Here is a 72,089-nt window from a genome sequence, read left to right as displayed (position 1 = left end):
TTGATAAAAACTAGGAGCTCATACGCTCATCACCAACTGTTAATGTTTATCTTTTATTAACTGACCTCATCTCCGTATGTCCAGTCTGGTCCTCTCATAACTCTGGTACCGATCTTCATCATGGAGACCAGCTCTGGACCAGAGGTTGGCAGGGAGGCTGGACATGGTAAATGATACACACATTTTAACGGTTTTGATTGATTGATTGATTAATTGATTGATTGATTGAATACTTTATTAACAGTTTGAAAAGACAATTACAGGTAAGTACAGTTCAATACAAGGTCTGTTAAGATTTTAAACCCAATAAAGCACTATGGCTTGTTTCCATTGGGGTCATGTGTACTCAATTCATCATAACTCCTATGCAGTCTGTCTGATTTATACCAAATAAGCTAAAAGACATCCATATTTGCTCACTTTAAAAACTGATCCATGTGACTAGATGTTCTGCCTATATACTTCTTTCATAGGTTTGCTACCAAATTGTCTGAGGATAATTATTAGACCAAGCGTGTCAAAACTGACACACAGCTTGTTAATATCTCATTTAGTTTAGATTATACTGACCAATTAATGTCAAACTGGTGTCCTTACTGTAATGAACTGTTGTTACTTCAGAGCTAATTAGACTATTGAACGAACAGAGCAACCATTGTGTGCCTCATTATACATCTTCATGGCTACCGGCACAAAAGACAGTCTACGTCAATTGTATTTACCCTTAGGGGTAGATTGATCTATAATTTGCTCCATTGCCCCACAATGTGGAGGAGGTGGGAGTGGTTGGCCATGATAGCGTCCAGTTTCCGAGCAATATGCACCTTCCCATAGTGTTGAATCATGCCAAATCACCGCTTTGTTGCTACTGAATGTTTGTAGGATTTATTTTAATGTCACTGTGCTGACCTGTGTGGGAGTCCTCTGTGGCAGGCTGGGGGGCAGGCTGGGTGACAGGAGGGGTGACGGGAGGGGTGACAGACTGGGTGGCAGGCTGGGTGGCGGGAGGGGTGACAGACTGGGTGGCAGGCTGGGTGGCGGGAGGGGTGACAGACTGGGTGGTGCACATTGGCTCTGCCAGTTTGAGGTCGTACTTGTCATCCTTGCCCATTCTGTATCCCCTGATCTCACCAGAGTCCCATTGGACCATGATCATTCCACTCTTGCGCAGGTTTGTATGGACCCGACCCAGCCCAGGCGGGGGTCCATCCTGTATCAAAGCACACAAAGCAGTGGAAATTGTATTGATAAGAACTATGAGCTCATACGCTCATCACCAACTGTTAATGTTTATCTTGTATTAACTGACCTCATCTCCGTATGTCCAGTCTGGTCCTCTCATAACTCTGGTACCGATCTTCATCATGGAGACCAGCTCTGGACCAGAGGTTGGCAGGGAGGCTGGACATGTAAATGATACAGACATTTTAACGGTTTTGATTGATTGATTGATTAATTGATTGATTGATTGAATACTTTATTAACAGTTTGAAAAGACAATTACAGGTAAGTACAGTTCAATACAAGGTCTGTTAAGATTTTAAACCCAATAAAGCACTATGGCTTGTTTCCATTGGGGTCATGTGTACTCAATTCATCATAACTCCTATGCAGTCTGTCTGATTTATACCAAATAAGCTAAAAGACATCCATATTTGCTCACTTTAAAAACTGATCCATGTGACTAGATGTTCTGCCTATATACTTCTTTCATAGGTGTGCTACCAAATTGTCTGAGGATAATTATTGGACCAAGCGTGTCAAAACTGACACACAGCTTGTTAATATCTCATTTAGTTTAGATTATACTGACCAATTAATGTCAAACTGGTGTCCTTACTGTAATGAACTGTTGTTACTTCAGAGCTAATTAGACTATTGAACGAACAGAGCAACCATTGTGTGCCTCATTATACATCTTCATGGCTACCGGCACAAAAGACAGTCTACGTCAATTGTATTTACCCTTAGGGGTAGATTGATCTATAATTTGCTCCATTGCCCCACAATGTGGAGGAGGTGGGAGTGGTTGGCCATGATAGCGTCCAGTTTCCGAGCAATATGCACCTTCCCATAGTGTTGAATCATGCCAAATCACCGCTTTGTTGCTACTGAATGTTTGTAGGATTTATTTTAATGTCACTGTGCTGACCTGTGTGGGAGTCCTCTGTGGCAGGCTGGGGGGCAGGCTGGATGACAGGCTGGGGGGCAGGCTGGATGATAGGCTGGATGACAGGCTGGGTGGTGGGTTGGTTGGCAGGCTGGGTGGTGCACATTGGCTCTGCCAGTTCGAGGTCATACTTGCCATCCTTGCCCATTCGGTAGCTGTTAGTTGTACCAGATTCCAATTGGACCTTGATTCCTCCATCCTTGCGCATATTTGTCCGGACCTGACCCAGCCCAGGCGGGGGTCCATCCTGTTCCAAAGCGCACAAAACAGTGTCAATTGTATTGACAAAATCGTTAAAGTTAATGTTTATCTTTTATTAACTGACCTCATCTCCGTATGTCCAGTCTGGTCCTCTCATGACTCTGGTAGCGATCTTCATCATGGAGACCAGCTCTGGACTAGAGGTTGGCAGGGAGGCTGGACATGGTAAATGATAGATGACATTTTATACACATCACCTTAACAACAAATATGACATTTGAACTGTCATAACCTCTGTGCAGTCAGTCATACTAAACTTGCTAAAGACATCCATATTTTCGCTCACTCTTAAAACGGGATCATCTGACATGATTTCCTGCCAATTTCCTCCTAAATCAAAGGTTTGATTGCTACCAAATTTTCAGTGGAAAATTGTATTTCCCCTTGGGCACCTTCACCACCTCCTCTCCTCCAGAGGTAGTTAATAACACCTACTGTAACCCTAACCCAAACCCATATTTATATAAAGCTTTTCTAAGTACACAAAGTCACTTTACAATCATCTGATATGCACCACTAGAAGTATGCCGCCTGTGCGTGTGTGCGTGCGTGCGTGTGTGCGTGCGTGCGTGCGTGCGTGCGTGCGTGCGTGCGTGCGTGCGTGCGTGCGTTGGCAGACAGGCAACAGGCCCATAGTGTTGAATCATGCCGAATCGCTGCTGTGTTGCTATATGTTTGTGATTTATTTTAATGTCACTGTGCTGACCTGTGTGGGAGTCCTCTGTGGCAGGCTGGATGGAAGATTGGATGGGAAGCCGAGGCGGGGTGGCAGGTTGGGTGGCAGGGTGGGTGGCATGCTGCGGAGCGGCTGGTGGCTCTGCCAGTTGGAGGTCATACTTGCCCTCCCGGCCCATCCGGTAGCTGAATTTGGCTCCCCAAGTGCCCGAGTCCCACTTGACCTTCATCATTCCATCCTCATCTGGTTCGTTACAGACCCGCCCCAGACCACGTGGTCCATCCTATACCAGAGCACAAAAAGCAGTCTTTTGCAACGGAACACCCCTTGTGCCATGCAAAATCAAACAGCGGGTATAGAAACTTCGGCCCAAAATAGGGCCCATAGATTCAAGTACTGATCAGGTGGTGTTACTGTATGTCCAATTTCCTCTTATGACAAAAAATGATCAATAACCCACTAATCTATCAGTGATATACTTGTCTGTAAAACTGATTCTTATTTACAGTATGATATTCACTATATAAGGTCACTTAAATTGTTATCTTTTATTATCAAACCTCTTGTCCCCATTCCCAGTCTGGTCCTCTCATGACTCTGGTACCGATCTTCATCATGGAGACCAGCTCTGGACCAGAGGTGAGCAGGGAGGCTGGACATGGTAGATACAGATATGTTATGCAAGTGATGGGAAGCAGGTCATTATTGAGAATTAAACCCTGACAGACTGATTAGACCCCTGACGCGTAGGGGTTTATTACTCAATAATAATCCCCATTGATTATTGCGCTTGTTACACAGCTATTTAATCAAGAAACTACTACATTGACCCAAAAGTAACAATAAAAATAAGGATTTCATTGATTACTAAAAATGTTCCATTAATTTATGCCAGGTGCGTCCAGTGCAACACGCCTCGGAAAACAACGGGAAGTGTTAATAAAATAGCATCAATAGTCAGTTGCTGCATTGTCTATTTTTCGCTTCAAATGTTTTCAAAAACATTCTTGTAAGCACTGTTTAGCTTTAAATGATATCAAATGTTTGTTTACATAACTACCATGTTGGATACGGATTCAATCAAGCAGTGCAGATTGATATGAGCCAGGTGCTCCGAGGCTTTCATTAGCCAGAGATAACACACCGCTGAATTCAGTGATTGGCCAATCAGAATCAAGCATTCAACTAAGCCGTGTATGTATACAATGGGTGACGCATGACACAAATCAGCCTATAAACTAAAGACTCTCTGTCCAATCATACAACATTTTGACCAATAGGGGCTGCCATCACTTGAAAATACATTATGGACCTGGTCACGGGCTAATTTGGCCATAAATCAATGACTGGATATTAGAGCGGAATAACTAAACATTAGCACACAAATATCTCTGGTAGAAGGGTAATAGTTTAGTTATTTAATATTCTGTGTGTGTGTGTGTGTGTGTGTGTGTGTGTGTGTGTGTGTGTGTGTGTGTGTGTGTGTGTGTGTGTGTGTGTGTGTGTGTGTGTGTGTGTGTGTGTGTGTGTGTGTGTGTGTGTGTCTATATATATTTATATATATTTGACAGGCCTATAGTGTTGAATCATGCCGAATCTCCGTTTTGTTGCTATGTTTATATTATATGATTTATTTCAATGTGACTGTGCTGACCTGTGTGGGAGTCCTCTGTGGCAGGCTGGGTGGCAGGCTGGGTGGCAGGCTGGGTGGCAGGCTGGGTGGCAGACTGGGTGGCAGGCTGGGTGGCAGACTGGGTGGCAGACTGGGTGGCAGGCTGGGTGGCAGGCTGGGTGGCAGGCTGGGTGGCAGACTGGGTGGCAGGCTGGGTGACAGGCTGGGTGGCAGGCTGGGTGGCAGACTGGGTGGCAGACTGGGTGGCAGGCTGGGTGGCAGGCTGGGTGGCAGGCTGGGTGGCAGACTGGGTGGCAGGCTGGGTGACAGGCTGGGTGACAGACTGGGTGACAGGCTGGGTGAAAGGCTGGGTGGCAGGGTGGGTGACAGGCTGGGTGACAGGGTGGGTGACAGGCTGGGTGAAAGGCTGGGTGGCAGGGTGGGTGACAGACTGGGTGGCAGGGTGGGTGACAGACTGGGTGACAGGGTGGGTGACAGACTGGGTGGCAGGGTGGGTGACAGGCTGGGTGACAGGCTGGGTGACAGACTGGGTGACAGGCTGGGTGAAAGGCTGGGTGGCAGGGTGGGTGACAGACTGGGTGGCAGGGTGGGTGACAGGCTGGGTGGCAGGGTGGGTGACAGACTGGGTGACAGGCTGGGTGACAGGCTGGGTGGCAGACTGGGTGACAGGTTGGGTGACAGGCTGGGTGGCAGGCTGGGTGGTGCACATTTGCTCTGCCAGTTTGAGGTCATACTTGCCATCCTTGCCCATTCTGTATCCCCAGGTTGTACCAGAGTCCCAGTGGACTATGATCCATCCATCCCTGAGCACATTTGTCCGGACCAGACCCAGCCCAGGCGGGGGTCCATCCTGTACCAAAGCACACAAAGCCGTGTCAATGTTATTGATAAGAACTATGAGCTCATATGCTAATCACAGACTGTTAATGTTTATCTTGTATTAACTGACCTCATCTCCGTATGTCCAGTCTGGTCCTCTCATAACTCTGGTACCGATCTTCATCCTGGAGACCAGCTCTGGACCAGAGGTTGGCAGGGAGGCTGGACATGGTAGATGATACAGACATTTTATACACATCGCCTGTACAACAAATATGATATTTGAACTGTCAAAATGTCTATGCAGTCAGTCTGATTCATGCAAAACTTGCTATATACAGTAGACATCCATATTTGCTCACTCTAAAAACCTCATTAACTAACTTTTTAACTAAATAAACACATATCGGTATCAGCTATCGGCTAAATAGTTATTCTAAACATCGGTATCGGCCACACATGTCCATATCGGTGCATCCCAATAATAATCTTACCTGCTGAAGAGGCAGAACATGTTCTATGTTCATCTGCAGGAAAAGGATGTTGATGATCTGTGTAATTTGATCTGATCTGGTTGAAACGTTCCAGTGGGAGTGTACAGTATGTGACTTTAATAACTGGACTGGTTCGTAAAGTTAATGTGAATGGTTTAAATTTGGATGAAATATTGGTTCTTGACCATTTCTTTGAAGGTTTCTCTGCTGTGATCTTTACAGCTTCATCAGAGCTGTAGGTCTGCACCATGCAGCCTATGGTGTCCCTCTTGTCTGCATCCTGAAGATGATCCTTTGGGATGTCCAGGTGGCTCTGGAACTGCTTAAAGTCCTCGTCTGTCAGACCCTCCAGAGCTTCCGATATGAGATGATCTGCCATGTCTGGGAATATTTAATGCATGGAGATGAATGCAGCTGAAAAGTATACGGAAAGATAGATATGTTCAGTTTTTAACTATAAAAAAACATATATATTATTACTAGTAAGATCTCTGTTACTCACAACATTTAAATATATACAGTACAGCAGGGGTCTTTAACATTTTCAGGCCAAGGACCCCCTAGCTGAGAGAGAGATGAAGCAGGGACCCCCTCTATATTGTATAAAATTGTGTTTCAGATAAACTGCTGTTTTTTCCCTCTACACCTATAACTCTTTGCCAAAAAAGTTCTCCTCAGAAAAGGGATGCTAGGGTTCAAGTGGTTAATGTAAAAAAAAAACAAAAAAACATCACACACAGATTTGGCGGACCCCCTGTATTAACTCTGAGGACCCCCTAGGGGTCCTGGACCCCCTGTTGAAGACCCCTGCAGTACAATATACAAATATAGCTGCAAGCAGCGATAATACGGGGCCAGTGAATAGAGAGAGAGAGAGAGACATGGAAACGGAATAGATTGAAGAGAGAGAGAGTGACATGGAAACAATAGATTGATGAGAGAGAGAGATGGAAACATAATGGTTTGATTGGACATCTCAACCTACTGCCATTAACAGGATTCAAACTCTCAACCTTCAGACTAATAGGCTGCAACACTACCTATAGTGCTATAGCTTTGTCCAGGCTGATATTGTCTGTTGAAGATCATAAACTCTTGCCTTCTTTCATGAACCAAGCCCCTGTTTCACTAACACTAAGATCACTCGTTCACAAGCCATTTACCAATGAAGAAATTGTACATCTCCTCAGAACCAAAACTAATGAAAGTAGCCGATCTACAAGCTCACAAACCATGAAAAGTTGTGAGATTGTAGATCAGCTATTTTCATAATGAAGTATGTCATACGTAAAAAACGTACTCTCAAATAAGCATTTCAGGTTATCTTTACCATTTGCACATGTATTCATTGATACAGTCATGTTGTTTGCAATTCAACTTAAATTAAGTCTACATCAAGTGAGGCTTGAACTGACGACCTTGAGATTGTGAGGCATTCATTTAAGGGAGACGCCATTGGCCCAACAGACAAGTAACTGTGAAAAAGGAGATCACACAGATGAAACAGTTTCACGCAAATAGCTGAAAAATCCTGGGTTTAAGTGTTTTTCAAACTGCTCAAAATTGCGGACAATCTAAGGGCGGAGCTTAATGGTCAAATCGATACGTGTGTTCCTCATGAGTCAAGGCACATGTGTAAGCAAGTTTCACGACTTTCGGCCAAACGAGGCATGACTTATGCCTGTTTAAAGTCTGCCTTTTCAAAAAATTGCTATAGCGCCCCCTTTTGGCCAATTGGAGTAAGATTGGTTTCAGTGATATTTGGAATGACCCTGTACATTTCTGCAAAGTTTCAAAGAAATGTGAGTCTGCATGTATGTTTTAGGCACAGATGAATAATTTTCTTTAAACTGTAATAGTTAAAATCTATCTCCTCCTGGGATTTTTGAGCAATCTGCACGAAACGTTTAGCACTTGAACCTTGGACCACTGCCTACAAAAATTTCCAACGGATTTTCCATAAGTGAAAAAATGCAGAAGTTAGGAGCCAATGACTGTTTTTCATATAATTCAAAATGGTGGGAGATCTAAAGGTCAGAGGTCAAAAGTCAGAGGGTGAAAGTTGTTCAGCATGAGGAGACGCATATGTGTATCCAAGTTTCATGGCTGTAGGTCAAACAGGGCATGAGTTGTACCTGGTCAAAGTTGGCATTTTCAATTGAGTGCTATAGCGCCACCTTTGGACGAAAGATTGTGAGAATTATTTTTTGATCGTTTTTCATGACCATCTACCATATGGCCGAGTTTCGTAAAAAGCGACAGCGCGGTTCAGCCAGAACTGCGAAAAGTGGCAGAAGAAGAAGAAGAAGAAGAAGAAGTGACAGAATACTGCCAATAACAATACGTGTACAGAGCAGAGCTCTGTCCCCGTAAATACCAAATTTGGACACAATTCTTATTGGTAGTGAGTAAGTGGATTTGTTTTTGTAGAGCACCTTTCACAGACATTGCTAGACACACGAGCATCCAAAACGTTGCTGTTTAAAGGACAACTTTGTTTTTTTACAACCAAGGTTTATGTTTTAGATTGTGATTAAAGTAAATAAAAGATGAGTGTTACATTTTTTTTATTTACTGCTTTCTATAGTTTTAGCAATCTAGCCCCCAATAACTCACATCTGGCCATCAAAGACCACCGTACCTTTTTTATTGTGTAAAAAAGACATATTTAGCCACGGGACAGAATGCCCCCGCCCACTGTAAAAAAGATCGCGAAAATTGCTAAAACTATAGAAAGCAGTAAATGAAAAAAAAAATAACACTCATCTATTATTTACTTTAATTACAAGCTAAAACATAAACCTTGGTTGTAAAAAAAACAAAGTTGTCCTTTAAGTGCTGCTTAACTCCCAAATGGTGTGGATTGCAGACTTGCAAAGGAAATGAATCCAAGGCACTCCGTCTATTGCTCTTGCTTCACAAGCACATCAAAAAATATCAACATCAATAAATATCAATACATCTAAAACAGAATAAAACAAATCACCATCTAGCATTTCAACCAAAAAGGAGTCAAAGAGAGCAAAACAAACAAACTCAGGATAAAGGAGGTGTCTGTGACACACAGAGCTGTAAACACAGGGCGCTACAGTATGTGAAAGCTTGTCTGAACAGATGACTTCTTCAACAGTCTTTTGAAGATGTCCACAGAGGCCACGGTTCTCAGGTCAAGGGGGAGAGTATCCCGTAGCCTCGGGGCGAAGCTCCACAAGTCTTATCTAGTTTACCTACAAACTGTGCTAATAGCATGCAACGCACACGACAATAAACTCCCCTTCTGCATTCAGTGGCTGTTTGAAGATAAAGAGAGACGGTATTGGGTTGAGGGGAGCAAATATGCTTCAAACAACTATAGGTCCAGATTCAAAATTAATATTTATGAAAAAGCAATGTTCATATTTGAATACGAATATGCAAAAGCGACAAACATATGGAATAGCTGTGAGAATGATTTAGAAATGTGTAGCTCTATTTGTATATTTCAGAACATGTTTAAAATGTATTATGGTATTAATTGAATATAAAAACATGCATACAACAAATCAAACACAAAATATTAATACATAAAAAAAACGCTAGACTGAGAAGGTGAAGGCCTTATTAACAATGTTTAAAGTTAAAAAACTAGAATAAGTATTTTATTTTTGGAAGTGTGTTCTAATATTAGTCTATTATAGCCAGATAACATCATTATCCATTGTCTTCATTATAGGAAATGTAATGAGTGAATTTTATAATTGAAAACGAGTTATATTGAAAGAAACCCTAACCCTAACCTAAAATACTATTTTAAAAAGTGTTTACATGGATATGAATGCATAACAAGTCAGCTACAGTATGATGTGGGGGAAATAAGTTGTTATTTTTTCAGTATCTTGGGCTGAGTTAAATCACGGGTCAAATTTGACCCTGCTAACACCAAAAGTGTCATCAGCTTTCTGACACAATGCAAGGGTTAATGCTAACTATAATAATGGCATCATTTGTGTCTACTGGCTCTGCGTCTCAGATGTAAGAACACATGGCTTCTGTTTCAGCATGCTAACTTTACAGCAATATAAAGCAGTTTCAATTAAACTTGGATTCTGTTAAGACCTGAAGCAGATTCTACAAATGTCTTCTAAATCCCAACAGCATTCTGAAAAAAACGTATGTTTCTATATCAGTGGTGCTCAGACTTTTTCATGCCAAGGACCCCCAAAATGGTATGTATTTGGCTGCGGACCCCCATCTGAAAATATTTTGTTCCAGGGACCCCCCAGAAGCAAAGAATAGAATTAAAAATGTTCACTTTAAACAATATATATTCAAAGCTTTGCACACATTTTCACGATTTTTCAAAAATAGCCAAAGTGTAAAATGATGCTTTTTAGCTCAAATGAAAAAGTGGCACAGACGGAGTAGATACAAACTGGTACCATGTTATAATGAGCATTAATTAGTGAGGGGCAATTATATGAACATAAGGGTGAAAATGTGCTCCTCTGAGCGTTAAAAAGTCGCCCCAGCTGATGCTCGAGTTTGTCGGATATTTTAGGCCATACTGTACTTGGGCAACTGGCGGCCCGGGGGCCACACACGCGGCCCCCACCTTCACTTAATGCTTTGATAACCCGCTTTAATGACTTCAGTCTATATCAGTAGCTGAATGACTAGTATTAAAATTCTATTGTCTTTTTTTGTGTAAAATGTATTTGTATTTCAGTTCAAAAAGTTAACATAAGTATAACTAAATGTATCTGAAATTTAAAAAAAGTTACTTTTCTGGATTCAAATAAAAAAATTGGAATCCAGTTCAAAAGGCATCGCGGTGTGACGAGTTTTGAGCTTGTAGATCTGCTATTTTTGCTACTTTTGTGTGACATAGAATGGTGAAGTACGGCATTAATTTACGAAAAAAGTTAAAATACAGAGATAAGAGGTGTCTGCCTGACAGTGTATGTAATGTGTTCCTCTGGAGTGAGTGTGTAAATATAGTGGCCCTCTCCATCATCAGAGTTGCATCACCCCTGATTTAGAAAATAAGAGGAACATTTAAAGGAGGAGTTCACCCCAAAAAATTACTTATTTTCTATCAATTGCACACCCCATGAAGCCTTGAATTCATGGATTTATTTTTGTGGCATTCCTAAGACAATAATTTGATGACCGTGTGTATTTCCGGTAGGAGACACAAAGAATCTACTTTGTGTCTCCTACCGGATACATTAGCCGGTAGGAGACAGGAATGCGGAGACAGGAATGCAACAAAAACAAAAACAAATCCATCCATTCAAGGCTTCATGGGGTGTGCAATTGATAGAAAATATGTCATTTTTTAGGGTGAACTACTCCTTTAAATGAACCCAAAGGTAGTCTGTGAGAGACGGCATCATTGTCCCCTGAGGCCAGCTGGTGGAGAGTAACTAAGTAACTAAGTACTGTACTTAAGTTTTTACACTAATGGATTATTTTACATTTTCAGTACCTTTTACTTCTACTCCACTAAATCTCAGAGGCAAATGTTGTACTTTTACTACAATTATGTATTCTGAAGGTTTGGATTATTGTTAAAAAAAAACACGGATGAAGCACTTCATCCCTGACCCTATATACTTCGGCTATTTGAAAATAGCCGATCTACACGCTCACAAAAGGTCGCCTTGCGACGCGCCGTGAGCTTGTAGATCTGCTATTTTAAAATGATGTCTTTTACTTTTGGTACTTCGGAATACATTTTGATACCAATACTTTTGTACTTTTCAACGATTTTGAATACCGGACATTTACGTGTAACAGAGTATTTCTGCATTGCGGTATTGATACTTTTACTTAAGCAAAAACATTTGAGTACTTTTCCCACCCCTGCCTGAGGCCAGATGTTCACTGCTTGTGCCGACCTGAACAGCTGTGGCACAGCTCCAGAGTTAACCCATTAAGACCGGGAACGCATCTCTGTGTAACCACTCTAACCATTATCTTATACTTTAGTCTATTCAAAAATAGCAGATCTACAAGCTCAGTGCCACACTATGAGCTTGTAGATCTGCTATTTTTTTATTTTTTTTTAAATCATGATTTTCTTTTGCTAATCTTTGAATATATATATATATTTTTTTTAAAGCGAACATTTTTAACTCAAATCTTTGCTTCTGGACCCCCCATCTCTATTTTTGAGATGGGGGTCCGCGGCCAAATACTTTTATTTTTATTTTTTAAACTGTTAGGATTTAGAAGACATTAGTAGATTCCCCCCCAAGAAGCAAAGATTTGAGTTCAACATGTTCGCTTTAAAAGATTTGCACACATTTTCACGATTTTTCAAAAACAAATAGCAGATCTACAAGCTCATAGCGCGGCACTCGGTGCCGCGCTATGAGCTTGTAGATCTGCTACAGGAGCAGGGGGGGGGGGGTTTGTTTAGTTTTCACATTAACCACTTGAACCCTATAGCGTCCCTATTCTGAGGGGATCATTCGCCGAAAATAGCAGATCTACAAGCTCATCTCTACTTGTAGAGCTTGTAGATCGGCTATTTTCGGTAAAGAGGTTTGGTGTAGAGTGAAAACAATGAGCAGACCAAGGTCAAAGGTCAAGTTTACTAATTATAGACGGTTTAAGTGGTTCAATGTCTGAAAATACACATTAACATGAATCCACCACGGATGACAGCGCTGTCAAACAAGTCTATGAAGCTATCTTGTCGCCTTGCTAAACTAATGGCCTATATGTCTTTTTAAAAAAAAAGTTTTTCAGGAAAAATAAAAAGCTGATCCAAAACATGATATTTCTTAATCATTTCACCAAAAAATGTTTATAACAAATTATGACTATTAAAATAGAAATAACACTGTCTGTCAGTTATGTAACATAAGAGATTTAAATAGGTTTAAATAGGATTAAATCTGACTTAGGCAAAACAAAAATAATTTAAAAATCAGTAAATAATTTGGCCTAAGTCACAAAACCATGTGACTTAGGCCAAAAAAAATTGTCCTATTTTGGCCTAAGTCACACTAGGGAGTTAGGCCATTCAACTAAAAGGAGAGTGAACAGCATGATCCTTTTCAATTAGGAGATTTTACCAGAGGTGGCCAGTGTCATGAGGACCTGACTTAGGCAAAAATATCATTTTCCTCAAGAAATGACTTAGGCCATTAGTTTAGCAATGTGACGCTATGATATCTAAGAAAACGTTTATTCTGCAACCCAATTTTGAACAATATGTAGAGGGGGGTCCCTGCTTCATAACAATATGTAGAGGGGGGTCCCTGCTTCATAACAATATGTAGAGGGGGGTCCCTGCTTCATAACAATATGTAGAGGGGGGTCCCTGCTTCATAACAATATGTAGAGGGGGGTCCCTGCTTCATAACAATATGTAGAGGGGGGTCCCTGCTTCATAACAATATGTAGAGGGGGGTCCCTGCTTCATAACTCTCTCAGCTATAAGGCTTGAGAGAGAAAAGCTTGGCCTGAAACATGTTGACGTCCCCTGCATTAGAGCAGTGGTTCTCAAACTTGTTCCTGCCAAGGACCCCCAAAATGATATGTATTTGGCCGCGGACCCCCATCTCAAATGTATTGTTCCAGGGACCCCCCAGAAGCAAAGATTTAAGCAACAAATGTTCGCTTAAAAAAAAATATATATATATTCAAAGGTTTGCACACATTTTCACGATTTTTCAAAAATAGCCCAAAGCCCAAAGTATAAAATAGCCCAAAGTATAAAAGGTTAAAAAAAATTGATGCTATATTAACACATTTTGCTGGGGACCCCCTGGAACCCCCTCAAGTACTCCTGGGGGTCCACTTTGAGAACCCATGCATTAGAGAATATAGTTCAATTCAACCCAATATGTTTGTAAAAGAGTGGAGTGTGCATCTTACCGTCCAACAGACAGCCTCCCATGCAGAGGAACAGAGAGAGAGAGAGAGAGAGAGAGAGAGAGAGAGAGAGAGAGAGAGAGAGAGAGAGAGAGAGATTCAGCGTTAATGTCCCAGGCTGAGTGTCATCTCCTCCAGGACAGAATACTCCCTGTTAACACATCAATGCATCCACTGTAACTTGATTTGATGTATTGATTTTGCACAACAGGAATCATAGCCTACACATGTACATAGTATATATATACTACTTCTTTCCACAGGAAAGATGACAGAAATATTGTTGGTGAGGTGAGAAACCCTGGGAGAGCTTTTTACCAGAACCTCACCGTTTACATACGATTACATGCAATTTATTAGTGTCTAAAGACACAAAACTAACAAAAAACAATACATAAAATAAATAAAAATGCATAAAGTATGAGAAAATAGACAACAACAACAAAATGCCTCCTCCTTACCTCAAGCAACTGTTAGAGCCACAAACCTCCACTTGCAACCTACGCTCTGGAAACACCAACAACCCCCCCCCCCCCCCCCCCCCCCCCCGCCCCAAGGGCCAGCCCCTCCACTGTGGAACTCACTCCCAGACCAGCTGATAGGAGCTCCAGTCTGTCTGTTGATGCTTTCAAGAGAGGACTAAAGGTGTGGGCCTAAAAACCCACATTTTTTACATTTATGTTTTATGCAAATTGTTTGTATACTGTACTGTAAGCACTTATTAAGTATTATTATTATTATCATTATTATTATTACCCTTATTATTATTATTATTATTATTATTATTATTGTTATTATTATTATCACTTGGTGATTATACACAGCAGTCATCATTTGGAGCTGATTGAGGAGGAATGCAGGAGGGTACCGCCCCTCATGTAAGGTACCGCCCCTCAGGAAGGTACCGCCCCTCATGTAAGGTACCGCCCCTCAGGAAGGTACCGCCCCTCAACCACTCTGCCGGGGGCCAGTCTGTCTGCACAGCTGAACCTCAGAGCACACTTTTTACCTGTGTGTGTGTGTGTGTGTGTGTGTGTGTGTGTGTGTGTGTGTGTGTGTGTGTGTGTGTGTGTGTGTGTGTGTGTGTGTGTGTGTGTGTGTGTGTGTGTACAGATATACAGCGGCTACAAAGCAGCTCAGTGAGACAGAATCTTTGTGGTTGAGAAGAAACGCATGGAAGTTTACCAGTATCCTGAGGGACTGGGAAGACATTTAAACTTGTTATTTAATTAACATATTATGACATATTGTGACACATTGTGTCAGGTCCCCGGACCTGACATTGAGAACCAGTGGTTTAATGCATGAACCACCGTCAATAAACAGAGGCGCAGTACCTTTAACATCCACTAGGGGGAAACATCACACCTCTAAATGCTACTTCTCATCATTTAGTCCATCATCATCATCATCATCATCATCTGTTTAAAGTCCGCTTTCCAGGCTCCGCTGGGTTGGACTGGTTTCTCGCTATGGCTTTCTTCCACCGGGAACGGTCCATGGCCATCTCGTGATTGATGCCGAGTGCTTAAAGTCCATGAGCCAGACAAGATTTCATTATCAAATGAGTGGGCAAAATTATACCTGTATTAACCTGTTTATAAGGTCAATATAAGTTAATAAATATATGATAACCTTTCCACAGGAGCAGCTTTTTCATATTTATCAAATATTTTGTTATTTTCACCATACGTACATGATAGGTGAATAGGATGAAAAAAGATAATTATGACCATGAAACTTCCCCAGATGATTACTTACATGAAGACAATGCTTTATCGTATTACACGTTTTCTGAACATGTATATTTAAATATGCAAATTTGGCATTATATAGGAAAATATGCCCGAATGTGCATAACTTTCCAGAATCCACATTGGAACATTGGACAAAGCCAGAGTCAACATTCTTATTTCATTTTGTTAAGATGTCGGGAGAGAGAGAGAGAGAGAGAGAGAGAGAGAGAGAGAGAGAGAGAGAGAGAGAGAGAGAGAGAGAGAGAGAGAGAGAGAGGCATATCACAGGATACATCGATTAAAATGAATTGGAATAAACACAAATGTATGTATTGGGTCTGACTCTGGATAGCATCCTAGTGAACTATCCTACAGTGTGTAATCCCTGGTCGGGGTCAATCTATAGTGTGAAAACCACAACGATAAATGACAGCGGAATTCAAGAAATAAACTCCTGCAGTGTGTTATGCTTAACGATCAGATGACGCCCCCGACCACTTTAAAAGTCCTACAGTGTGTACCTGCCCTTACAGTAGTCTAATCTGGATGAGATGAATGCATGAATGACCATCTCCAGCTGTTTTTGTGTGGAGTTTAAAATTATTGTCAAAAATAAAAGGCCTAAATGTATATAGGCCTAAAGTGGTTAATGTATGTTTTCTAATAATATTCAAATCTAAATCTACAAAGTCACTATAACTAAAGTTCTTCATTAATTGTATAATTGTATTGTATTAAGAGTAAATATTATATACAAAATAATATAAAAGTACTGCAAATTGTAAATAGCCTACTCCAGTGAAGTAAAAAATACCTCAACATTTTACAGTACTTAAAGGACAACTTTGGTTTTTTACAACCAATGTTTATGTTTTAGATTGTAATTAAAGTAAATAAAATATGCAAAGGTCAAGTTTACTAATTATAGACGGTTTAAGTGGTTCAATGTCTGAAAATACACATTAACATGAATCCACCACGGATGACAGCGCTGTCAAACAAGTCTATGAAGCTATCTTGTCGCCTTGCTAAACTAATGGCCTATATGTCTTTTTTTTTAAAAGTTTTTCAGGAAAAATAAAAAGCTGATCCAAAACATGATATTTCTTAATCATTTCACCAAAAAATGTTTATAACAAATTATGACTATTAAAATAGAAATAACACTGTCTGTCAGTTATGTAACATAAGAGATTTAAATAGGTTTAAATAGGATTAAATCTGACGGGGGCCAGTCTGTCTGCACAGCTGAACCTCAGAGCACACTTTTTACCTGTGTGTGTGTGTGTGTGTGTGTGTGTGTGTGTGTGTGTGTGTGTGTGTGTGTGTGTGTGTGTGTGTGTGTGTGTGTGTGTGTGTGTGTGTGTGTGTGTGTGTACAGATATACAGCGGCTACAAAGCAGCTCAGTGAGACAGAATCTTTGTGGTTGAGAAGAAACGCATGGAAGTTTACCAGTATCCTGAGGGACTGGGAAGACATTTAAACTTGTTATTTAATTAACATATTATGACATATTGTGACACATTGTGTCAGGTCCCCGGACCTGACATTGAGAACCAGTGGTTTAATGCATGAACCACCGTCAATAAACAGAGGCGCAGTACCTTTAACATCCACTAGGGGGAAACATCACACCTCTAAATGCTACTTCTCATCATTTAGTCCATCATCATCATCATCATCATCATCATCATCTGTTTAAAGTCCGCTTTCCAGGCTCCGCTGGGTTGGACTGGTTTCTCGCTATGGCTTTCTTCCACCGGGAACGGTCCATGGCCATCTCGTGATTGATGCCGAGTGCTTAAAGTCCATGAGCCAGACAAGATTTCATTATCAAATGAGTGGGCAAAATTATACCTGTATTAACCTGTTTATAAGGTCAATATAAGTTAATAAATATATGATAACCTTTCCACAGGAGCAGCTTTTTCATATTTATCAAATATTTTGTTATTTTCACCATACGTACATGATAGGTGAATAGGATGAAAAAAGATAATTATGACCATGAAACTTCCCCAGATGATTACTTACATGAAGACAATGCTTTATCGTATTACACGTTTTCTGAACATGTATATTTAAATATGCAAATTTGGCATTATATAGGAAAATATGCCCGAATGTGCATAACTTTCCAGAATCCACATTGGAACATTGGACAAAGCCAGAGTCAACATTCTTATTTCATTTTGTTAAGATGTCGGGAGAGAGAGAGAGAGAGAGAGAGAGAGAGAGAGAGAGAGAGAGAGAGGCATATCACAGGATACATCGATTAAAATGAATTGGAATAAACACAAATGTATGTATTGGGTCTGACTCTGGATAGCATCCTAGTGAACTATCCTACAGTGTGTAATCCCTGGTCGGGGATCAATCTATAGTGTGAAAACCACAACGATAAATGACAGCGGAATTCAAGAAATAAACTCCTGCAGTGTGTTATGCTTAACGATCAGATGACGCCCCCGACCACTTTAAAAGTCCTACAGTGTGTACCTGCCCTTACAGTAGTCTAATCTGGATGAGATGAATGCATGAATGACCATCTCCAGCTGTTTTTGTGTGGAGTTTAAAATTATTGTCAAAAATAAAAGGCCTAAATGTATATAGGCCTAAAGTGGTTAATGTATGTTTTCTAATAATATTCAAATCTAAATCTACAAAGTCACTATAACTAAAGTTCTTCATTAATTGTATAATTGTATTGTATTAAGAGTAAATATTATATACAAAATAATATAAAAGTACTGCAAATTGTAAATAGCCTACTCCAGTGAAGTAAAAAATACCTCAACATTTTACAGTACTTAAAGGACAACTTTGTTTTTTTACAACCAATGTTTATGTTTTAGATTGTAATTAAAGTAAATAAAATATGAGTGTTAAAAATTTTAAATTTACTGCTTTCTATAGTTTTAGCAATTTTCACAATCTTTTTTACAGTGTTTTCACAGTGGGCGGGGGCATTCTGTCCGGTGGCTAAATATGTATTTTTTTAACACATTAACCCGGCGTTTTCTTTATTATTATTTACAGTAGCTCTTCTAGCCCCCAATAACTCACATCTGGCCATCTCAGACAGCCGGACCTTTTTTATTGTGTAAAAAAGGCATATTTAGCCACCGGACAGAATGCCCCCGCCCACTGTAAAAAATATCGCAAAAAATGCTAAAACTATAGAAAGCAGTAAATGAAAAAAAAATTACACTCATCATTTATTTACTTTAATTACAAGCTAAAATATAAACCTTGGTTGTAAAAAACCAAAGTTGTCCTTTAAGTAAATTTACTTTCCACCACTGAAAATGTTCTCACGCTCACAACAGCATAAAGAAAACATCATGCACTACTGACATGAATGAAAGGAACGTTTTAATCTTATCTGATACTTCAGCTACAAGCATTAACATGTATTTGGCCTCGAACAACACAGAGAGAGAGAGAGAGAGAGAGAGAGAGAGAGAGAGAGAGAGAGAGAGAGAGAGAGAGAGAGAGAGAGAGAGAGAGAGAGAGAGAGAGAGAGGGGGGTCACTTAATCGTCTGAATTAAAGGAACACAGGGCTGCCAAGTTTCAGGAAAATCTAGGAGTGTGTGTGTGTGTGTGTGTGTGTGTGTGTGTGTGTGTGTGTGTGTGTGTGTGTGTGGGTGTGGGCGTCAACCATTTTGCAGAAGGGTAATCTGTATGAACATTTCAACCTCCACATTGCAACCATTTTAGCTTCATATTTACAAACAGTCGAGTTATTGCTTTTGACAAAAACACACTTCCAGTGGAATGTTTCAATGAGATCAGATCAAACCACACAGCGAGGACATGTTTTCATCCTCTTCAGCAGGTAAGATTATTAATTAAACACTAATTATTAAACACATGGATGTTGGAAACTTCTTATGTCCATATTTTAACTTTTTGTGTTTTTTCGTAAATTAATGCCCTACTTGATCATACGTCACACAATAGCATTAAAAGTAGCAGATCTATAAGTTTGAACACAAGCTTGTAGATCTGCTACTTTTGCTGTTTTTTTTTGTATTTGAATCCTGAAAAGTCACAGTTTTAGTAGCACACAAGTATTATTCTTTTAGTACAATGTTAAAGTGCTTTCTTCTTTACTTGAGTATGTCAGTGTTTCAATATGTTAAAGACTTCTACTCCAGTACATCTCAAAGGTAAATATTGTACGTTTTGCTCCACAGCAATTATTTAAAAAACCTTTGCAAGTTGCAAGTTAGCCTACTTTGTAGATTTGTTATTATTATTACAAAACATACATTAACCAATGAAGCACTATTATACTTTGTGTATTAAACAGCCTGTCTGACATGAGAGGTGTGATAAATACGGCATTTGTTCATGTTTAAAGCCATTTCTGGAATGCTCTCTGCTTACGTTCGTTCAATGTTAACATGGAACTCCAGCAGTGGGTCTCAACCTGTGGGTCCGCACCCCCAGGGGGGTCCCCACATGATGATGTCCCCAGATGACAGTGAAGTGACAATTTAATTTGAATACCTAAAAAAATAAAAGATAAGAAAAGAAAGCAAAGAAAAAATAATATAAGAAAGAGGGAAACATTTTGAAAATAGCAGATCTACAAGCTCTGCTATTTTCACAATATGTATCTGTGGAACCGATTCACACAAAACGTAATGCTTCAACAATTCCAAGTGCTTGTCAGGGTGGGGGGTCCCCAGTTCAAATATGATTACTTGGGGGGGGGGGGTTCAAATTTGATTATTTGTGTGTGTGTGTGTGTGTGTGTGTGTGTGTGTGTGTGTGTGTGTGTGTGTGTGTGGGGGGGGGGGGGGGGGTCATTATAATGAGCATTAATGAGGACTGATTATATGAAGATAAGGTTGTAAATTCCATCAATTACACACCCCTTGAAGCCTTGAATTCACAGAGATTTTTGGGGTGAACTACTCCTTTAAGATTCCTATATGCTCAGACGGAGCCAAACAAGGCAGCGTTCTCTGTCAGTGTCCCATGACACAGAATGCTGCCTTGCCTAGTACCCAACCCACAGGTTGAGAACCCCTGTGATAAATATATGATATAAAATGTTTTATAATGTGCTATTGTTATTATTCTAAATATGAATAGTTATAAGTGCTTATAACTACAGTGTTATAAGTAGATTATAAAGCATTATAAGTATATGTTCATCATGATTATAGACATGGTCACCATATAAATTGTTACCCATTTTTTATTCTGGGTTTTCTGGGTCCAGACGCATCTATCCATGTTAGCCACACCCACTGTGCCTTGATATATCGTTCCAACCAAATCTGAATTTTGTCCAAATCATTGTTTTGTCGGTAATCTTTCTACAAATGTTGAATGTCATTTTTGTAAGGATTGTTGATATTCCATACTTTTTGTGATTTGTTTCCCCGTACATACTACATATTGTTTTGTATATATATTTAAATGATTTGAGTAGTAGTCATTTTACTAGAAGTAATAATAATAATAAAAAAAGAAAAAAAACTTCTATATACTTTTCAGCAGCACTGATCATCTCCATTCATTAAATATACAGATAATCTCTTATCTGAAACTCTGGAGGGTCTGCCAGACGAGGACTTTAAGCAGTTCCAGAGCCACCTGAACATCCCAAAGGATCATCTTCAGGATGCAGACAAGAGGGACACCATAGGACGCATGAAGCAGAGCTACAGCTCTGATGAAGCTGTAAAGATCACAGAGGATATTCTGAGGGAAATCACCAGGAATGATCTAGCAGACAAGCTCTCAAAGAAATGGTTAAGATTCAAAGGTAAGACATGACAATGAACTACAAAAAGTGCTCCTCGTGGCACTACAAGAGGCTGATTTGAAACATGTAGGGTGGTATTTCTTCCTTGGCCTAGTGGGCATGTCCGTGCAAAGTTTCATGGCATGGCCCGCTGTGTTCATGATTAAAGTTATTTTGTTGAAAACAAACCACTCCTGCAAACTTTGGATGCCAATCTTAAACAATCAGGATGGAATATGACTCTATGACTATAGAGATACTGGCCCTCGGCTCATTTATCAACGCGGTGCAGACCAAATCATTTTGTTTCGTTTAATGACTATAGAGATACTGGCCCTCGGCTCATTTATCAACGCGGTGCAGACCAAATCATTTTGTTTCGTTTAATGACAATAGAGATACTGGCCCTCATATATCAACGCAGCGTATAAACCGGCGTATATTCTTCCATATATTCGCCCGTATACCAACGTCGAAGTCACATTTATCAAAGGATCCTATACAGCCAATCCTAGCGTATAAGGTCGGAGCTTTGATAAATCTCACGTCTGAAAACGAGCGTCATTTAAATAACACGCCCTTAAATATTCACAAAACGCCCGACTTCACGACATGAAGAACCAGAATACGACCCAAAAAAAGCATGAAAAGGCAATAAGAAACAGTTTCCCCCGCTCGCCTCGCCCATAGACTGTGGCCTCGCCACACACACACACACACACACACACACACACACACACACACACACGCACACGCCTCTCTCTCTCTCTCTCTCTCTCGCTCTCTCGCTCTCTCTCTCACACACACACACCCCGTGATCCCGTGCCGCTACGTTAATATTGGAGCGTCGGGTTTATATCCTTAACCCAGCCAGGTTGTGTAGCCTACATAACTCTCTATGACATAACTCCATAACATAGGACAAGCTACTGTAAGTTTGTAGACCTCACTGTCCATGAAAAGAATTATCTTGCAGAAGCGCGCGACATATGCTGCGCTGAAAATAGCAGATCTACAAGCTCACAACGCGTCGCGATGGGACCTGTTGTGAGCTTGTAGATCTGCTATTTTCAAATAGCCAATGCAGCCATACAGATCTGCAAGCTTAACCGAATGACTGTTAAAGCAGTTTGTTTAAATTAGCCTACTTTATAAAATGTTATATTTTCACAGGCATTATTTATTAGTGTAGATACATTTATGAGTGGATTATGTGTCCAGATGCCTCTCAGACAGTCAAACAATGCTGCTCTGCAGGTCTACAATGGAATAAACGGGTGCAGCCAATTAACGTCAACAACTGGTCCCGACCAGACGTGAGATTTCAGCGTACCGTAGGATGAAGCCCACGTCAGGATATATTGATAAATGCCAAATGGTGCGGTGATCTCGCCGTACGCCCATTATTTGGGCTGCACCGTGTTGATAAATGAGGGCCAGTGTGTACCGATTTGTGGGATTTTTGGACAAAATGTGTAGGAGTACTGTTAAAAAAATTGTTTTGCACTGTCGTATATTTGAGGCAGTAAACTGCGTGTAACCAGGCCTGCTGGTTGTAATAAAGTAGAGGAGAAGAAGTGAGGACGTCCGGACCAGGTTCCATGTTCAGAATCATTCAGTGGTTTATTCAGCAACAAACAAACAGCATCACAAAGCTTCCAGGGGCAGGAGCCCCTGTCCTCCACGCAGCCTTTCGGCTTGTTCAGTACTCTCTCACAAGTCATTTACAGTCACTCTTATACTCTAGGTTCACATTACAATACAGACGGTTCATGTGGGTGGGGGTCAATGAGAATCCCCCCACCAGTTGATCAATTCCTTTGATCAGTGTCGCTATCTGTCTGTATCCTGCCTGTCAGGAAGCTAGGCCTGATGTCATCAGTTTAAAATAGCCCAGAAGTGCAGACAGTTAGACTGTGTCTGTCTACAACACATGGCTACTCCTGACTGTAGTAAAATAACTTCTATCATTTATATCTGATTTTTGACTTGCATACCGTTCATAAAACAAGCAAATAAGGGCCAATATACGACAGCACAAATCGGCCTCCTGGTGGCGCTATAAACGGCCCATGTGAAAATTTCGGGGCAGAGGTTCTGCTTTGGCATCCAGGGAGTGTGTGTGCACAGTTTGGCTGCGATCAAGCCAACGGTGCCAACGGTGAGATTAGCTGTACACAGACAGAATGACACACACACGCACGCACGCACGGACGCACGCACGGACGGACAGACAGGGGGCAAAACAAACTCTCTCACCATGCCTTTCGGCCTGGCGGAGACAATAATCCCTGTGAAAATATAACATTTTAGAAACTAATTTAAACAAACTGCTTTAACAGTCATTCGGTTAAGCTTGCAGATCTGGCTGCATTGGCTATTTGAAAATAGCAGATCTACAAGCTCACAACGGGTGAAGGTGTACAAAAAAAAGTTTTAAAAAAGTATTTTTGCTTCCCACCACAAGGGGGGCTGCTTATGTTACATGTTCTTGTCTTATTGATACTGTGTGATATTAAATTGTTGTCTTTTGTATTGTTGTTGTTTCTGTGTGGACTCCAGGCATAGTGAAGACCAGATTAGGTAAGTACTGTACTTAGTAAAACTACTTTCCAACTACTTGCTATATTTTTCATAAAATAAGTGTTAAATAGCTCTATATTCTGATATTAATCATAGCTATAGAGGGTTTGTTCAGTAATAGGGATCTCATTGTTCAGGTCGGGATACAAATTCTATCCAATCAGAAAAAAAAACGTCAAAAAGTGCAAGGGCTGGATTTGAAGGCTGGGTAGTGGCCTGAACATTTGGTATGAAAAATAACATTTGATTAATTGAAAACGTTACACAGTGTAACTTTACCAAAACACTGCTAGAACACCCCTAAAACCTACATGGAATAAGATAATCTAATCCTACTGATTACATTATGAAGCAGCAAAGACATCTGACTGAGTTAACGTGTACAATCCATCATTAGTGAATATATGCATGCTTATACATGTATTGTGTATGATGGATGTGGATATGTACAGGACAATATAATAATAGATATGTGCATACTAAATATAATAATAGTAAAACACCTTGGAGGTGTACTCTATAGAGGCAATTCATAATTAAATTCCGCTGTGGCTTAAAGGCTTCCAGTAAAAGCTCTATTTGTTAACGTTTCGACTCAAAGGGCCTTCTTCAGAACGTCTTCTGAAGTTGTCTGAAGAAAATTATTCTGAAGAAGACTGTTTTAAGCCACAGTGTGCAGACTAATTTAGAATTACCTGTGATTTTTGTGGTCTTGCAATTACACTCCAGTGGATGTGCAGGCTTTCTTTTAGCCTTGCACTCTCAACATCCAATTTAAATTTGTCCTTTTTCAATTTACCCCAAAATACCCTTGTTTTGAACTCATGGTGATCACTACTGGGAAAATATTTTTTACACACATGGTTCAACTGTGTTATGACAGATATCCTGAGTTTTGTAATAATTGGACACTCTTAAATGTATAGTCTGATTTGCGTTATGCCACACCCATTGTTTACATTTGTATACATTTTTCATCTACCATGTCCAGCCTCCCTGCCCACCTCTGGTCCAGAGCTGGTCTCCATGATGAAGATCGGTACCAGAGTTATGAGAGGACCAGACTGGGAATGGGGAGAACAGGTTAATAGAAGATAACAATGTATTGATCATGTTTTGTCTTAAGAGGAAATTGGACATAACCCCTCCTGATCAGTACTTCCCTTTATGTGTCTGTGTTTAGTCAACTTATACAAATAAGAACATAGCGTCAGGTATTTTTTTTAAAATTGTTTTATTAATTTTTTTCTTGAGGTCAATGATGAACATTTGTTGTCATAGTTTTCATCAACACAATTGAGACTGCTTGTTGTGCTCTGGTATAGGATGGATCTCGTGGGCTGGGGCGGGTCGTTGAAGAGCCAGGTGAGGATGGAATGATGAAGGTCAAGTGGGACCGGGGTCATGTAGCAGGAGTCAGCTACCGTATGGGCCGGAATGGCAAGTATGACCTCCAACTGACAGAGAAACCAGCCGCTGCCCAGCCTGCTGCCCAGTCTGCTGCCCAGCCTGCCACCCAGTCTGTCACCCAGTCTGCCACCCAGCCTGCCGCCCAGCCTGCCACCCAGTCTGTCACCCAGCCTGTCACCCAGCATGTCACCCAGTCTGTCACCCAGTCTGTCACCCAGCATGTCACCCAGTCTGCCACCCAGCCTGCCGCCCAGTCTGTCACCCAGTCTGTCACCCAGCCTGTCACCCAGCATGTCACCCAGTCTGCCACCCAGTCTGCCACCCAGTCTGTCACCCAGCCTGTCACCCAGCATGTCACCCAGTCTGCCACCCAGTCTGCCACCCAGTCTGCCACCCAGTCTGTCACCCAGCCTGCAACCCAGCCTGTCACCCAGTCTAACCCGCCGGCTCGGCCTGCCATCAAGCCTAAGCCTGCCATCAAGCCTAAACCTGCCATCCAGCCTGCCATCAAGCCTAAGCCTGCCATCAAGCCTAAGCCTGCCATCAAGCCTAAGCCTGCCATCCAGCCTGCTATCCAGCCTTCCAGTGTACTGGGTCTGTTTGGGTTTTTGGAGTTACATAATCAGTCTTGTTGAGAACTTTTATTTTAAAATATATTATGCAAGAACCAATTATTCTGTAAAACATGTCAGCAGTCAAATGTGTATAAGTGTGCTTTTGAGTGTGTGTAGAACAAGTCCAAGTAAGGAAAGTGGGTCTTAAGAAGACATTTATTTTTTAAGAACGGTTGATGCTTGAGGCCGAATGCTAAATGCTATTTTCTATTGTCTCTAGAGAGGGGCTGGCGGAGGGTCTGCCTTGCTACGCCACTGACACAGACACTAAGTCATTTACATGCCAATTGAAGCGATCCTTTTTTCTTTTGCAAACCGTCAGCCCTATACTGTCCATTTTCAAAGATGTTTTAGGGACAGGTTTCAACCTTTTCATTGGATTAAAAACTCCTACACGTTTAGAAACGTTTGGATTTATGGCCACAATTGCAACAGGCCCATCCTCTGTTAAACATAAGACTCGTGTACAGAAAGTGCCGGTGTAGCTCGGTTGGTAAAGAACTCGCCTTTGAATTGCAAGGTTTTCTGTTCGATCCCTGGCACCGCCAACTCAGCGTACAGTATAGTAGTAGAGCTTGGGTGAGGGCAGGAAGTACTGGGTGCTGATGGTGGGTATAACAATACACTGAACCTCCCAGGGGTCTAGATTATTGTAGGAGGATCGACACCCTCGTTGCTCAGCTGATACCGATAATAAGCGACTACCTGCTGACTCACTTACCCATCAGTCCCAGGTTTGAAAATGATGGCTCCACCTACTGGCTGACTTCAACATCATTTTACACACACGGTGTTATCCTGTGACTTTTCAATTTGAATGAAACGTCGGCAGTATTTTTCAGGTACTATGTAGACATAGTACATATACTGTAAGATTTATGATGACTGGCCCATTAGTTGTTTTCTTTAATATATTTGCACACTGCAAATTAGTTTAACTACTAGTGAGTTTAACTACTGGTGTTAATTTTGAGAATAAATAAATCTTGAATGAATGTATGTGCTGAGCTACACCCTTTAAGACCAGTCAACACCATGCAACTCCTTGCAACATGCAACTACTTTTGCATTGGTCTGGACTGGCCTTTAGAAATTAACTCAAAATCATCAAAACTAAATGAGATATTAACAATTTGTCTGTCAAAGCTTGGTCCAATAATTATCCACAAACAATTTGGTAGCAATCAGACCTGTGATTCAGGATGAAATGTAAAAACAATCAGATTGAGTTTTAGTTATTGAGGATTTTTAGCAAATATGGATGTCTATATACATATTGTATACTGTAGCAAGTTTAGCATAGATCAGACTGACTGCATAGTTATGGCAGTTCAAATGTCATATTTGTTTTACAGGAGATTTGCATAAAATATCTGTATCATTTACCATGTCCAGCCTCCCTGCCAACCTCTGGTCCAGAGCTGGTCTCCATGATGAAGATCGGTACCAGAGTCATGAGAGGACCAGACTGGAAATGGGGAGATCAGGTCAGTTAATAGAAGATAAACATTAACAGTTTTTGAAGAGTTTATGAGCTCATAATACAATTTACACCGCTTTGTGTGCTTTGGTACAGGATGGAAACCCGCCTGGGCTGGGTCAGGTCTCGGCAAATGTGCGCAAGGATGGATGGATCAATGTCCATTGGGACTCTGGTACAACCGGGAGTTACCGAATGGGCAAGGATGGCAAGTATGACCTCAAACTGGCAGAGTCAATGTGCACCACCCAGCCTGTCACCCAGCCTGTCACCCAGCATGCCACCCAGCCTGTCACCCAGCATGCCACCCAGCCTGTCACCCAGCCTGTCACCCAGCATGCCACCCAGCCTGTCACCCAGCATGCCACCCAGCCTGTCACCCAGCCTGTCACCCAGCCTGTCACCCAGCATGCCACCCAGCCTGTCACCCAGTCTGTCACCCAGCCTGCCACCCAGTCTGTCACCCAGTCTGTCACCCAGCCTGCCACCCAGCCTGCCACCCAGCCTGCCACCCAGTCTGTCACCCAGCCTGTCACCCAGTCTGTCACCCAGCCTGTCTATCAGCTTGTCTATCAGCTTGTCTCTCAGTCTCGATCCGCCAACCGATTTCGGTTTGCCACCCGGCATCGGTTTGCCACCCGGCATCGGTTTGCCACCCGGTCTGCCACCCGGCATCGGTCTACCACCCTGCCTACCACCCGGCATCGGTCTGCCACCAGGGCTGCTACCCATCCTCATTCTACCGTCCAGCCTGCCACCCGGGCTGCCACCCTGCCTACCACCCTGCTTCGGCTTGACATCCGGCCTGCCACAGAGGACTCCCACACAGGTCAGCACACTGACAATAAAATGAATCATTATATAGTCACAAAGCGGCAATTTGCGGGTCCTACAAACATGTTTTAAAAGATTTTAACTAAAACCCTAACCCTAATATCATGGTATAAATCATAAACAAGTCCTGCAGTATCAATCAATGTTTCCCCCAGGCTAAATTCCACACAATGTGCCTGATTGTAGTAAAAGCTTCGCTTCGCCTTCATTAAATGTTCTTATGGTAAAAGGATCAGCTGCAGTATGAAGCCGGCCACTTAGCTCTATGCCGTCATCTCTTTCAGTTTCACCATTACGGATAAAATAACTGCTTCACAGTTGGTTAAAACAATGCCATGAAACTACTTTTGTAACTAAAACATTTGCAGGGAATCTATCATTTTATATACACACATAAACAAAATAAAGACGACTGGCTAATAAAACGGCGGTCATAATTATCACGTAACATTATGCAGGCTATTCAGACAGAGGCCCTTTTGAGTTCTCATCATTCAGAAGTGCCCTGACCACAAATAAACCACTGAGTATAAAAAAAAAATCTATTATTTGGGGTAGAATTTATGTCAAAGAACCCCCAAAATATCTATAATATAATATAATATAATATAATATAATATAATATAATATAATATAATATAATATAATATTAATATTAATAATAACAATAAAATATGAAAAAGGGATATTTCATGTCACAGGATCTTTAAAGCCAACGGACTGCTATGAGGGGTCTACTCTAGACCTTTGACATTTTCCAAAACTTAAATATTAAAGATATCGAACAGGTTCTCTCAGGTTGTATGACGACTAGACCGATGCTTTTTCATTTAAGGTTAAATCTGTGATGGTCTCCACCCAGTCTGTCACCCAGCCTGCCACCCAGCCTGTCACCCAACCTGCCACCCAGCCTGTCACCCCTCCTGCCACCCAGTCTGCCACCTAGCCTGTCACCCAACCTGCCACCCAGTCTGTCACCCAGTCTGTCACCCAGCCTGTCACCCAGCCTGTCACCCAGCCTGTCACCCAGTCTGTCACCCAGTCTGTCACCCAGCCTGTCACCCAGCCTGTCACCCAGTCTGTCACCCAGCCTGTCACCCAGTCTGCCCCCTAGCCTGCCCCCCAGCCTGCCACAGAGGACTCCCACACAGGTCAGCACAGTGACATTAAAATAAATCCTATAAACATACAGTAGCAACAAAGTAGTGATATGGCATGATTCAACACTATGGGAAGGTGCGTATAGCGAGGAAACTGGACGCTATCATGTCCAACCACTCCCACCTCCTCCACATTGTGGGGTAATGGAGCAGGAGGGTAAATTATAGATGAATCTACCCCAAGGGAAAATACAATAGACGTAGACTGTCCTTTGTGCCGGTAGCCATGAAGATGTATAATGAGGCTGCACAAAGGTTGCTCTGTTCGTTCAATAGTCTAATTAGCTCTGAAGTAACAACAGTTTGTTACAGTAAGGACACCAGTTTGACATTAATTGGTCAGTATAATCTAAACTAAATGAGATATTAACAAGCTGTGTGTCAGTTTTGACACGCTTGGTCCAATAATTATCCACAGACAACTTGGTAGCAAACCTATGAAAGAAGTATATAGGCAGAACAACTAGTCACATGGATCAGTTTTTAAAGTGAGCAAATATGGATGTCTTTTAGCTAATTTGGTATAAATCAGACAGACTGCATAGGAGTTATGATGAATTGAGTACACATGACTCCAATGGAAACAAGCCATAGTGCTTTATTGGTTTTAAAACCTTAACAGACCTTGTATTGAACTGTACTTCCCTGTAATTGTCTTTTCAAACTGTTAATAAAGTATTCAATCAATCAATTAATAAATCAATCAAAACCGTTAAAATGTCTGTATCATTTACCATGTCCAGCCTCCCTGCCAACCTCTGGTCCAGAGCTGGTCTCCATGATGAAGATCGGTACCAGAGTCATGAGAGGACCAGACTGGACATACGGAGATGAGGTCAGTTAATACAAGATAAACATTAACAGTTGGTGATGAGCGTATGAGCTCCTAGTTTTTATCAATACAATTTGCACTGCTTTGTGTGTTTTGATACAGGATGGACCCCCGCCTGGGCTGGGTCTGGTCCATACAAACCTGCGCAAGAGTGGAATGATCATGGTCCAATGGGACTCTGGTGAGATCAGGGGATACAGAATGGGCAAGGATGACAAGTACGACCTCAAACTGGCAGAGCCAATGTGCACCACCCAGTCTGCCACCCAGCCTGCCACCCACCCTGTCACCCAGTCTGCCACCCAACCTGTCACCCAGTCTGCCACCCCTCCTGTTACCCAGTCTGCCTTCCAGCCTGCCATCCAGCCTAAGAATGTCATCCAGCCTAAGTTTGTCATCCAGCGTGCCAATCAGCCTGCCATCCAGCCTTCCATCCAGCCTTCCATCCAGCCTTCCAACCAGCCTGCCATCCAGCCTAAGCCTGCCATCCAGCCTTCCATCCAGCCTGCCAGTGTACTGCGAGGTCTGTTTGGGTTTTTGGATATACATAATCAGTCCTGTTTAGAACTCTAATGAACTCTAATTATAATGATTTTATTTTGAAATATATTATGCAATAACCAATTATTCTGCATGCCAGCAGTCAAATGTGCATAAGTGTGCTCTTGAGTGTGTGTCGAACAATTTCCAAGTAAGGAAAGTGGGTCTTGAGAAGACATTTATTTTTAAGAACGGTTGATGCTTGAGGCCCAATGCTAAATGCTGTCTATTGTATCTAGAGGGGGGCTGGCAGAGGGTCCGCTGTAACCACCCCGCATTGGGGCCCAGTGTTGCCTTGCTACGCCACTGACACAGACACTAAGTCATTTACAAGCCAAAAGCCTTCCCCTTTTTCTTTTGCAAACCGTCAGCCCTATACAGTCCACTTTCAAAGATGTTTTGGGGACAGGTTTCAACCTTTTCATTGGATTAAAAACTCCTACAAGTTTAGTAACGTTTGGACAAACTGACATTGATTCATGGCCACATTTGCAACAGGCCCATCCTCTGTTAAAATGTATCAACATAAGACTGGTGTACAGAACGTGCCCGTGTAGCTCGGATGGTAAAGTGCTCGTCTTTGAATTGAAAGGTGTTGGGTTTAATACCTGGCACAGCCAACTCAGCACACAGTATAGTAGTACAGCTTGGGTGAGTGCAGTAAGTACTGGGTGTTGATGGTGGGTATAACAATAGACTAAACCTCCCAGGGGTCTAGATTATTATAATAGGAGGATCGACACCTTCATTGCTCAACTTATACCGATAATAAGCGACTACCTACTGACTCACTGAACCCTCAGTCCCAGGTTTGAAAATGATGGCTCCACCTACTGGCTGACAGAACGCAAGTTTTGCATAGATCAGACTGCATAGGAGTTATGACAGTTCAAATGTAATGTTTTTTGTACAGGCGACTCTGGTACAACCATCACCTGCCGAAAGGGCACCCGATCTCTGTCCGCCACCCGGCCTTTGTCTGTCCCCGACTTCGGTTTGACATGCGGCCTGCGATACAGCCTGCCACAGAGGACTACTAAACAGGTCAGCACAGTGACATTAAAATAAATCCTATAAACATACAGTAGCAACAGAGCGGTGATTCTGCATGATTCAACACTATGGGAAGGTGCATATAGTGAGGAAACTGGACGCTATCATGGCCAACCACTCCCACCTCCTCCACATTGTGGGGCAATGGAACAGGAGGGGAAAGCCTAGATTCATCGACCCCAAGGGGAAATACAATAGACGTAAACTGTACAATTTTCTAGCCAGTCACACAAGCAATGTAACTAATAAGATCGCCCTCGTAAGAGGCTTTCGGCTATCTCACATTTATATACCAATCACACTAAATGCAATCAATACATCTCCCATGTGTAGGGATTGAGCACAAGAGTAGAATATTACTCAGACCAGTGTCTTTGATGGATTTTATCATACTAATCATACAATATAAACATTAACACATCTAGGTCAGTAGCCACAGCAAGCTACTAGTCAGGGTCAGTACTACATGATCAGTACCAGACTACATGATCAGTACCAGACTACATGGTCAGTCTAACACTACATGATCAGACTAAGACTACATGGTCAGTCTAAGACTACATGGTCAGTCTAAGACTACATGGTCAGTACCAGACTACATGGTCAGTCTAAGACTACATGGTCAGTCTAAGACTATATGATCAGACTAAGACTACATGGTCAGTCTAAGACTACATGGTCAGTCTAAGACTATATGATCAGACTAAGACTACATGGTCAGTCTAAGACTACATGGTCAGTCTAAGACTATATGATCAGACTAAGACTACATGGTCAGTCTAAGACTACATGGTCAGTCTAAGACTATATGATCAGACTAAGACTACATGGTCAGTCTAAGACTATATGATCAGACTAAGACTACATGGTCAGTCTAAGACTACATGGTCAGTCTAAGACTATATGATCAGACTAAGACTACATGGTCAGTCTAAGACTACATGGTCAGTACCAGACTACATGGTCAGTCTAAGACTACATGGTCAGTCTAAGACTACATGGTCAGTACCAGACTACATGGTCAGTCTAAGACTATATGATCAGACTAAGACTACATGGTCAGTCTAAGACTACATGGTCAGTACCAGACTACATGGTCAGTCTAAGACTACATGGTCAGTCTAAGACTACATGGTCAGTCTAAGACTACATGATCAGGCTAAGACTACATGGTCAGACTACCTGGTCAGGTATAAACAAGCACACAACAACATGGAATCTACACACAAACTATAAAACATCAGAAATATAACCATTACTCGATAAACAAACTGCTTCACAGTTGGTTACAACAATGCCATGAAACTACTTTTGTAACTAAGAAATGTGCAGGGAATCTATCATTTTATATACACACATAGACAAAATAAAGACGACTGGCTAATACAATGGCAGACATAATTCTCTGCTTCTTTACCTGGAGGGTGAGATTGTTACAAAAATCACGTAACATTCTGCAGGCTATTCAGAGGCCCATTTCAGTTCTCATTATTCAGAAGTGCCCTGACCACAAATAAACCACTGAGTGTTAACATTTCTGTTATTTGGTGTAGAATTTACGTCAGAGAACCCCCAAAAAAGCTAATATATAATATAATAATACTAATAATAATAAAATATGAAAATAGAGACATTTCATATCACAGGACCTTTAAAGCCAACGGACTGCTATGAGGGGTCTACTCTAGACCTTTGACATTTGCCAACACTAATATTAAAGATGTTTATCAGGTTTTATGACGACTAGACAGATGCTTTTTCATTCATGTCTATATATGTGCCGGTCTCCAAGCCCCTTTTCAGCAACACTGTTCAGCTTAAACATATCCAGCAATCTTGATGTTTGTACAAACTGTCATTTATTTATGGCCAAAGTGTCCTCTTATGATGTGCAGAGATTTGATCTACTGCTTTACTGGCTGCATCTTCTAGTATTCAGTCCCAATTGAAACAACAATGATGCTAACCCTGGTCCCCTGATCACAACACCTCCAGCACCATCACCGCTGACCACCTCCGATCCAAAGTCAAGAGAGGATGGGACTGCAGGTGGAAAAGACCAGGTCTGCAGTAGCAAGTTACGGCAAAACGCAAAATGATCAGCAGCAGATCGGGAAAGTACTTCCCGGTCAAATTTGACACAGGCAGTTAGAAAATATTCAGATTTAAAGGTTGTTTCCATCCATCTTTTAATTTGAAAACTATCTCAAAACCACACACGTGTAGGAAGCCTTTACAATTGTGATAACATCAGAAATATGTAAAATAAAATCACAGTCCTGGAGTCACCCATTGTATATTTGTGACGAACTCAAAATCTCTCTCTGCTCTTTTTAGGATGACCTGTACAAGGTGAGCAGCAAACCTACAGGTCTCTGTGTGATCATCAACAATGAGAACTTTGTAGCTGTTCGTGATCGAAGACGTGGAACAGACAAGGATGCTGGTATGGATGTTGTCTGGATAGTACTTACCCTCATTCTCTTTACTGTTGGTTGCTTGTAATTATCTCAAATAGAAGATTATGGCACATGTCATACATTGCTCTCAACAAGCGTGTCAACTTGACATCTACAATTTTAACATGAGAAGTAGATGTTAGTCAGTAAATGGTTTCTTTTGGTGATTGAATCTTTCTTTTCCTCCCCTGCAGACGATTTGACCAATACATTCAGTTTGCTGGGCTTCAGAGTGTTGATGTTTAAAGACCAAATCACAAGCCAAATGCACGAGACCCTCAACTGTTTGTCTTCTTTGAAGGACCTCGCTGAGCTACAGAGGTGCAATGTAAAGGAATGGTCCACGGAGCACAGGGTGTTCACCAACCTTAAAGTTGAGGATCCTCCACAGCACGGCGATGTCTTTGTCTGCTGCATTATGAGTCATGGAGAAAAGGGTGGCGTTTTCGGGACCGATCAGAAGCTCCTCCTCATTGAAGACATAGTTGCGTACTTCAACGGAGATAACTGCCGTGTCCTTGTGGGCAAGCCCAAAGTGTTCTTCATCGAGGCCTGTCAGGGAATGGAGATGCAGGAAGGGGTTGAAGCGGAAGCGGTTGAAGAGGAAGGGGTTGAAGAGGAAGGGGTTGAAGCAGACAGTTGTAGACCACCCAAACCAAATATGAAGGCTCCTCTCATTCCTGTGGATGCAGATTTCCTGGTTGCCATGGCCACTGTGGAGAATTATTTAGCATTTAGGGATAAAAAAGCTGGGACCTGGTTCATACAGTCTGTGTGCAAACAGCTAAAAGAGCGCTGTCTCAGGTAACTCTCAAAATATGAAGAAAGAAAGACATGAATACAAATTAATATATGAATGTAATATTAAGAAGAGCTAAGTCATACTTGATCCACAATACTGATAGGCCTACCTGATAACCACATTTCCACCATTGCTGCATATAGGCTATATTACTACATTGTTTAATTGACTGCAATTCAATCAAGTGCCTTGTGTGGCAATGTTGTGTGTTTGTTACAGGGGCGATGACCTCCTGACCATTCTCACTCGGGTCAACAACGATGTGGCAGAGAGGGAGGATCCGGTGTCTCCGGGGACCATAAAGCAGATGTCTGAATTTAGAAAGGTCACCCTGAGAAAAACGCTGGTGCTTTCACCAATTTTCAAATGATTTAAAAACAGCAGAAAGACTGCATGGTGCATTCAGGTGCAACGCACAAAGCATTATGGCTATTGATTAATGTCCTAGGTAAAGTCGAATTATGTTGTTGGTGGGAATTTCTATATATCAGGAAGATAAATGTAATTAATTATCATAGTTTATTATGCAGTAATGTGGTGAATGTGTATTATAGCCTGTCTGTTGCATCTCTGGACATATCTCTCTACTCTTGAAAAAAAGGTAGGATTTCCACATACTCACATTCTCTTTAAACACGGTTTGAAGTGTTATTTTTTACAGCTAATTATAATTTAGTCTTTTGAATAACACACCATTTAGTTTTAGTACTGTTTTAGTATACTATTGTTTAGTCTTAGTCTAGTCTTAGTCGACTAAATATCAAAACCTTAGTATATTAGTCTTAGTCTCAGTCAACAAAATGGTCACTGCGGTGCTAGACCCAAAAATAATCAAGTAAAGAAAAAGGGAATGTCCGCACAGGATAAGCTGCTTTCCCGTCTTTTTCGTTTGTTTAACCAAAAGTGAACAACGTTTTGCCCATGTAGGGCTTCATCAAGTTCAACTTGATGATGGATGGGGGAGAAGCTACAGTCTGAAATAACAGGCGACGAGCTACGTTGCGGTTAGCAGCTGAGTTGTGATTTTGCGGTTACACAGTTGCAATCGACCACGAGAAATATAACTTTGTATTTGGTGAGAATCTACAGTGAGGGGGTACAGCGACAGTCACAACTGCGGATACCGTGATAAAACAGGCAGCACAAGCTCAGCTCAATTCGAGTTTATAATTAGATCAAATTAAGTTTTTCCATGTTTTATAGTGTTAAAGAAATGATTGCACCATTGGGAAATGTATTGATGAATAATGGCCATCCAAAACGACACAGAGATGGGGATCACAATTGTCCCCAATATGAAATTGAAATGCAGAGTGGTATAATACAGCACCGCCACTTAGGAGTTATAGATGGTAGATGCATGTCTATATATTACAGAGAGCTAAGTTGACGGAGATGAAAGTTAATACTTTTTTTTCACATAATGTTTTATATTTTTACAACGTGGCTCTACGGGTGTCTAGCTGTCTATAAAAGAGTCAGTCTGTGTGAGTCTGGAGCAAATCAACGCACAACACTGGACCGATCAGTGACACATTTCCTCTGCACACTGCCAGTAGGCCACAGATGTACATGCATGTTCTATGTTTTTGGGGCGGTGTAACCGCCCCCTATAAGTGAGTTTTGGACACTGACCAATCCTGCACCGTGATTGGCCAATAGTCTACAACGCAGTCTACAACCCTAAGCAAAGTCAGTGGAGTAAAGTAACTAAGTGTAGGCTACTGTACTTCCATGTGCTTTTTCTTTGCAAACTTCTAAATAAAGTATTCAATCTACCAATACGGTCCTTGCTTCCAGTGGTGTAAAGTAACTAAGTACATTTACTCAAGTACTCAATATATATATATATATATATATATATATATATATATATATATATATATATATATATATATATATATATATATATATATATATATATATATATATATTTATTTATTTATTTTTTGCTTGAGGTTATTAAAGTACTACTGACTACGCCAGTTGGAATTTCACCAACTTCCATTTGAGGCTTTAACTTTAAAAACACAGGTTCGTAAAACAGAGCTTAAAGGGATATTTCACTTTCCAAAAAACATTTGGTGATTGTATCATCTACTCAAGCCTTTGTGAGCCCCCCAGACAGTTTTTAAGTTGCTCGATTCAGTATTTAGACATTTGATATTAATTTTATCAGACACGCCCCCTTCCTACACAAACCCATTATAACTTCAAACTCCATTTTAACCATGTTAGATTCATCAAAAACACCGTCCTTGGTTCTGGTGACTCACCCTGCCCTCCTAATGCGTGAGGGGGGGCGTGTTTCTCCGAGATATTTTTTCATTTATTTTATTTTAATTTTTTCGTTTTCCCCCAAAAATATAAAAAACTAGAAAAAGTGCTCCTCGGACTACAGGTCTCCGCCAGGTCAGGTAGGTTATTGTGGCCTCCTGGTGGCGCTATAATAGGCCAATGTGAAAAGGGTGGCATTTCTTCTTAGGCCTTTCAATGGGACACTGCATTCATGATTTGAGGCATTTTGTTCCAAAAATGTGTTTTGCTAAATTAGACCTGCTGGTGGCGCTATAAAGGCCAAAGTGAATGTGAAAAGGGGGGCATTTCTTCCTCGGCCTAGTGGGAATCTGCATGCAAACTTTCACGGAAATTGCACACTGCATTCATGTTTTGAGGCATTTTGTTTAAAACTGACCAATCCTGCAAACTTTGGAAGCCACTGTAAGCCAAATAGGATGGAATATGAAATATCAGACAGATCCATCAGAATCACATGACTATGGAGATGCAGTGTACCAATTTGCGTGTTTTTTGGACAGAATCTGAAGGAATAATCTCCAAAAATGTATTTTACATAAGTCGGCCTCCTGGTGGCGCTGTAAAAAGCAGATGTGAAAAATGCAGTCCAATGTTTTTCCTTGGCCTCTAGGGAGTGTGCGTGCAAAGTTTCACGCAGATCGGTGCAGTTATAGTAAAAATGCAAATCGGCCAGTTATAGCGCCACCATGAGGCTGATTTGAAAATGTTCAAGTGGCATTTCTTCCTCGGCCTAGTGGGAATGTGCGTGTGCAATTTTATGGAAATGGCAAGCTGCGTTCATGATTGGAGGCAGTTTGTTCAAAACGGACCAATCCTGCAAACTTTGGAAGCCAACCTTAGCCAATGAGGATGCAATATGGGAAATCGGACAGATCCGGGTTGATCACATGACTATAGAGATACTGTGTACCGATTTGCATGACGTTTGGTTAAAAGGGAAAAAATGGGTTTTGCACAAATCGGCCTCCTGGTGGCGCTATAACAGGCCCATGTGAAAAATGTGGGGCAGAGGTTCTGAATTGGCATCCAGGGAGTGGGTGTGCACAGTTTCGCAGCGACCGGGCCAACGGTGCCGGAGATTAGCTGGTAACACACAGACAGGACGGACACACACACACACACACACACACACACGGACGGACGGAAGGACGGACGGAAGGTAAAACATACTCTCTCGCCATATGCCTTTCGGCCTGGCGGAGACAATAAATGAAAAAAGTAATTGAAAAGAGCAGACCAAGTAAACAAAAAAGGTTGAATCTGAAACACAATTTTATAAAATATAGAGGGGGTCCCTGCTTCATCTCTCACTCAGCTAGGGGGGGCCTTGGCCTGAAACGTTGAAGACCCCTGGGTTAAAACATAAATAGGCTAAACAAATTCAATGAGTACACAACAAACAATATGACATTCAGGGACGTGCTGGGCCCCTAATTCAGCCTGGGAATCTCAGATAGAGAGGCCCGTAAGAATTTTTGTTGGCCATTTCAGATGAGAGACAACAGACATGCCAGTGGGCCAATTACATGGGTTATATTTACTTTGTGGGCCGCCCAGACCCAAAAAAACAAACATTCTCACCAGGGTGAGCCAGAGTGAAGTGCACCTAAATGCAGAAACCTGCCTCACACAGGAGTGTGACTCCTGTGTACAGTGCACATACATGTGCAACATCATTACTCCTTATTTCACTTCACAATTAAAACAAACATTAAAAACATATGGGTGGATCACAACGGAGCCTGTGGTGCATCATTAAGTACATCACTGAGACTACTTTCTGACAACTTCCCCCCAGTGTGGCTCGTTTTTAGCCTAGATCTGGGGGACACGGTCGCCGACAAGAGATACAGAGAGACCTGCTACGGCTAACGGCTAGCCGCAAAACTAGTCAGAGCTAGGCTAACAGAGGGAGCTTTCTTCACACAGAGCCTGAACTCTCTAGCCCTAGAGCAGGAACACTCTGGCCTGGATAAGGCCATGGATCTACTTGCTATGCTGCATCACTGAGACTACTTTCTGACATAACAGATTCAAGTTTTCCTTTATTCCTGCTTCAATTAGAGCAATCAATGCTGCTAGTGACAGGTAAAGGGTAATGTTACTGTGATATTGATGATGATGATGAAATAAGCACTTGTTGACCGGCACTTTACATTTCTGAATGTAGCCTTTTGTTGTATCTCTTGCACTTTATCTCTTGCACTTTGATGATGATGAGATGATGATGAAACAAGCACTTTAAGACCGGCACTTTATATCTCTTGCACTTTATCTTTATCTCTTGCACTTTGATAATGATGATGATGACGAGGATGAAACAAGCACTTTATGCCCGGCACTTTATATCTCTGATGTATACCTCTGAATGTAGTCCTTTGTCTCAGATCTTGCACTAGATGCGCCCAGACTTATGTTTTATGCTATGGCGTTTGTTTGTTGTCCTGTATTCTGTGTATGTTTTAAACCACTACTCCGGCTGTAAAACTATTTGCCCTTTTGGGACACTAATAAAGACCTTGACCTTGACCTTGTGGCACTGGAACACACTCTACTCACCCATTACAAAAACCTCTCTCCTGATTGCCAACTTCCTGCTTTTAAAGGCAGAACTAGATCATGATTGGATGGCATCAGAGTGTCTCACCAATCCTGATGGACCAAATCTCCACACATGAACACCTGCAGTAAATAAACCACAATCAATTGGTGTCAAAGACTTTCACTAAAACTCCACCCGGTTACACATACATATGTAGATACATATATGCAGGCGGTCTATTTTGAATATGTCACACATATGATAAACAATGTTCTTATATTTTCCCTGCTGGCAGAGGCAAAAATCGCCTATCCACCATCCACTACATTTGATTGAAAATTTAGATTATATTTCTTAAAGGAATTATAAGATCATCTTAGATACAATCAGGGACATGTGAACAGGAAAATTATTATATTTGCATCTGTGACGCCCGTTAAAAGTGTCATCACATTTAATGTGGATAATTATTGTGTTCGTCACGGTGTTTTGAGAGTGTATGTTTGTATTGTACCCTTACAGGTGCATTTGGTTCCATTTGTACACTCTCAGAGTTATGGTATAAAGTTATATTTAATTATATTTGGTACTGTAGGCCTTGATGGCGTCGTAATGCCTGATTTTACACTTTGTTGCATGCTGAAAATTTCCGATCTGCAAGCTCACAATGCGTCGCAGCGCGTCTCGTTGTGAGCTTGTAGATCAGCTATTTTCAGAGCGCAACACCGGAACGTAACCAAACATACAATTAATTGACTTTTAGTTCTACTGGATCTCGTCTCCACTAGTCTCTCCATAACATTTGAGTCTATTTTTATTTGTTGACGAAATTGTTTGTATATTTAGTCTTAGTTTTAGTCATCATAGCTTAGATTTTATTTCGTTTTTATTTTCGACAAACGTTTTTTAATTTTAGTCAACGAAATGAACACAGGAGTATTGACAAATGAAACCTTGGGATTCTTCAAATGGCTGAAAATACACAATAAAATGAATCCAACATATTAATAGAACATATCATAATAGGGTTAGATACCTTACCCTATGCATTATTGTTTTTTGTTTTACTTTGTCACGAAATAGGTGCAATGCAACACGGTGTGAGCTTGCAAAGATCTGCTATTTTTTCCATGTTTATTCTTTTATTCTCTATATGTTTTTGATGTCTTCTGCCTATTAATGTCTAATTTACTGCTTATTTAAACTCCATGCTGTTCTACTTCATGTTGACAGGAGAGATGATCAGAGGAGCAGAGTTTCTACCACCATCATTATCACATGGATTGAAGAATGGAAAGAGTTTCTCAGTGAAGGTGCAGCCAGTGAAAGAGTAGAGATGAGCTCTGGTCTCCACGTCATAAAAGGAGACCAGACCCTCCTCATAATCCACAAACACTCCCACTTTCTGGATCTCCTCTCTTACAGGGAGGAGGACACCAGGATAAGCCCAGTACTCATTTCTATTCAACAATACTATAGTCCAGTAACCAATGTTGGGTCTCGGTATGTTAAAACCTTTCCTGTCGATGGACTCTCTGGCCACTCCTAACATCCACTGAGTCTTCCCTGTAACCTGAACCTCATAGTAAAACCTTCATGAGGAGAAGCTTTGTTTTCCTAAGACCCGGGGAAAATAAGAGAATCTCTCTGTGTTGTCAGGAAGATTCTTCCTTATGTTTCCATGACTCACTTGTTTTCCATCCTCAGACAGGATAAGGGTTGGATGTGCTGTATCAGGGTCCAGAGTTACATCCACCTCATATTGCTGGATCCTCCTCAACTCAGCATCACACAGCTTATTCATCTCTTGACTGAGTGTCTTCTCCAGCTGAGCCACAGCTGTCCTCACTGTCCCCACATGTGAAGACTGATGGACATTGACCTTTGTCCAGTCCTTGGTGGGTCTCCACCCAGAGTTGTTGGATGGTAAGTTGTGGAGGAGGTGGAGGTGGTCTTCAGTGTGTGAGAGCTGTTTCAGCTCAGAGCTTCTCTTCTCTAACTGAGTGACTTCCTGTTGCAGCTCATTAATGAAGCCTTCAGCCTGTTTCTCTGTTGTTTTCTGCTTCTCTTCAATCACATCAATGAGCTCAGCCTGGCTTCTCTCAATACAGCTGATCAGAGCAGAGAAGACCTGAACACTCTCTGCTATCACTGTGTCTGCATCTTTCCTGCTGAACTCTACTGAGCGTTTGACCTCCTGAATCTTCAGTCGTCTCTCCTGGATCATCTGCTGAACTTCAGCCTCTGTCTTTGCTTCATATTCTTCTTTCAATTTGTGACTCCTGAACTGTTGAACCATCTCAGAAAGCAAAGTATTAACGGATACTTTTGGTCTGTTATAGAAGGTTTCTTGACACAGTGGACACTTACACACATCATTAGTGTCCCAGTAACGTGTGATACAGGCTTTGCAGTAGTTGTGTCCACATGGAGTGGTGATTGGATCAGTGAACACATCCATACAGATAGAACACAGGAAGTGATCTTCAGACAGGAGACTGTTGGCAGAGGCCATTTCTACACGCTGAGAATAAAAGTGAAAGTGTGAAACACTGGAAATGTAAAATCAACTTAAAACCGTATTAACTATCTTTACTATCCAGGAATATTAATGATGTGACTACAGCAGAATATCTCCTTCAGTGAGTGAGGGTCTCTTCTCTTTGACTAAAGCCCCTCACACTCTGTGTAATCAGCTTTTAAGTCAAGCTGACTCAAATCTCATGTCATCAAATGTGACATCAACAAATTATGCCCAAATATGGAGTTCCACAAAGCTCCAGACTGACCTCCAAGTACATATTTGGTAACCGTGGCAACCTGATACATACAAATATTAAAAAGATACTTTAGGGCAGAGGGCCAACCATGTGGGCATAGACTGCTGGTTAAGGGCCAACCATGTGGGAATAGACTGCTGGTTAAGGGCCAAACATGAATTGTAAGACCAAAGACAAACAGCACAATTTACTAAAAACAAAAACCCCTTAATAGGGAGGACGAGAGCAGGGGACAGCAGCACAGCCTGAGGGACCGTCTATGAAGAGCATCTGGAAAGTGCATCTATAAAAAACATAAAAGGCTTCATTCCTCATTATAGACCATTATGTTAGCATAATATGGAGATCCGGTTGTCCAGAACCATTGAGTTGACAGCTAAGCCCATATATGGGCATGTCCATATATGGGACCGACTTCAAACAGGCAGGCAGACAGATGCATATAAAGATGTTCATATATGGGCATAAACAAAATGGACAAAATGACTGGTACAAAATATTATGGACAAAACCGCAAATCCCCAAACAGTGCTGGGAAAAGTACTCAAATGTTTTACTTAAGTAAAAGTATCAATACTGCTATGTAGAAGTACTCTGTTACAAGTAAAAGTCTGATATAACAAATTTACTAAAAGTACAAAAGTATTTGGTATCAAAATGTACTTAAAGTACCAAAAGTAAAGTACTAAACTGTTTTATATTATATATTATATATATATATATATTATTTATATCTGCAAAGTAACTAGTAACTAAAGTTAGTAACTAAACTTTTCTTTATATAATTGTAGTGGAGTAAAAGTACAATATTTGCCTCTGAGATGTAGTGGAGTAGAAGTAAAAGTATAGACAATTGGAAACACTCCAGTAAAGTAAAAGTATCTCAAAATTGCACTTAAGTACAGTACTTGAGTAAACGTACTTAATTACTTTACACCCCTGTCCCCATATATCGAGTACCATGATGTCATTAACATCTTGTCATAGAACTGCGTCATAGACTGGCCTGGACTCCATATTTGGCCATGCCTGACATGGAACTCCATATATGGGCATAAAAGGGACACAGACAGACACATTAATCTCCATGTATGGGTACTTCCTGGAAGAAGAGGTCCAGACAGGGCTGGACTGGGACATAAGTTCGGCCCTGACGTTTTGGACCCGCTCCGTCAAGGCACATACAAACACACATGCCCTTAATACCACCACTTTTACTGAAAAGCCTCCCTCCACGTTCTGGAGCCTTGAATAAAATGAATGTTAACTAAACAACCCATACACACCCACACAACCCATAAATATGATAGCACAACTTTTTTTTTGGTCCAGCGCTTCTGTGCTTCTGTGCCCAATAGTTAGGAAACAAGGTGGTATTCTACACAGCTATCAAGTCTGTACAAAACAACGGCAGCATGTGTTGCCATGTCTGCTTATTATAAGCGACTTTGGGCATGTTTTTCTGTAAAGTTGCTTGTAAATATTGGTAGTTGCGGGTTGTGTTTTTTGGGCTTGTTTTTAAAGTGTAGTTATTTGGGCTTGCTTCAATTTTTTTTATATATATATATAATTGTTTAACCGGTTCTCAAACATTTGCTTTTCAAGGACACCCACATTAACGTATTTCAATGCAGACGCCCATCAGGATGTTTTTTTTCTTTCTCGCAAGATCTTTTTGAAAATAGCAGATCTACAAGCTCACAACACGTCGCAGATTTGACGCTTGTAGATCGGCTATTTTCAAATAGCCAATGTATGTACATTGGCTATTACATAGGCTAAATACACACATGTATTTGTTTTCATAGGCCTTGTTGCTTATTTCTCTGACAAAATCTGGCAACAGTGATGGCATGCATAACAAGGGCATCTGACAATGACTTCATCTAGAGCCATAAATCCTTCCACATAACTTCATGAATGATTGGTGCGTCATCATCATCCAAAAGTCTTGCTTCTAATCTATTAACCCATTAAGACCTTAGGCCCATTCTACAAATTCTCAAACTGTTTTGTGCCAAGCTGCATGGACCCCCAAATTGATATGTTTTGTGCCAGGGACTGCCATGAAAGGCCTAAGAATGAATGGCACCCTTTTCACATTGCCCTATTATAGCGCCACCAGGAGGCCACACAAATTACCTATTAAAAAAAGGAAAATATATATATTGTATAATATGTATTGCCATTATCCTCCTGCCTTTATTTTTATGCCGTTTTAAGGGAAGTGCTTCGGGCACAGCAGCACAGCACCAGAGCAGCGTCTCCAAGGATCCTCAAAAGGGGGTTATTGCCCAATAATATTATTGGGCATACTTTTGACCCCCTGTTGATAAAAATAAAGGCAGGAGGATAATAATAATAGTAATGGCATTAAAACAATGCAAAAAACAAACAAACTACTATTCGACTAGTACCAACAAGGTCGACTAGTGCAGGGGTCTTCAACGTTTTCAGGCCAAGGACCCCCTAGCTGAGAGAGAGATGAAGCAGGGACCCCCTACTCTATATTGTATATAATTGTGTTTGAGATAAACTTTTGCTGCTCTTTTTTCCCTCTACACCTATAACTCTTTGCCAAAAATAGCAGATCTACAAGCTTGTAGATCTGCTATTTTTGGCTAAAGTTCTCCTCAGAAAAGGGATGCTAGGGTTCAAGTGGTTAATAAAAAAATAACTTCACACAAAGATTTGGCGGACCCCCTGTATTAACTCTGAGGACCCCCTAGGTGTCCCGGACCCCCTGTTGAAGACCCCTGGACTAGTGGTTATACTAGTCAACTAGTTGGTGAAAGCCCTAACATATATACACACACACACACACACACACACTGTGTCCTTAACTGACATTTGCACTTGGATGTGGTAGCATCCCCCCCTCCCTCCGTCCCTCCCTCCACCCCCTCTCTCTCTTCATTCAATGTTTGAGGCCAAAGCACATGTTAAAGCTTGTAGCTACAGTATCAGCCAAGATGATAACATTCCATTTCTGTATTGCGGTAGCGCAGAGTGACACATTCCTTCATGATGTTGTCTTTATGCTGGAGTGTGTGCCTGCACGCGCGTGCACGTGCGTGCGTGTATGTGTGTGTGTGTGTGTGTGTGTGTGTGTGTGTGTGTGTGTGTGTGTGTGTGTGTGTGTGTGTGTGTGTGTGTGTGTGTGTGTGTGCGCGTCAAACATTTTGCAGAAGGATAATGTGACTTTAAAGGGGTATTATGAACATTTCAACCTCCACGTTTAAACCATTTTAGCTTCATATTTACGAACAGTCGAGTTATTGCTTTTGACAAAAACACACTTCCAGTGGAATGTTTCAACGAGATCAGATCAAAACACACAGCGAGGACATGTTTTCATCAACCTCTTTTTGCTGCAGGTGAACATAGAACATGTTCTGACTTTACAGCAGGTAAGATTATTAATTAAACACTGATTATTAAATACATGGATGTTGGATGTGTAGCAGTGGTGGAAAGAGTACTCGCATTCTTTTACTCAAGTAAAGATTTCAATACTGCAATGTAGAAATACTCTGTTACAAGTAAAAGTCCGGAATTACAAATTTACTTGAGTAAAAGTACAAAAGTATTGGTAACAAAATGTACTTAAAGTACCAAAAGTAAAAGTACTGAAATGCTTGAAAATAGCCTAGGCATAAAATAGGGCTAAAGTGGTTAATCTATATGTTTTATAATGTAATAATTTATATCTGCAAAGTAACTAATTAAAGTTTTCAAATAATTGTAGTGGAGTAAAAAGTACAATATTTGCATCTGAGATGTAGTGGAGTAGAAGTAAAAGTATAGACAATTGGCAACACTCCAGTAAAGTAAAAATATCAATTTTTACTTAAGTATGTACTGTAATGTACTTAGCTACTTTACACCTCTGCGATCTACTCCACTACATCTCAAATAGGCAAATATTGAACGTTTTGCTCCACTGCAATTATTTCAAAACCTTCTTTGCCTACTTTGTAGAATTGTATAATTATTACAAAACATACATTAACCAATAAGCACTATTATACGTTGTGTATTAAACAGCCTGTCTGAAATGAGAGGTGTGATAAATATGGCATTTGTTTATGTTTAAAGCCATTGCTGGAATGCTCTCTGCTTACGTTTGTTCAACGTTGACATGGAACTCCAGCAGTGGGTCTCAACCTATGGGTAGGGACCCCCAGGGGCAGACAGTGTTGCCAGATTCTGTGAGAGAAACAAGCAACCAGGTTTAGGAAAACCAGCCCAACTACAAGCTCACAACGCGTCGCGTTGTGAGACTGAGACGTATAGTATGTTCATCATGATTATAGACATGGGGTGTGATACTGATAAGTACAGTATGTCCACACACACTCCCTGGATGCCAGAGCAGAACCTCTGCCCCACATTTTGCACATGGGCCTGTTATAGCGCCACCAGGAGGCTGATTCTGGCAAAAACACATTTCTTCACAGCACTCCTACAGCTTTTGTCCAAACATCACGCAAATCGGTACACAGTATCTCTATAGTCATAAAACAACACGAGTCTTTCAGATTTTTCATTTTCCTTCCTGATTGGCTAAGATTTACATCTGAAGTTTGCAGGAGTGGCTTGTTTTGGACAACATGCCTCAAATCTTGAACGCAGTGTCCGATTGCGGTGAACCTTTGCACGCATATTCGCACTACGTTGAGGAACAAATGTCCCCCATTTAACATTGCCCTATTATAGCGCCACCAGGAGGCCGATTTTTGCAAAACAAATTATACTAATATTAAATTAACTTATATTACTCCCACAAACATGAATCGGTACACATTATCTCTATAGTCAAGTGATCAAGACGGATCCGTCCGATTTTTTCTTCCTGATTGGCAAATTCCGAACATCGCAGGCTCACAAAGGCTTGTTGATATTCCATACTATGTGTGAACATATATGTATATACGGTACATATCGTATTGTATATATTTAAATGATTTGAGTAGTAGTAATTTTACTAGTAGTAATAATGTAAAGAACATTTAAAAAATCCATAATGCTTTTCAGCAGCACTGATCATCTCCATGCATTAAATATTCACAGACATGGCAGATCATCTCATGTTGGAAGCTCTGGAAGGTCTGACAGACGAGGACTTTAAGCAGTTCCAGAGCCACCTGAACATCCCAAAGGATCATCTTCATGATGCCGACAAGAGTGACACCATAGGCTGCATGGTGCAGACCTACAGCTCTGATGAAGCTGTGAATATCACAGCAGAGAAACCTTTAAAGAAACGGTCAAGAACCAATATTTCTTCCAAATTTAAACCATTCACATTAACTTTACCAACCAGTCCAGTTATTAAAGTCACATACTGTACACTCCCACTGGAACGTTTCAACCAGATCAGATCAAATTACACAGATCATCAACATCCCTTTCCTGCAGATGAACATAGAACATGTTCTGCCTCTTCAGCAGGTAAGATTATTATTGGGATGCACCGATATGGACATGTGTGGCCGATACCGATGTTTAGAATAACTATTTAGCTGATAGCTGATACCAATATTTGTTTATTTAGTTTTTGGTGTTATTAGTTCCCCCTTTTGTGCCAGGGAAACAAATACATCTTCATTATAAGAAATAACTGTTCAGAATCTAAAGCTTGGTAGGCTACAGAGAACCATCACACCAACATAGCCAGCTCAAAATGTATGCTTATCAACAACAGAGACATATCAGCTGCCATCGGTTAATGTCAGCTATACATATACATATATATATATATATATATATATATATATATATATATATATATATATATATATATATATATATATATATATATATATATATATATATATAAAACTATCTTTCCATAATGCTTTTCAGCAGCACTGATCATCTCCATTCATTAAATATTCACAGAAATGGCAGATCATCTCATATTGGAAGCTCTGGAGGGTCTGACAGACGAGGACTTTAAGCAGTTCCAGAGCCACCTGAACATCCCAAAGGATCATCTTCAGGATGCTGACAAGAGGGACACCATAGGCCGCATGGTGCAGACCTACAGCTCTGCTGAAGCTGTGAATATCACTGAGGATATTCTGAGGAAAATCACCAGGAATGATCTAGCAGAGAAACTTTCAAAGAAATTGTCAAGAATCAAAGGTAAGACATGAAAAGGAACTTGATTGATTGATTGATGTACTTTATTTAGTAAGACATGAGAACAACAGTACATTGAAGTACAAATTCACGATACAAGGTCTACTAAACTGGAAGACTCATAAAAGCACTGAGCTTGTTTCAAATGAGTTTCCCATGCACACAAATCATGATGACATATAAGAGACAGACAGATATACACAACTACTATAGAATGTCATACAATCAGTTTACAGGTTACTGGTATGAAGAGTAAGAAATATGTACAAAAGGAGAAGGAGAGAGGGGGGGGGGGGGTAGGGGGGTAGGGGGTAGGGGGGTAGGTTAAGGTACTACAAAAGGTTCTCGTCGTTGTCGCTATAAAAGTCTGATGTGTCCTTGGCCTCTAGGGAGTGTGCGTGCAAAGTTTCACACTGATCGGTTTAAAAATAGTTGGCGCATATCGGGCTGTTATAGCGCCACCATGAGGCTGCCATTTCTTCCTTGGCCTAGTGGGCATGTCCGTGCAAAGTTTCATGGCAATGGCCCGCTGCGTTCATGATTTAAGGCATTTTGTTCAAAACAAGCCACTCCTGCAAACTTTGGAAGCCAATCTTAGACAATCACGATGGAAAATGAAAAATCGGACAGATCCGACTTGATTACATGACTATAGAGATACTATGTACAGATTTGCGTGATATTTGGACAGAATAAGCGCCATAACAGGCTGATTTAAAACATTTGGGGCAGAGGTTCTGCTTTGGCATCCAGGATGTGTGTGTACAGTTTCACGTAGATCGGGCAAACGGTTCCTCGGGCAAACGATGCCTCAGATAATGAACGCACCTCTGATTGCCGTGAAACTTTGCACGCACAAATCGGCACCACCATTTTGTTACTACTCCTAGAGATGTACGTAAATGTTGATTTAAGTACACGGTAAATTAATAAAAAATACTGTAACCTACTGATGCATTATTTATAGTACACTATGAATAGATTTTTATTTCACCAATTTTATGATCTTTATCTTTGGCTTATTTTACATGTTCTTGTCTTATTGATACTGTGTGATATTGAATTGTTGTCTTTTGTATTGTTGTTTCTGTGTGGACTCCAGGCATAGTGAAGACCAGATTCGGTAAGTACTTAGTAAAACTACTGTCCAACTATTTGATATATTTTGCATGAAATAAGTGTTGAATGGCTCTATATTCTGATAATAATATTGATAATAATAATAATAATAGTAATAACTTGAATTTATATAGCCCCTTTCAGAAACCCAAGGACCCAAGCATTGAATTCATGGAGATTTGTTTGTTTTTGACGCATTCCTGAGCCAATAATTTGATGAGCTGGTGTATTTCCGGTAGGAGACTCAAAGAGTCTACTTTGAGTCTCCTACCGGATACATTAGCATCTTTCTGTCTGTAATCAAATTATTGGTTTAGGAATGCGACAAAAACGTCTCCATGAATTTAATGCTTCATGGGGTGTGTAATTAATAGAAAATAAGTCATTTTTGGATGAACTACTCCTTTAAGGGCTCCCAGTAAAAGCTTTATTTGTTAACGTTTTGATTAAAACGACCTCCTTCAGAATTTCTTCTGAAGTCATCTGAAGAAAAGTCTTCTGAAGAAAAGTCTTCTGAAGAAGACTGTTTAAGACAAAATGTTCACAAATAAAGCTGAGACTGAGACCCCTTTAAGCCACAGCGTGCAAACTTTAATTTAGCACTGCCTCTGGTTTCCGTCGGTCTTGCAATTACCCTCCAATGGATGTGCAGGTTTTGTTTTCTTTTAGCTTTGCACTCTCAACATCCAATTTCAATGCCCTTTTTCAAGTTCCCCAAAATGCCTTTTTTTCCCCCCAGAAACCCTATCACCCCCTACTGTTCCATTTCAACAGTTTGGAGACGTGTTTCACCAACTAAATTAACAATAAACAGCAGTCATTGAATTATGGCCAATTCTGTACCAGGTTCATACTGCATGTGTTTTTAACTCATGGTGGCCATTACTGGGAAAAGTCTGATATGTGTTAAATGCCACACCCATTGTTTAAACAATGTTGTTTAAACTATCTGCATCATCTACCATGTCCAGCCTCCCTGCCCACCTCCGGTCCAGAGCTGGTCTCCATGATGAAGATCGGTACCAGAGTCATGAGAGGACCAGACTGGGAATGGGGAGATCAGGTTAATACACCATAAAAATGTTTGCAAACTTATAGTGAATATTATACATTAGGTACAGTTTGACAGACCAGTATATCACTGATAGATTAGAGGGTGATCTTGTTTTTGAGGATTGATCATGTTTTGTTTTCAGAAGAAATTGGACATAACCCCTCCTGACTCTTTGTGTTTATCCATTTATAAAAATAAGAATATATGTATTTTTTTCTTGTGGTCTTCAGGTCATGGTCATTAATGAACATTTATTGTCATAGTTTTAATCAACATAATTGACACCTCTTTGTGTGCTCTGGTATAGGATGGACCGGCACCTGGGCTGGGGCGGGTCTTCAAAGAACCAGATGAGGATGGATGGATGATGGTCAAGTGGGACTGGTGTCCTGTATCAGGAATCAGCTACCGGATGGGCCGGAAGGGCAAGTATGACCTCCAACTGGCAAAGTCACCAGTCGTCACCCAGCATGCCACCGTGTCTGCTGCCCAGCCTGTCACCCAGCCTGCCACCCAGTCTACCACCCTGCCTGTCACCCAGCCTGTCACCCTGCCTGTCACCCAGTCTGCCACCCTGCCTGTCCATTGGGTTTATTGGGACCATGGCACAACCAGCAGAATGGGCAAGGAGGGCAAGGACGACCTCAAACTGGCAGAGCCAATGTGCACCACCCAGCCTGCCACCCAGCCTGTCACCCAGCCTGTCCGTGCGTATTTAATAGCAAATAGATGTCAATGCTTAGACCCCTGCGCTAGGCGTCAGGTTCTAATCACCCTATCAGGGGTTTATTTCTCAATAATGACCTGCTCCCTATTGATTATCCCTTGCATAAATTATCTGTATCATTTACATGTCCAGCCTCCCTGCCCACCTCTGGTCCAGAGCTGGTCTCAATGATGAAGATCGGCACCAGAGTTATGAGAGGACGAGACTGGGAATGGGGACGAGAGGTTTGATAATAAACTAGAAAATGTGCTCCTCGGAGCACAGGTCTCCGCCAGTACTGTTCCTGATTAATCCTGTCTTAAGTGTTACTCCGCCATTTCTCAGCCATTACTCCTGTCTTACCTCACTTTGAAAGAGGCATCTATTTATAGGCCGCTATACGTCATGCATCTCACTAGCCGATCAGAGCACACTCTTTCAACGTATTGTCACGTGTCACGTGAGGCTTGACCAATGTTAGCTTGGCCGAGGGGGGGGCGGAAAGTGAAAACATAGTCTCCTGGCGGAGACAAATATAAAACATTTTAGTGACCTTATAGTGAATATTATAGAGTAAATTAGAATCCGTTGCTGAATCCTACCACCCAGTCTACCACTCAGTCTGCCACCCAGTCTGCCATGGATTCACTGCTAGATTAGTGGGTTATTGATCATGTTGTCTTAAAGGGCCAGACCACTTTGGTAGAGGTTTGGGTTGTGTAGTTACCTTGCCATGATGTAACGCCAAAGGTGGACAAGAAATCAATAATAATTGCTCCATTGATTAGAAATTGATAATTGAAAATATGCTCCTCATTGACTTACATTGTACGGTGAAACAGCTCTCAAAGTCACTCTTGTAGCATGTAAACAAACACAAACAAAGTTGATCCAGCCAATATATATCACCAAACCCAGTAGTTTCTTTTTTTTTTTTTACATCCTGTTGATTTCGCAATTTTTATTAGTTAGAAACCCCAGACTAGATCCGCTGAACCGTATCTTTAAATAGTAAAATCAACAGAAAGATGACATTTTATATATAAAAAAATGAGATGTTCCATATGGTTTGAATCAACTTTGTTTGTGTTTGTTTACGTGTCAAAAGAGTGAGTTTTAATCAACCCAATTGACACCTCTCTCTGTGCTCTGGTATAGGATGGACCTCGTGGGCTGGGGAGGGTCTGCAAAGAACCAGATGAGGATGGAATGATGAAGGTCAAGTGGGACTCGGGCACTTGGGGAGCCAAATTCAGCTACCGGATGGGCCGGGAGGGCAAGTATGACCTCCAACTGGCAGAGCCACCAGCCGCTGCCCAGACCACCATCCAGTCTGCCACCCAGCGCGCCAACCAGTCTGCCATGCCTCCTGTCACCCAGTCTGTCACCCAGCCGGCCACACCGGCTCGGCCTGCCATCCAGCCTAAGCCTGCCATCCAGCCTGCCATCCAGCCTGCCATCCAGCCTGCCATCCAGCCTGCCATCCAGCCTGCCATCCAGCCTTCCATCCAGCCTGCCATCCAGTCTGCCAGTGTACAGGGTCTGTTTGGGTTTTTGGATTTGCATGTTCAGTTCAAATTGAATGTAACTTCCGAGTTTTGTTTCAGGTACTTATGTAGACATATACTGTAAGACTGTGATGACTGGCCCAGTGGTTGTTGTCTTATATTATATGTGCTGAGCCACACACGTTTGAAATTAACTCAATATCTTCCAATCTAAATGAGCTATAGCTGTATGTCAGTTTGGATAAGCTTGGTCCATTAATTTTCCACAGACAATTTGGTAGCAATCAGACCTATGATTTAGGAGGAAATATAAACAAATAATCTAGTCTAGTCAGATGTTGTTGTTGGATGTCTATTGAACAAGTTGTGTTTGAATCAGACTCGCTGCATAGGAGTTGTGACATTTTAAACATATTTGTTGTACAGGTGACATACACATCTTCCATCTTCCTGGGCTGCGTCAGATCCGGACAAACCTGCCAATGGATGATCGGACCAAGGTCCACTGTGACACCCAGCCTGCCACCCAGCCTGCCACCCAATCTGCTACCCGGCCTCAGTCTGCCACCCAGCATCGGTCTACCACCCGGGCTGCTACCCATTCTCATTCTGCAACCCTGCCTCGGCCTGCCACCTGGCCTGCCCCCCAGCCTGCCCCCCGGCCTGCCCCCCAGCCTGCCCCCCAGCCTGCCCCCCGGCCTGCCACAGAGGACTCCCACAGAGGTCAGCACAGTGACATTAAAATAAATCCTATAAACATACAGTAGCAACAAAGCTGTGATTCTGCATGATTCAACACTATGTGAAGGTGCATATAGCAGGGAAACTGGACGCTATCATAGCCAACCACTCCCACCTCCTCCACATTGTGGGGCAATGGAGCAGGAGGGTAAATTATAGATGAATCTACCCCAAGGGGAAATACAATAGACATAGACAGTCTTTTGTGCCGGTAGCCATGAAGATGTATAATGAGGTCACAATGGTTGCTCTATTTGTTCAATAGTCTAATTAGCTCTGAAGTAACAACAGTTCATTACAGTAAGGACACCAGTTTGACATTAATTGATCAGTATAATCAAAATTAAATGAGATATTAACAAGCTATGTGTCAGTTATGATACGCTTGGTCCGATAATTATCCTCAGACTATTTGGTAGCAATCAGACCTATGATTTAGAAGTATAGAGGCAGAACATCTAGTCACATGGATCATTAATATATGAGCAAATATGGATGTCTTAAGCTAATTTGGTATAAATCAGACTGACTACAGTACATAGGAGTTATGACAGTTAAAATGTCATATTTGTATAAAATGTCTATCATGTACCATGTCCAGCCTCCCTGCCAACCTCTGGTCAAGAGCTGGTCTCCATGATGAAGATCGGTACCAGAGTTATGAGAGGACCAGACTGGACATACGGAGATGAGGTCAGTTAATAAAAGATAAACATTAACAGTCTGTGATTGGCATATAAGCTCATAGTTCTATTCAAATAACATTGACACCGCCTTCTGCGCTTTGGTACAGGATGGAACCCCACCTGGACTAGGTCTGGTCCGGACAAATGTGCTCAAGGATGGATGGATCATCGTCCACTGGGACTCTGGTACAACCAGGAGATACCGAATGGGCAAGGATGGCAAGTATGACCTCAAACTGGCAGAGCCAATGTGCACCCCCCAGCCTTTCACCCAGCCTGTCTCTCAGCCTAGATGTGCCACCCGATCTCAGTATATCATCCGGTCTCAGTCCGCCAACTGGTCTCGGTCTACCACCCAGGCTGCCACCCGGCCTCGGTCTGCCACCACGCTTCGGCTTGACATCCAGCTTGCCATCCAGTCTGCCACAGAGGACTCCCACACAGGTCAGCACAGTGACATTTAAATAAATCCTTTAAACATACAGTAGCAACAAAGTGGTGATTCGGCATGATTCAACATGAAGGTGCATATTGCTCGGAAACTGGACGCTATCATAGCCAACCACTCCAACCTCCTCCACATTGTGGGGCAATGGAGCAGGAGAGTAAATTATAGATTAATCTACCCCTAAGGGGAAATACAATAGACGTAGACTGTCTTTTGTGCCGGTAGCCATGAAGATGTATAATGAGGCACACAATGGTTGCTCTGTTCGTTCAATAGTCTAATTAGCTCTGAAGTAACAACAGTTCATTACAGTAAGGACACCAGTTTGACATTAATTGGTCAGTATAATCAAAACTAAATGAGATATTAACAAGCTGTGTGTCAGTTTTGATACGCTTGGTCCATATGGATGTCTTTAGCTAATTTGGTATAAATCAGACTGACTGATTAGGAATTCTGACCGTTCAAATGTGTGTATCATTTACCATGTCCAGCCTCCCTGCCAACCTCTGGTCCAGAGCTGGTCTCCATGATGAAGATCGGTACCAGAGTCATGAGAGGACCAGACTGGACATACGGAGATGAGGTCAGTTAATAAAAGATAAACATTAACAGTAGGTGATGAGCCTCATAGATTGTATCAATACAATTGACACCGCTTTGTGTGCTTTGGTACAGGATGGACCCCCACCTGGGCTGGGTCGGGTCCATACAAATCTGCGCACAAATGGAATAATCAAGGTTCAATGGGACTATGAGACTAATGAGACCAGGGGATACAGAATGGGCAAGGATGGCAAGTACGACCTCAAACTGGCAGAGCCAATGTGCACCACCCAGCCTGCCACCCAGCCTGCCACCCAGCCTGCCATCCAACCTGCCACCCAACCTGCCACCCAACCTGCCACCCAGCCTGCCACCCAACCTGCCACCCAGCCTGTCACCCAGCCTGCCACCCAGTCTGCCACCCAGCCTGCCACCCAGCCTGCCACAGAGGACTTCCACACAGGTCAGCACAGTGACATTAAAATAAATCATTATATAGTCACAAAGCGGCAATTTGCGAGTTAAAGATCCTTGACATACTGTACTGTTGTTGATGTCTTAGATCATTTCAAAGTGTTTTAAAAGATTTTAACTGAAACCCTACCCCTATATAATTTTATAAATCATTAAAAAGTCATGCGGTATCAATCAATGTTCCCACCAGGATAAATTCCCCACAATGTGCCTGACTGTAGTAAAAGCTTCACTGGGCCTTCATTCAATTGTCATATGGCAAAAGGATCAGCCGCAGCATGAAGCCGTTTCCAGTAACCAACGTCGGAAAGCCTGGTTTCTATTTTTCTCAGTTCTGATCTATATCCTCGGTACTATTGGTTAATTCTGGAAAAACTAAACACGGACAGGATTGATTCTGTACCGTAGGTCTGATTGAAGGGGAATAGGCAGCTTCAGATAAATCTAATGTCCACTTCTCTGATGGGAAGAAGTTTGGTGTATTTATGGATTATGAACATGGTAACATGTCCTCTTATGATGTGGAGTGCAGAGATCTGATCTATTCCTTTACTGGCAGCATATTCTAGCATTCAGTCCCTATCGTAACAACAATGATGCTAACCCTGTTCCCCTGATCATAACCCCTCCAGCACCAGCACCTCTGACCACCTCCGATCCAGAGTCAAGAGAGGATGGGACTGCAGGTGGAAAAGACCAGGTCAGTTAGTAACATTAATATTAGCGTTAGTGATCTTATAGTGAATATTATACACAGCGATCAATTTCACAGACGAGTATATAGGTTTGTAAGTACCCTTGGGCCTGAGCTATGTGGCTCAAATACACCCCCTGGACATGATGCTAGTTTGTCAAATGATGCCTTTACCGAGATGTGGATTTAGCGACTATGAGAAATGAAACAAAGATCAACTTTGAGACTCCAAATTTCGAGCGGACACTCAAACCACAAGGCCACTGAAATGGCCAATAACCCATCACTCAATTGTATAACAACAATGAGACCACAATGTCACAGTTGGACAAATAGTTTTGTCTTCTTTAGCTTTTTTTTTTTTTTTGCTTGAGTAGTTAGTAGGAATAAACACAGATGCACCCGGGTGGAAGTGGACTAAGAAAAGGGAGGAGCCAAACCAAGTTCCTGTTTTACACAAAAGAGTAAAAAAAAGAGTACCAGAAGATTTCCCAGATTGGTTGATAGCTAGTCAACAACCACCCCCCTTAACCTCCTCTGCGGTAGCAAACGACAAAACGCTAAATGTTTGACTTATACACATTCCCGATCAGCATCAGATCGGGAACATGCTCTCCAGTTAATTTTGACACAGGCAGTCAGAAAAATGTAATTTCAGGGTTGGTTCAATCAGTCTTTTTATTTGAAAACCATTTCAAAACTACAGACGTGTAGGATGCCTTCACAATTGTGATAACATGTTCAGAAATATGTGAAATTAAATCCCACAGTCCATTTGTGACAAACTGAATATCTCTCTCTACTGTTTTTAGGATGACCAGTACGAGGTGAGCAGCAAACCAGGTCTCTGTGTGATCATCAACAATGAGAACTTTGGATACTTTAGTACACGACTTGGAACAAACAAGGATGCTGGTATGGATGTTGTCTGGATAATACTTACCCTCATACGCTTTACTGTTGGTTGCTTGTACCTTTTATGGCAGATTATGGCATTTCAAAATCATAAATTGCTCTTGAGGAGCGTGACAACTTCACATCTGAAATGTAAACATGAGAAGCAAATGCTATTCTGTAACTGGTTTCTTTGGTGGTTGAATCTTAATGACTAAAGGGTTTGTTTTCCTCCACTGCAGACGATTTGGCCGATACCTTCAGCTGGCTGGGCTTCAGAGTGTTGATGTTTAAAGACCAAACCATGAGCCAAATGCACGAGATCCTCAACTGTTTGTCTTCTTTGACTTTGAAGGACCTCGCTGAGTTACAGAGGTTCAACGTAGAGGAATGGTCCACGGAGCACTGGGAGTTCACCAACCTTAAAGTTGAGGATCCTCCACAGCACGGCGATGTCTTTGTCTGCTGCATTATGAGTCACGGAGAAAAGGGTAGTGTTATGGGGACCGACAGGGAGCTCCTCCTCATTGAAGACATACTTGCGTGCTTCAACGGAGTTAACTGCCGTGTCCTTGTGAACAAACCCAAAGTGTTCTTCATCCAGGCCTGTCAGGGCGAGGCGACGCAGCCAGGGGTTGAACCAGACTGTATTATAAGACCCCAAATAAATGTGAAGGCTCCTCACGTTCCTGTGGAAGCAGATTTCCTGCTCGCCATGGCCACTGTGGAGAATTATTTAGCATTCAGGGACAGAACAACTGGGACCTGGTTCATACAGTCTGTGTGCGAACAGCTGAGAAAACGCTGTCCCAGGTAATTATCTAATGAAGAAAGAAAGACATTTACATAAATTGATGTATGAATATGTTATTAACACTTTGACTGCCATGATTGAAACATAGTTTTTCATCCCCATGCCTCGGGCTCAATTAGTTAATGTAATCACAATCATTTTGACAACTTTTACCCATTAACATACAAAATGCAGATCTACAAGCTCACAGCTGCGAGCTTGTACAGTACATCTGCTATTTTTGAAAAGTTTTGAAAAGTTTTGAAAAACTTTGAACTTTTAATCTTCTCTTCTGGGGGTCCCTGGAACAACATTTTCAGATGGGGTTCCGTAGCAAAATACATCAATTCGGGGGTCCTTGGCATGAACAAAAAGTTTGAGAACTACTGGTTTAAATGACTGCAATACAATCAAGTGCCACGTGTGGAGATGTTCTGAGCGTTGTGTGTGTTTTGTTACAGGGGCGACGACCTCCTGACCATTCTCCTTCGGGTCAACAACGATGTGAGCCAGAAGGAGGATCCGGTGTCTCCGGGGAGCATAAAGCAGATGTCTGAAGTTAAGCGCGTCACCCTGAGGAAAAAGCTGGTGTTTTCACCAATTCCAAAACAGCAGAAAGACTGAGTTCATTCACATGCAACACACACAGCATTATGGCTATAGATTGATTGATTGATTGATTGATTGATTGATACTTTGTTAGTCAGAAATGCAAACAGCACAAGGTACGGTCAGACATTTGAGCTAAAAGGATAACACAAAAAATAAGTCCTGGGGACAGTGGCGTGCACAGACATTTTGAGGGGCAGGTGCTCAAGTAAATTATACTTTTTTTTGTTTACTTGGTCTGCTCTTTTTTCACTCTACACCTATACCTCTTTGCCAAAAATAGCAGATCTACAAGCCCACAACGCCTCGCAGCGCGAGGCGTTGTGAGCTTGTAGATCTGCTATTTTTGGCTAACGTTCTCCTCAGAAAAGGGATGCTAGGTTTCGAGTGGTTATGGTTAAAAGAAAAATCATATCACATAGAGATTTGGCGGAACCCCTGTAGTAACTCTGAGGACCAGTGCCAGAGGTTTATTAAAAGTAAAACAGGGTACATCCAGTGCCAGTGTGTTTCTTACTGTTTACGCCGACAAGTTTTCATATAATTGTAGTGGAGTAAAAGTACAATATTTGCCTGCAGAAGAGATGAACACTGGAGTCGCACGGACAATTTAAGCCTTTTATTGATACAGTGCAAGTAAAAAAGAGTGACTGACGTTTCGGTCTTTCGGTCTTTACAATATTTGCCTCTGAGATGTAGTGGAGTAGAAGTAAAAAATATAGAGGTAAAAAGTACCTCAGAATTGTACTTAATACAATACTTAAGTAATAAGTACCGTACTTGGTTACTTTGCACCACTGCTATCCGCTAATTAATGTCCTAGGTAAAGTGGAATTATGTTGTTGCCGGTGATGCGTGAGGAGGCTTTGTTTATACTTTTTTTTGTTTGTTTTTTTAACCTGGAAATTTGCAAAAAAATTGTAATAAATTAAATGGAAAAAGTAATTGGAATAAATACGGCCCCTCGTGCACCAATTAGAAAGACAATATCAGTCGCCAGAACCAAGGACGGGTGTTTTCAATTAATCTAACATGGTTAAAATGGAGTTTGGAGTCACAATGCAACTTAATAAACTGTCTGGGGTGAAACTAAAAGAGTAGAGTAGGTGTTAAAATGACCCCAAACATGTTTGAGCGTGAAATATCCCTTTAAATGTGGTATACAGCACTGCCACCTAACAGTGGTGGCTGCATCCTACTATAATTCTAGTAACCTCTGTCTGTTTGTCTCTCTGTAGTGGTAGGTGAAGCTACCCGGTTCTCCTCAGTGGCTGGACCAATTGCTCTGATTTTGCACACAGCCATTGACCATTACCATCTGAACTTAAAACTGTGAAGCCCGTTTTTCGATTTCATCAAATCTCAGCTTCTTATTAGCGTTTTTGTGTCAAACACTGTCGCCATGGTTACGGGGCTGCCCAGCTATGGGACGAACTGCCTCCCGGGTTGCCAGATCATGTGCGCATATCCCCCCACGGATGCGCTGCGCCGACCGGGTATGGTCTAGTGTCTATAATTTACAGCATACATGGGCAACTGGTGACCCCCACCTTCACTTAATGCAGCCCCCACCTTCACTCAATGCGGCCCCCACCTTCACTTAATGTGGCCCCCACCTTCACTTAATGCGGCCCCCACCTTCACTTTATGTGGCCCCCACCTTCACTTTATGTGGCCCCCACCTTCACTTTATGTGGCCCCCACCTTCACTTAATGCGGCCCCCACCTTCACTTAATGCGGCCCCCACCTTCACTTAATGCGGCCCCCACCTTCACTTAATGCGGCCCCCACCTTCACTTAATGTGGCCCCCACCTTCACTTAATGCGGCCCCCACCTTCACTTAATGCGGCCCACAGGTTAATATCAGAATACTGATATACTATTTTCTTCAGTTACAATTCCAAACATGCAAACATGACCCGCTTTAATGACTTCAGTCTATATTAGTAGCTTCATGACTAGTATTACAATTCTATTGTCTTTGTTATATCCAAAGTATTTGTATTTAAGTTCATAAAGTTTGTATAACTACATTTGAAATGACATTTCTCTCTTTCAGGATTCTAATTAAAAAATAGCAAAGCAATATTCTGGATTCCAATTAAAAAATAGCAAAAATAGCAGATCTACAAGCTCAAAACGCGTCGCAGCGCGACGCGTTTTGAGCTTGTAGATCTGCTATTTTTGCTACTTTTGTGTGACATAGAATGGCGAAGTACGGCATTAATTTACAAAAAAAGTTAAAATACGGAGATAAGAGGTGCCTGACAGTGTATGCAATGTGTCCCTCTGGAGTGACTGTGTAAATATAGCGGCCCTCTGCATCATCAAAGTTGCATCACACCTGATTTACAGAGAGCTACATTGACAGAGATTGAAGTTAGGCTGATTCTGTGTGAGTCTGGAGCTAATATCACAAACATATTTCAGGACCCTCTCATAGAGTCTCCATAGAGTCATTTACAGTAGTGGAAAAAGTACTCAAATGTTTTACCTAAGTAAAAGTATCAACACTGCAATATGCAATATACAAGTAAAAGTCCGGAATTCAAAAAAGTACCAAAAGTAAAAGTACTCATTATGCAGATTGTCCCATTTCAAGTAAAAATAGCAGATCTACAAGCTTTGTGAGCTTGTAGATCTGCTATTTTCAAATGGCTGAAATGTATAGGGTTGAAGTGTGTTCTGTAATTATAATCAAAATCTACAAAGCAACTAGTATCTAAAATGTTCAAATAATTGTAGCAGAGTATAGTACAATATTTGCCTCTGAGATGTAGTGGAGTAAAAGTAAAAATACTGAAAATCGGAAACACTCCAGTAAGTAAAAATACCTCAAAAGTGCACTTAAGTAAAGTAAAGAAAATGTTTTTATTGTTTGTATTAAATGTATTAAACGTTCATGTGTTTTACTACAGGCCTGCATGTTGTCAGCAGTACAATCACACACAGGTCAATACACCACACTGCATGTTAGCATGTTAAAGCTAAGCGGCTAACTCACCCCTGGACAATGCACTCAGTTGGGGAAGAAAATGGCCGACAGTTGATCATGAAGATGATTAAACTTCTCGTTCAGCTGTCAGGGCTGTTCTCCACTCTACTTCCATGTGGTTGAAGCTCAAATTTTAAAAGGTGATTATTGTATTTACCCCCAAATACAATGGAGCGCAATGTCTGTCTGTCTCACACAGGTGTGTGTGTGTGTGTGTGTGTGTGTGTGTGTGTGTGTGTGCGTTGCCACATTTTGCTTGAGAAACAGGTGGCTAGGTCTATCAAAACAAGCCCAAAAGAAGCACCTACTGTAGGCCTATAGGCTAAGGTTTGCCACTTGCCACTATATATATATATATATATATATATATATATATATATATATATATATATATATATATATATATATAGACAAAATATATTTTTGTCAATAAAAAGCTCAGTTGATTCTAGACGCATCAAGTCAAGGAAAAAGCTGAAACAGTTTATCAATTCATGGAACTTTATTTTCTAGGAAAATAATTCATTCATTCATTGGTTTTGTCAGCACTTTGTGTAATGACAGTCATTAAGACTGCATCTGTTCTGGAGGGGTGCTAAAGGGGGGCGATGGAGGGCTGCTAAAGGGGGGCAATGGAGGGGTGCTATCGGGGGGCGCTAATGGGGGGCGATAGAGAGAGGATAAAGGGGGTCGGTGTGGGGGCTACAGGTGGGCGGTGGAGATGGAGAGGGGCGCGGGGGGGGGGGGGGGGCCATGCGCTGAGGCTGACGCTCCTCTTGGGCTGAAGAAGCAAAGCTGTGGGGTGGAGATGGAGATGACAGCGTTATTATAATTAACTGAAACTAATGAAATAATCCAAAACTATAGAATTGATTAAACATTTTAGTTCATTGAAATGGAAATAAAAACGAAAAAAATAAAAATAAATACAAAGTTAGTTGACACTGTATTGTGTTGTAAAATTGAAAAAGTAAATTTATTCTGAAAATGTCCTTAGATTTGACTTTGTCAATAATATACACAAGCCTTTGGGTGCATATGAAATGTATCAATATCTTTCTTCAAAAGTAGCGAAAATAGAAGGTCTATCAAGCTGACAACATGTCACATCGAGACACGTTGTCAGCTTGTAGATCGGCTATTATTGCTAACGGCCAAAAGGTATAATAATCTCACCCGACCACCCTATATTACAACGAAAAACTAACTATCTAACTATACTAAAACTGAACTAGCACACTCGCTTTGAAAATTATGACTGAATTAAAGCAAAACTGAAATTGAAAGCAAAAAGTCCAAATGAATAAATACAAAAATCCCAAACCTTGGGAGGTGTAGATGGAGTGGATGGATGTATGGATGGATGGATGTATGGAGGAGGTTCAGTACTAACCTTGGGAGGTGTAGATGGAGTGGATGGATGTGGGTGGATGGAGGATCAGTTGCAGTAGTTCTGCAGGTCAAAGATGTTGCAGGGCTTGTGGCAGCACTGCTCCACGATGCCTCTCTTCACCATCATCTCCATCTGGTCCTTGAAGGCGAACTCTGCCACCTCGTTGTTGTTGTTGTCCCCGCCTGCTGCCGCGCCCGCTACGCCGCCCGCCTTGGGTAACCCCAAGAACCCTGAGAGGAGACACACAGGGGAAACATAATTTCACCATGGCTCCCCCTGCTGGCTGAACTCAATGATTAGAGTATTATCAACATTATTGTCACATCACAAGTTGGCCGGTTTAACAGAGTGGGTGAAATGATTCCTTCAACCAATCTCACAGACATTGTAATCACAATGGTGTTCCTCAGCTGGTTCAAACAGCCGGAAAGTAAATGTAATGATTAACTAATGTAAGTTGAATTGATTGATTGATTGAATATTTTATCAGGCAAAAAATGTAAAACGGCACAATTACATGTAAAATGCTTTGACTAAAAGGTCCGTCCAAAAAAAGTCCTTACAGAAGAAAATATCACTATGGGTGCGTTCGGAAATACAGCACTGAGCGCACTGGCCAATACAAACTAATAGGCGAGGGCGTTCCGGTGCGCAATTTCCGAACGCACCCTATATGCACAAACAAAGAAATCAGGGAAAGAAGACTTTTGTTTGATGTGATGATTTGGTAACAGACTGGGTTAATGTCGTGGTACAATGTAGACCAGTTCACAAAGTGAAAATGTGATAATTATCCGGATACTTTTGAAACTTTTTATCATATTTCAAATATGTGAGCGACTGTTGTATTGTACAGTATGTGTCTGAGAGAGAGAAAGTGAGAGAGGCACACACACACACACACACACGCACACGCGCGCGCACACACACACACACACACACACACACACACACACACACACACACACACACACACACACACACACACACACAGTCTCACCTCCCAGCAGAGAGTCCACGTCTCTCCGACTCCTAGGGTTGTAGAAGAAGCCTCTCTCTCCACACACCAGGTAAAGGGCGTCGACCAGGTGGGATCCACACAGGTGTTGAGGGGGCGTGGCCGCCTGGCATGATGGGGGGCCTGGCCACGACACCGCCAGCAGCACCAGGAGAGACACGGACTGGAGCCACAGGGCCATGCTGGGGGCACACACACATACATACACACACACACACACACACACACACACACACACACACACACACACACACACACACACACACACACACACACACACACACACACACACACACACACACACACACACACACACACACACACACACACACACACACACACACACCAGTGTCAAAGGGATAGTCATAGGGACTATGTATTAGTCACCTCATGGAGACTTGAATTCATGGATATTGTTTTAGTTTTTGTCTCATTCCTAAGACAATAATTTGGTGTCCGGCAGCGGTTTCGGTAGGAGACACAAAGAGTCTCCTTTGTGTCTCCTATACCGGAACCGCTGACAACCGGTCCGCTGGTCATCAAATTATTGGCTTAAAGGGCAAGACCACTTTGGTAGAGGTTTGGGTTGTGTAGTTACCTTGCCATGATGTAACTCCAAAGGTGGGCAAGAATTAAAAAAGAATTGCTCCATTGATTAGAAATTGATAATTCAAAATATGCTCCTCATTGACTTACATTGTATGGTAAAACAGCTCTCAAAGTCACTCTTTTAGCACAGAAATGAGCGCAAACAAAGTTGATTCAGACAATATAGAACATCACCAAACCCAGTACTGTTTATTTTTTTAAATAAAAATGTCAACTTCCTGTTGATTTTGCCATTTTTAATAAGTAGAAAACCTGGACTGGATCGGCGGATCCGGATCCAGATCTTCAAATAGTAAAATCAACAGGAAGTTGACATTTTTTATTAAAAAAACAAACAGTACTGGGTTTGGTGATGTTCTATATAGTCTGAATCAGCTATGTTTGGGTTAATTTATGTGCTAAAAGAGTGACTTTGAGAGCTGTTTTACCGTGAATGAGGAGCATATTTTGAATTATCAATTTCTAATCAATGGAGCAATTATTTTTGATTTCTTGTCCACCTTTGGAGTTACATCATGGCAAGGTAACTACACAACCCAAACCTCTACCAAAGTGGTCTTGCCCTTTACGAATGAGACAAAAACAAATAAATAATTTCAAAACAACTGTGAGAGTGTGTAGAGGCACACAGGGCCATACTGGCACAAACACACACATTTAACAGTTTATTTATCTCTAAATGTGGGGGCTAAAAAAAGCTTTAGTTCCCCAAAATAAAAATAAAAACAAGGCTTTACAAAAAAAACAATAACTGTCTGCAGAGCTTACCTGTCAGGAGGTGGTGCTGGTAGAGGAGGAGGAGGATGAGGAGGAAGAGGAGAAGGAGGTGATTCTCTGCAGGAGGTGGTGAAGGAGGGTCAGATGGCTGTGAGACAGAACAGAGGGTCTCTGGCTCCTTATATACTGTCCTGACCCCAAGGACACACCCACTCACTGACCTGGAGGGGCTATACGTGCGCGTGTGTGTGTGTGCGTGTGCGTGTGCGTGTGCGTGTGCGTGTGCGTGTGCGTGTGCGTGCGTGCGTGCGTGCGTGCGTGCGTGCGTGCGTGCGTGCGGTAACTAAGTGCATTTACGTAAGTACTGTAATTAAATACAATTTTGAGGTATTTGCACTTTACTTGAAATTTCCAATACTTCTACTTCTACTCCATTACATCTCAGAGGCAAACATTTTACTTTTACTCCTCTTCAATTATTTGAAAACTTTAGTTACTAGTTACTTAGCATATATAAATTATTACATTATAAAACCACTTTAGCCCTATTTTATACCTAGGCTATTTTCGAATAGCCTATGCGACAACGCAATGCGACGCGTCGTGAGCTTGCAGATCTGCAATTTTAAAACATTTTTGTACTTTTACTTTTGGTATACTTTAAGTACATCTTGACATACTTTTGTACTCAAGTAACATTTTGAACACAGGCCTTTCACTTGTAACAGAGTTTTTTTTATAATCTGGTATTGCGAATTTTATTTAAGTCAATTATCTGAGTACTTCTTCCACACTGGTGCGTGCGTGTGTGTGTGTGTGTGTGTGTGTGTGTGTGTGTGTGTGTGTGTGTGTGTGTGTGTGTGTGTGTGTGTGTGTGTGTGTGTGTGTGTGAGTGTGTGTGTGTGTGTGTGTGTGTGTGTGTGTGTGTGTGTGTGTGTGTGTGTGTGTGTGTGTGTGTGTGTGCATGAATGCATGCATACTGCTGATCCGTGTCTCCAGGACAAATACTGAATAAAATAACCTTGAGTATACTGTCTGTCTGTATGTACAGTATGTGTCATCAGTGTGGGATGAGGTGGACACAAGATGATACTCAGATTAGTTTTTATTATTATTACCTAAAGTATGCTCAGGACAGGAATTTCAGAGAGGCCACGAAGGCCAATGGCCGTCGTTGCCCCTCAGTTTGGCCTTGTGCCCCTCAAAAACATGCCATGCTGTGAGGCCACAGTGGCCTTAATGCCCCGCAGCTGTGTGACTGAACCACTTTCTCCTCTGTCTCTTTCTGGTCAATATGTAGACAGTGACACCAGTGTCTCTTTCAACGGTGGAAGAAGTACTCAGATATTTTACTGAAGTAAAAGTAACAATACAATGCAATTAGGGGTTCAGTGTCTTGCTCAAGGACACTTCGACACTAACAAACTGATGGTTGCCATCCGGCTGCTCTGCCGGCCACTCTACCCCTGAGGCCTTCTAGATCGGCTATTTTCAAATAGCCTATGTATAAAATAGGGATAAAGTGGTTAATGTATGTTTTATAATGTAATAATTTATATCTGCAAAGTAACTAGTAACTAAAGTTTTCAAATAATTGTAGTGGAGTAAAAGTACAATAGTTTCCTCTTAGATGTAGTGGAGTAGAAGTAAAAGTATAGACAATTGGAAATACTCCAGTAAATTAAAAAAAAAACTTTAGGACTTAGTTACTTTCCACCACTGGTCTGTTTCTTGACAATATGTATACTGTAACAGTGTCTTTTGATTGAATTCTTTAAACCAATCCAGTGATTTGATTGGTGCAGGGCTGAGCATGGATCAGATTGTAATTACCATAATGTATTTATTTCTACATATTACATTTTACATTATTATCCTTAACCCTTAAATTCAATTCATTCTCTCAATGGACTATACAGCTTGCTTTATTTGATGGCCTTCCTGCCGTGGCCTTTGGCCTTTGTGACCTTAAAAACATGGACAACACCAAAGACCAAAGAGGCCTTGCCCCTAGAACCTGCCTATGCTGCTGCATCATCTGAAGGAAGCAGTACACAAGATGTAACGATGAAGCACGACCTTGAACCTTGAGATGTGAATCAGGACATCATTCATTCTCCATCTGAACACTGACACACATTATGCTCGTATCCAGAGGTGGAAGAAACTCTAAAGTGAGTAAGTAAGTATACCACAGTGTAAAAAGTACATCATTTCTGAAATGTAGAGGGGTGTAAGTATAAAATAGCATGAAATGGAAAATACTCAAGTAAAGTAAGTTATGCACTATATAATGGAGATATTTTCTTCCAATCTGTTTGCCGAAAACAGCCAAACTACAAACTCACGAGGCGTCACAAAGTGGTGTGTCATGAGCTTGTAGATCTGCTATTTTCAATGAATGTTCGCCCCCCAAAATAGTGTCACTGCGGTTTATGTGGTTAAGGTGCAGTAATTGATTTAGTTTTGATTTTTTAAATACGTGTTAAATAGCTCTGTTTGTTCAGTAACAGGAGTTTCTATGTCTCTTCGGCTCTTCAGTAAACAAAAAAATACATTTCCGGTCGGAATACTAATCTTAGCCAATCAGGAGAAAGAACTCATACAGGATAGAGGATAAATAAGTGAATTTGGAAGTAATGACACATACAACAATGTCTTGTCAAAATGTAAACTTTAACACACTATAAAATGAAAGCTGATGAATAATTATCAGCAAACCACCTGAACCATCTGTAGAGGCAGGGAGACTCCTGTTACTGAACAAACACTCTATAGCAGTGACGACTATCTGAATATAGAGCTTTTAGCTTTTTGCCAAAAAACGTTTCCACAAATCGTGGAAAATGTGTGCAAATCTTTGAATATATATATGTTTTAAAGCGAACATTTTTAACTCTGATCTGTGCCTCTGGGGGGTCCCTGACTCCCTGGAACAACATATTTGAGATAGGGGTCCGTGGCCAAATGCATATCATTTTGGGGGTCCTTGACATGAAAAGTTTGAGCACCACTGATATTATAGCAACATACTGTTAGGATTTAGAAAACATTTTTTTAGATACTGTATGTATTTGGCCACGGAACACCATCTCAAAATACTTTTTTCCAGGGACCCCCACCCCCCCCCCCCCAAAATAAATAAATAAATAAATAAATAAATAGCAGATCTACAAGCTCATAGCGCGGCACTCGGTGCCGCACTATGAGCTTGTAGATCTGCTATTTTTGAATAGCCAAAGAAATCTTTAAAACAAAATACTTGTGTTTTTTACCAAAACATATAACTGCCAGTGCAATTCTACATTCACACTAGAAGTGAAATGTAGAATTGCAGCGCTCAGCGGAAAACCGAAGAAAAAAAGCTTAAAGACAGAATTCCCCCACGGTGCTGTTCAGGGTTAATTGTGGGTAATCAGATTATTTCCGGTTAGTTAGTCTGGTGTGTTTAAGGAAAGTGTTCCACAGTGTTCAGTGAATCAGAACTAAAGGCAGTGTGTTAATGACCTGCTGAACAAACACATCAGCATCTCTGTCTGGCTGCCTGAAGCTCATCTGTTTGTCCAGCATGGACTTTAACGCATTAAGACCATGCAGGGGAAAAAGGCATCGGTCACGCACACGCGCGCGCACACACGCACGCACGCACCCACACACACACACACACACACACACACACACGGACGGACGGACAGGGGGTAAAACATACTCTCTCGCCATGCCTTTTGGCCTGGCGGAGACAATCATTTGATAAGCTTGTAGATCGGCTATTTTCAAATAGTTTTATTTTTTAATGATTTGTATCTGCAAAGTAGTAACTAAAGTTTTCAAATAATTGTAGTGGAGTAAAAGTACAATATTCGTCTCTGAGATGTAGTGGAGTAGAAGTGAAATTATTGGAAATTGAAAATACTCCAGTAAAGTAAAAAGAATACCTCAAAATAGTACTTAAGTACAGCACTTGAGTAAATGTACTTGGTTGCTTTCCACCACTGCTTAATAGTCAAGGTAAAGTAAATTGTACTGAAGTACAGCACTTGAGTAAATGTACTTAGTTACTGTCTAGCACGTGAACACGTGTATGCCAGCCACCCTGCAGAGTGTTGCTGAAGGAGCATTTTGTGACGTTTAACGTACGAGAGTGTTTGTTCACAGTGGCGGAAAGTAACTAAGTACATTTACTTTACCGTCGTCAACCCTTTTTTTAGGCATCATTGTGGTGGGTTGATGAGGTGTGCCTAACACATGGCCACTGAGTGGATTATGTTCTTAAAGTTTCATGGGTCCTGGAATTAATTCTTGGAAATATTTAAAAAACTTTTTTTTTTTCTGGTTTGGAAAAGGTTTGGAAATGCTTTGGGAAATAAATAAAATGCTCTATATATATATGTATGTATGTATGTATGTATGTATGTATGTATGCATGCATGCATGCATGCAGAAATCAGGTGATCACATCAAAATGAAGCTGGTTTAGTTTAGTATTAGGCCTGCCTCACACAGTTAAAACAATCTTTTTATGGCTGCCTTGTGCCTTACGTGAGGCATAAGGCCGTTTCAATTCATTCCCTATGGAAGTCACGTGTTTTGCTGTTTTATGCATGCCTCACGGCTCTCCGGCTTTACCCCCCCCCCCCCCTCCCCTAAGGCAAGTTATCAAAGTATCAAAACATGTGACTTCCATAGGAAATGAATTGAAACGGCCTTATGCTTCACGTAAGGCATGAGGCAGCCATAAAACGATTGTTTTAACTGTATGAGGGAGGCCTTAGAGGATTCATATTTTAAAAAAAGCTCTGGTTTCAGTTGCTTTAGGGTGAAAACAAGCCACATTCAACTGCCCAAAACTATGCAATGAATTATAGCGACGGCACACCATTTTTTCTCAGATTCTCTGAGACCCCGAGAGATATTCTATGATTTTTCAAACATTGGTAAAAACACTTTGCCTGCCTGAGTTAAAACGTTGTCTATTGCTGCCATTGCCAGCGATTTCGAGAGTTAAAAAGCAGACTGCAGTGCAGAGGAGGCTGTGCAGAGACAGGAGAGATGTGGAGAGGAACAGAGGGCAGACCTGGCTGGAAGGAAGGAGAGCGGCCACGGATAAGGGGGTCTGGAGTCGGGGGCATGGAGGACAGGGACACCCCAGCCGGGGAAATTGATTGATTGTATTAAAACCTGTTTAACTTTTACCCTTGGTTTGGTGGTTCTGTAACTATGCTCAACCCCTTTCTTTTCTTTTTTCTTTTTTTTATCTCACGATTTTTTAACCCTTTTTTCACCCGGTGCCAATTTTCTAAGTGATCCTGGGAGCTACACTCCCCCCACCAGCCTAGGGAGCCCAGGGCCGAGCTCATTTCTCCTTCAATGCATGAGAGCCAGCTGACCTTCTTATCACCTGACAGGGGGGAGTTTCCCCGGTAGGACGTAGCGCGTGGAAGGAACACGTTATTCCAACCAGTTCCCTTCCTCTCCATCAGGCTGTCATGGGGGAGGCGGTATAGCGACCAAGATTACTGCATGTTTATTTTAGGGTATTAACTAGCCTAGGAGAAACGGGGAAAACATGCAAACTCCACACAGAGTGGGCCCTTTCGCCAACCCCACCTAGGGTATGGGCGCTGATGACACAGAGGAGAGAACACACCCCCAGCGCCCCACAGCATCCCCGACGGGAATCGAACCCAGGACCTTTTAGCTGTGAGGCGACAGCTCGACCGAATGTGCCACCTTGCCCCCAACCCCGGTTTTCAAGAACCTGTTAAGTTGGTGTAATTAATTGTGTGATTTTAAGTGGAGTCCTGGGCTCCATAGCCTCCAGGTGGCGGAGTTGAATACTTTATTACATTATATACCTTTTAACCTCGCCACATCAGCATGGAACTCCATTATTGGAGTTGTTATCTGCTGTATGTTCTTACCTGTGTCCTTTTTTTAGTGGTATATTATTTATTCTATTGGCTGTTGGTTTCCATGGATACCAGTTCCCGCCTGATGTTGTGTGGGAGTTCAGACTGCTCCAGATCGTACTGAATAACTGCCAGCTTGCATAATGTCTTCAGGCTAGGACTTAAGTCTAAGACATACAGGTCATCATTGGCTGTGTC

At 41.5% G+C, this 72,089-nt stretch overlaps 4 protein-coding genes and 1 pseudogene across 7 annotated transcripts; 3 read left to right on the top strand and 2 right to left on the bottom strand.

The window, feature by feature from the left end:
• Positions 1-19,372: 19,372 nt before the first annotated feature.
• LOC311056903 (uncharacterized protein) lies at positions 19,373-36,882 on the top strand. 3 transcript variants are annotated; one of them, XM_084073746.1, is made up of 13 exons: positions 19,373-19,495; positions 21,206-21,442; positions 23,984-24,004; positions 24,996-25,087; positions 25,330-26,008; positions 27,424-27,515; positions 27,605-28,337; positions 30,246-30,337; positions 30,437-30,857; positions 31,788-31,918; positions 34,265-34,373; positions 34,581-35,190; positions 35,408-36,882. In XM_084073746.1, exons 1-13 carry the CDS (start codon positions 19,474-19,476, stop codon positions 35,556-35,558), a joined length of 3,390 nt encoding a protein of 1,129 aa, XP_083929872.1. In that variant the 5' UTR covers positions 19,373-19,473; the 3' UTR covers positions 35,559-36,882. The 3 variants fall into 3 exon arrangements, with proteins under 3 accessions (XP_083929872.1, XP_083929873.1, XP_083929874.1); XM_084073747.1 differs by having other exon boundaries at positions 19,387-19,495; positions 21,172-21,442; XM_084073748.1 differs by lacking the exons at positions 19,373-19,495; positions 21,206-21,442 and having other exon boundaries at positions 23,990-24,004; positions 24,996-25,106.
• Positions 36,883-41,265: 4,383 nt separating this feature from the next.
• Positions 41,266-42,564, bottom strand: LOC311057441 (zinc finger protein RFP-like; annotated as a pseudogene). Its single transcript has one exon. The product of its transcript is annotated as a zinc finger protein RFP-like (transcript).
• A 3,649-nt stretch (positions 42,565-46,213) lies between these two features.
• On the top strand, positions 46,214-54,110 carry LOC311057440 (uncharacterized protein; the record flags this gene model as incomplete). The annotated part of the gene is made up of 7 exons (XM_084074399.1): positions 46,214-46,239; positions 47,903-48,283; positions 48,734-48,979; positions 50,079-50,099; positions 51,067-51,158; positions 53,014-53,388; positions 53,790-54,110. The coding sequence occupies exons 2-7, from the start codon at positions 47,905-47,907 to the stop codon at positions 54,108-54,110; spliced, it is 1,434 nt and encodes a 477-aa protein (XP_083930525.1). The 5' UTR covers positions 46,214-46,239; positions 47,903-47,904.
• A 129-nt stretch (positions 54,111-54,239) lies between these two features.
• Positions 54,240-58,485, top strand: LOC311057439 (uncharacterized protein; the record flags this gene model as incomplete). Its single annotated transcript, XM_084074398.1, has 7 exons — positions 54,240-54,252; positions 54,706-54,797; positions 54,898-55,234; positions 56,891-56,958; positions 57,765-57,867; positions 58,089-58,337; positions 58,451-58,485. 7 exons carry the CDS (start codon positions 54,240-54,242, stop codon positions 58,483-58,485), a joined length of 897 nt encoding a protein of 298 aa, XP_083930524.1.
• Positions 58,486-63,683: 5,198 nt separating this feature from the next.
• On the bottom strand, positions 63,684-64,837 carry ins (preproinsulin; the record flags this gene model as incomplete). Its single annotated transcript, XM_084074397.1, has 2 exons — positions 63,684-63,868; positions 64,639-64,837. 2 exons carry the CDS (start codon positions 64,835-64,837, stop codon positions 63,684-63,686), a joined length of 384 nt encoding a protein of 127 aa, XP_083930523.1.
• Positions 64,838-72,089: the final 7,252 nt, after the last annotated feature.

Source organism: Gymnoscopelus microlampas (assembly GCF_963454915.1).
Source record: "Gymnoscopelus microlampas genome assembly, chromosome: 12".
NCBI lineage: Eukaryota > Metazoa > Chordata > Actinopteri > Myctophiformes > Myctophidae > Gymnoscopelus > Gymnoscopelus microlampas.
This window is presented reverse-complemented; position numbering and strand designations above follow the sequence as displayed.

Bases quoted from the DNA above. Each gene is read 5' to 3' on its own strand.
- LOC311056903 (XM_084073746.1), top strand. From the start codon at position 19,474: ATGTTTTCATCCTCTTCAGCAG. The intron at 27,516-27,604 runs GTCAGTTAATAG...GCTTTGGTACAG, and splicing joins ACTGGAAATGGGGAGATCAG to GATGGAAACCCGCCTGGGCT. The intron at 30,338-30,436 runs GTCAGTTAATAC...GTTTTGATACAG, and splicing joins ACTGGACATACGGAGATGAG to GATGGACCCCCGCCTGGGCT.